Source organism: Centroberyx gerrardi, chromosome 22, assembly GCF_048128805.1.
Source record: "Centroberyx gerrardi isolate f3 chromosome 22, fCenGer3.hap1.cur.20231027, whole genome shotgun sequence".
NCBI classification, from domain to species: domain Eukaryota; kingdom Metazoa; phylum Chordata; class Actinopteri; order Beryciformes; family Berycidae; genus Centroberyx; species Centroberyx gerrardi.
In genome coordinates this window covers 17,151,781-17,218,703 of record NC_136018.1, presented here as the reverse complement: position 1 = coordinate 17,218,703, position 66,923 = coordinate 17,151,781, and the positions used below count along the sequence as shown (strand labels likewise).

Below are 66,923 nucleotides of genomic sequence, written 5' to 3'. Positions count from 1 at the left end.
AACTTTTCTTTATATGCACTTTTATCTTAGTATCTATGTTTATTTTTGAAGTGTGTTGAGACCCCCGTTGGTGATAATGCACTTTAATAAAATCTGACTTGACTTGCTAACTAACTAGTTAGCTAGTTAGCTACTAGCTAGCTACCTAGCTGATTGTGGTAGCTAGCTTTGGTGGGCCAAATATTAAAATGTAAGCATATCCCTCCAAATTTTTGACATCTTTTCAGTGGGGAGTCTTTTCCCTGTTTGCATGGTGCGGTACAGTCTGCAGGTCTACTTGTTCTTCCAGGTTGATTTTTTTCATCCCGAGTGTGACAAAAGTTCAAAGTGGCCGCCATGGGAATAAGGTTGATAGAGTGCGCCTGGGTTTTGTCACAGTCTACACTGTGCCCTCCAACCAGGTTCAAGGGCAACTACTTGAAAATTCTGCCAATCACAGAATCAATCAAAAGTATCTTAACCTTTTAGAGGAGCTCCCCTACCAAGCACTCCACCATTAGGTATAACTTCCTGTGTGTGTGTGTGTGTGTGTGTGTGTGTATGTGTGTGTGCGTGTGCGCGTGTGTGTGCACTTGTAAGTGCGCACCACACCTCCAAATCCAAGCCTTTGGACTGGAGTCAAGAGACTGCCCTCCCACTGCCACCTGGCATCATTAGAGGGTCTGATTCTCTAATCAACACCAACAAACAGACCCCCCTCCCTCCTCCAGCTCCTCCATCCATCCGCCCCTCCACCTCTCCATCCCGCGGCCCACCCCCAGGCCTGGGAGCCTGCTGTGGCGAGCAGACTAGATGATGGTCGGGGGGTGGGGGTGGGGTGCGGGGGGGCTGGGGTTATGTGCTGCTAACCAGGTGGGTGATGATGAGAGCAGACACGGCTGATCCTCCGCAGGCCACATGCTGGGGGGTGGGGGCCCTTTAGAGAAGAGGGGCCCAATTTACTAGAATTGCAAAGCAGGTCATTATTGATCAGGAAAAAACCCAGGAACTCAAAGACGGTGCTCGTGGTTGTTTTTTCCGTTCGCAAGCTTTCTCCAGCCTGATTTATGTTTTTTGCTAGGCTACAGCACACCAGAGCTGGATTTGTAGGATTTACAGAGAGGGAAGAGGTTGCCTGTGTCATCTAGAAAACATCTGCATGATTTTGCCGGTCAGAACTTTAAATGAGCTCGACATCAAACGTTTCTTGGGGTATGTTTGCGGGGAGAGGAGGAGGGTCAGGTGTACAATTTGAGACGCGCAGGGATCCAAACAAAAATACAAAGCGGCGTAACCAAGAGGAGAGAGTGACTCAGCCTCAGGATCGCTCTGCTCGCCGCCGCGCTCTCCAAAACCCAAAGCCAGGGAAACAAAAACACCATCCTCCCCTCTTTAGTTCCCCCTGCCTGTTTATTTTTAAAAAACTCCACCAATGGGATGCCCATTATCCCGCTCCGGCGGCGACACGACACCAAGAGAGAGATGACTCAGTGTTAGCTCGTGTGAAAGTGATGAGGAGACAACCTGAAAACTCTGGGGCCCTTAACGAAGCATTTGCCATCACTGTTATGACACAGTTCACCCTCAGGTGACAAACAGGCTCATTTATTCCCCCCCGACACACACACACACACACACACACACACACAAACTGGAGGGAAAGCTGCGGTGTGCCAACAGCTGGCTGCTGTCTGAAGCATAATTACTGGTTAATAAAAGAGGCTAATAAGGACTTACCTTCACTAGTCAGTGGCTAAATGAAATTAGTCAGGGAGGGGAGAGGATCAGCAATGTCTGCCAGGCTGATTGCTCTGATAAAAGGTGTGACCTACACTTGTCCTTTAAAACCAATACAATCAAGGGAAGCAAACTTTCAGCATCAAGGGAGCTGCCAATGAAATGGGATCTGTTGACAGAAAGGAAAATACACATGCAGTGCAGTAAGGGCGTTTCTGTGGACTATTCAGTAGTATGCTGCATACTACAGTTCAGAAAAACTGGCATAAAATATCCCACAACACATACAAAATCGGAGGACAGTTTCTTTGTGACCTTTCCCCTTAAAATCTCTCTTTTTACATTAATTCTTTACATTAATTTGTGACATTTCTTCTTCATGAGACAAAAAAGGTGGAAAGAAGGGAGGGCATGCAGCAAAGATCATGTCAAATCCATGACAATGTGAGTACATGGCCATGACCAAAACCTTACACACACTTATGTCAGGGAAGATGGGAGGGTAACGCTTGACTTGTGATGCTTTACAAGCAGATTATACACCTATTAGAAGCATAGATAAACAATATGATCATCAGACAAATGACATTCAATAGTCTTCATGCACTCACAGTGTGCTTATAATGTGATTTTGATGCCTTATGATGCCCTATGATGCCCAATATCACCATAATGATTATCTGGATAAAAACTACATACAAGTTATAGATTATTTAGATATCAATTGACAGCCTATGCTTTTCTCAGTGTTATATCAGCCCTCTTTAAAGCAGACATTCCTGACTCCCACTCTGTCCTCTGTGTCCTCTTCTTGACCACACCTCATTTTCTATTCTGTGAGTTCAGCTCAGTTTGCTACCTGGCCTCGTCTGCTATGTTCAACTCAGCTCCGGCCTTCCCGCTGCCTCCTCAGAGCCTCGCTCCCTCAGCCTGATCGCCAGAATGATTTATCCCCGATACCTGAGGGCCAGAACACATAAATATATATTTAAAGCCTGTAAACTCCTACCATCCATAAAAATGATTAAAGTCCCTATTTTGGTTAACTCGGTGCCCTCCCACCACAACTGGGTTTGATTTGTCTGCGTAAACCAGATGCAGGTGATGTTCCACGCTCTCTTCCAGGGATGCAGTAAATCAAAACCAGGATGGGAATGAATTTGATGAGCTTTGCGACTAACCCGATACCCGTTCAGGTCTTGGCTGGGGATGCGTGTGCATACCTGCGGGGTTGGGGCTGTGGAGAGCAGCGCAGTAGATTCCCCGGGGGTTCTCAATGTCACAGCTCCCAGTCGTTTTTTTGTCTCAACCGCCCAGTCAGCATTCATTCAGCCGGGGATGCAAAATGATGCAAGTGAAAGCAACCCGCCGAGTTTGGGCAGTGTGCGCCGCATGTCCGTTCACCAGATAGCTGTGATCCTGCATTGTCAGCTGTAACAAGCTTATCTGTTGGGAAAGCAGGGTTGGTGTTGGACTAATATATTACTAATTTGAAAAGTAGTATTATTACGTTACATATTACTCAGTAGGAGCAGTAATTCTTAGGCGATTTCATCCTTTTATCTCCAAAAAAACTCCCACTAACTCGATTGCCTCTACTGTGAATAATCAGATAATCAAATAGAGTTGATGCCCAATATTCTTGTCATCCTTTTGCTTAATAAAAATCAAAGTAGTGACAATACTATCTCCCAGAAAGAGGAACTTTTCTGCTATTTCCCATCTGTGCTATAGCTTAATGTGAAAGGATGATGACTAATTATGAGGAAAATGAATCCGGTGATGGGGAATAATCTTCGTCTTTCGATAATTCAGCTTCACTTAGTATTTATAGAGGGTAATACAAGTAACTTTTTTGATTGGTGACTAATATTTTTACTTGTTACTGGGATAAATAATGATATTATTGCAACATGTTACCACCCACCGCTGCACAGGAGTGGCTGTTTTCTCATCGCTAAGGTTTGCCAGTGATAGATTCATTCCATCAGAGGCTTTTCCAACAGCAATAGGCTGAACAATATGAGAGGCTGAGAGAGTGTGTTGTGAGCTGTGCTGTCTGCCGCTCGCCTCACGTTCTGACGCCGTCTGAATGGAGACATCCTGTTTGACAGGAAGGTGTCACTCGCAAATCACTCTCCGCACAGGAACCCAGCCAGTATCAACATCCCTCCGCACAGATCATCCTGCATTTTTTATCTTTTTGCGCGCCAAGTAAGAAATCACAATATTTCGTGTGTTTTCGTGACACGTTTTACTAATTTATGCATTTGTTATTATAGGTGTCTCTCGGAGTGTAATTACATGTTCGCCCCAAGAAAGATCTCAGGTGATACATCATATAAATACTACGGTGTCATGTTATGAAGAGAATAAGTCATGGGGATATATTTCCACAAATATGTCAGTCTGTAGAAAAACTGTTTAATGAAAAATGACAGAGAAAACTCCTCAGGCACTAGGAGCAATAGCATACCCAAATTAACATAAGCATCATTCCAGTTGTCAAACCCGCTCCCCCGTTTTTATTGGTGTATTTTTTCTTTTTCTTTTTCTGAGAGTCGGGATAAACCTGAGGAATGGAACAACCATTAAAACAAACAATGATTCTGTTTTCTCTGGCAGAGCGCTGCTTCTTCGGAGGGGAGGAGGAGAGAAGAAAAAGAGGAGAAAAGCGGGGGGAAAGAAAACAACCGCGGCTGCTTTTTTGGGCCCGGGCCCGTCAGATGCCGTGGCGGGGAGCGGGGAGCGGGGAGCGGGGAGCGGGGAGCGGGGAGCGGGGAGAGCGGCGTCCCGTGCCAGCACATCCACATGTCATCTCTGTTTAGACACACCTTGGAGAATGTGACCTCCTTCCAAAGCCCGGCCTGGCAAGGGCTCGGCGGGGGGAAGGAGGAAAAGCCCTGGATCGTGGCTAACCGGTGCCAGAAAACTGCCTCCCACTGTCTGTGTGTGTGTGTGTTCATGACTCACCACATGGATGGTGTGTACCTGTGTGCGTGTGTGAGTGAGTCGAACAGATCCATTATCTTACAGTGAACCATCGGTGGGCCGCGTCACACCGAGCTGCCGCCATCTTGGTTCAAAAATTTGCCCCTTCTGCCCGCAGCTACTTCTGTTTCGGCACCCGTGATTGGTTGGGAGATGGGTGTCGACTCTTCTGGCATTAGTGGTAAAATTCCCCGGGGGGGGGGGGAACGTTGTCGGAAGTCATCTTACCTGCCGCGAGAGTGAATTCAACATGGCAGCTTAGCAGTTAGGGGGCAGCCGCGGTGTCTCGAGGTCGTGTGGAAGAAAAATGGCAGAGGAGGAGGAGGGGGGAGCTTTCAGGAGGTTTACAGCGAGGGAGTAGACAGATAGGGAGAAAAAAAAAAGGGGGATTCACCTGTGTAAGGGAGGGATGAGCGAGCCGCCGGCCACACAAACTCCAGACGCAGCAGAATCCCGCTCCCTGCCCGCCATCTGGCCCCCGGCAGCGAAGGCTAACTGAATTACACTAGCAGCAAAAAAAAAAAAAAGCTAATCTCACTTCCTCTGTCGGGGGTGTAGGAGGTGTGTGTGGGAGGTGTGTGTGTGTGTGAGTGCCTATCTGTGGGGTATTGTGAGTGTTCGTTTGTGAGGCCGTGTGCATTAGTTCAGGCCCAGCGTGTATTTTGGAGCGCACGCCATCCTGACAGCGAGAGTGTATGTTTACTAGATGATGATAGGCTCACGTCCAACGGTCCTGCAGTGACCAGAAGGTGAGCTGTAATAGAGGTGAGGAGTGTGTGTGTGTGTGTGTGTGTGTGTGTGTAGGTGTGTGTGCACGCATCTGTACAGTATCTATAGTATTTAGGCATGAACACACAGGGTCACAGGCAGACACAGACTGGTGATGTATGATATATCCTCTTTATTTACTGTTATTTTAATATGAGAAAAGTTGCATATTGCAGCTCTAAGCTGTGTGCATCTCTGCAGGATAGTTTGGTGACCTGCGTGTAATAATTTATCACACTGACCAACTTATAATTTATTTTATAATAAATTATTTTCAGAATAAAATGCTTATTTTACTTTGTTTGTGACCAGTCTTATTGTTTATAGGTTTAATAAGGAAATTATAAATTACCTTATTTCATGTAAATTCACTTATTTTACTTTCAGTGACCCAGTATCACTTGGGTTGCACTTGTAAAAGGAAATAACCCTTGAATCCTCATAGCCCATTCACTACTCAAACTACAGTTCTGTTTTATCAAATGTTTCCAAAAATTTCAAACGTAAACAAACGTTTTCCACAGTTATCCTGACCTGACAAAACCTTATTCTCTAAAATACACCTTAAACCCATTTTCCTTATCCTTATTTACACTGCTGTAATGTTAAGTGTATCAAAATAATCCCTAACTGAATAAAAATGCATCTAAACTAATTTTTTACAGTAAATTCTCTTCCTGAACTGTACCAACTTCAGTCTCTATTCATGCTAACATATGCACCAAATGAAGATAGCTGTAACCGAAATAGTTTTAACACTTTTTATTATCTTTTACCCATAAAATATTTTTTTTTTCACTTTTTTGTCATTCAAAACACATAGAATCTGTGTGGGCATCAGTCAAGAGGAACTTGGAATCTCACTGACCTCATCCAAAGTGATGCAACAGTGATTCAGTGAAAGCAGTGTCAAGCAGTGTCAGTGTTCAAACATTCTTGTGTCTGGCGTGATGGAAGCAACACGGAGAGGAAAACCTCAAAGAGCCAAGTGGAAAGAAGACATGGAGTTCAAGCAGACAGAGCTGGAGGCCCAGGTAAGCCCCGCCCACAGAACATTTGGGCAGAGAGCCTACCTGGAGCCCCCTATGGAGAGGAAGACTGGGGTCCTGACCCAGCTCCGCGGGAAGGAGGAGGAGAAATTGAACAGCCAAGCGCATCAGATGGATATGAAAGCAGCAGAACATCTCAGGCCTCCTGAGGCCCAGGAAGAGGCACTGGCCAAGGCCAAGGCCCAGGAGGAAAAGATCGTGAAGCTGTTTCTCGGGTTGCATGAGGAGCAGAACAAGCTGTTCCAGAAGGCCATCCGACTGAGTGCCGGTGCGACGGAGAAGGCTGCAGACGACATCAAAGAAGTCGGTCTGCAGATCCAGAAAGTGCAGATGACACTCCTGCAACAGGCCATCCGGCTCGACGTCTCTGGGGCTAAGAAGACCTTCGGCAACAGGACCTGGACTGCTCAGGCTGCAGGGAACAACGTTCCTGAGCTGAAGAAAGCTGAAGACGATGCAGTTAAGATCAAAGCCTTGGAGGCAGAGAAGGAAGCTCTCTGCCAGAAGACCCAGGCTGCAAAGATGGCTATTTCTGAGCTCCAGCTCCAGCTCCATAGAGCCCAGAGTGATGCTGAGCAGCAGGCTGCTCAGATCAAAGCCTTTGAGGCGGAGAAGGAGGCTGTTCAGCACACAATGGAGGAGCTAAAAGAAAAGCTCAGCGCAGAGAAGAAGCTCAGCGCCCAGGCTGCAGCGAAAAGCGAGGCAGCCATCCTCAGCCTGCAGGCTCAGCTACTGGAGCAGGACATCAGGGAGAAGCAGGTTGTCTGCAAGGCAGAGGAGCTCAGTGAAACTCTGCGAAAGGAGAGAGAGAAGGCCCAGAAGGCTCAGCAGGAGGAAAGTGCTGCAGAAAACAGCATCGCGGCCGCCCTGAAGGAGTCTGAGCAGCTCCTGGACAAACAGCTCCTCCAGTGGCAGGAGGAGAAGACCGAACTCCTCAGGGCCAAAGATGAGAGCCAGAAGGTCCTGGAGGAGAAAGAGAGAGAGTGGGCCGAGACAGAGAGAAGCATCATGGAGAAGATTGCTGATCTGCACAGGGACGTCTTCGAGTTTTCTGTAAAGGAAAAGTCCAAGAAGCGTAGCTGGCTGCGCAAACTCATTGGTGCCCCGGCCCGCAAAGAGGAGAAGAAGGAAAAGAAGGAGAAGAAGATGGAGGCCAAGGGCTCCAAATTCCTCCAATTCTTCAAGTGAAGAAACTGAGCGCACCGACACCTGTGCTCACACACACACAACCCCCCTACATCCATTTCCATCAAATTCCTCCAAACCCTTTTTTCCTTCAATAAACGATATCTACAATGATATCTAAAATCATGTACTGCCTGTATAGTTTTATTGTAGAAAGTTGTAAGTTCCACCACAGTCAACAGTGTATCACTGAGGCCTGGACACAAAACAAAGTCAAGCTTTTTTATTTAGATGACTAATTGTTGGAGTGAAGCTACTGTAGAAGCAGCAATATTCATTATGTTGTGTCTAAGTTGTGGCAAAGTTCCTGCATCTAGTATCATTTACCACCAAGACCTCCAAAGTTCTGGAGACAAAGAAGAGCAACGACTGATGACTGAGAAGAAATTATATGTTGGTCAGTGTGATAAATTATTACACGCAGGTCACCAAACTATCCTGCAGAGATGCACACAGCGTAAGAGGCGTACCTTTCATCCTCCTCGTCTGGCATGCCACCTCACCTTGGAAGCGGCTCCTTGCGAACAGCAGAGCGCGGCTGTTTCCCATCGGCTCCGGCGTGATCAGAACCGGCTGACTGGGTTAGGCTGGAGTCGAGGTTCTCTTCCAAACCCCCGAGAAGTGTAGCGTGAGTGTGTGTCGTTCCGCCAGAATCAGCAGTCTCACTGTAGCTTCACCATCCGTTCAGTGTGTGATGTGGTCGTGACCTAAAGGGAAAACACTTTGGCATTCTCCTACAGAAACTTGGCTGTCTGAGAGTGTTTGTCTATGTGTGTGTGCTTGCCTGTGCGTGTTTACATTCGTCTGAACACTGTAAGCAGTCGTGTTTGCTGCTAAATGTCAGCAGCACCCAGACCATTGGTATGAGTGAAGAGCAGTGAGGAGCTTCTGCATTCAAAACCATTGGTAAAAATACAATTAGCAGTTTATTTATATGAATTTGGGTATATTCAGATGAGATGAGACTTCCCCATTGGGAAATTAGACAGCAGCAGCAAATAATAAGAGGATACCAACAACCACTTCAACACTAGAACATGCTAAATACAATCTGAAAAGATGAAAGATATGGGATTATAGCATTAAGATGGTGTGCAAAATAGCAGCAGAAAATAATATATGCACATTCATTAGACTTGTAGATGTAAAATAAGTTTTTGAGACTTTGCTATCACTTGCTAACTTTGCTAACATTGTAGCTCATTTTATTCCACAGTTAACAAACTTTGCAAATGTGCAAATGTAAACAAACCTTGAAATACATGTAAAAACCTATTTTTAAAGTAATAATCTGCAACATTTTCATAAAAATAAACATTGGTTTTGCTACTCTACCCAGTTGATTTAACACAATAGTGATTCAGCCAAGTTCATGAAAGCTTTTACAGTTGCTGTTCCAAACACCTGGTGTCTGGTAGGTCTCTCCCGGGAAAAATCCTCTGGCACACTGGCAGTGATGCATTTTACATTTCCAGCAGCGGCTACAGCGGTTTGTTTGTAATAAACAGAAGAAGAACTGGGTAGTTAGCATGAGCAGCGATAACAAGTATCTTGAGGATTACTACTTTAAACTGCTCTTTACATCAAAAGCTCAGGCAATACATTTTAGTGTGCAAATAAATCACAGTGTAAACGAGGCCAGGCGGCGGTGGATCAGGAGGCCCCATGCTGGAGTCATGGATTGGACCTTTAAGTAGAACATTTTGTACAGCGGGGTGCAGTTGTATTAAGCTGCACTGGAAACAGAATGCTAATGCGGTGTCAGCACTGAGAGCCTCTAATGGGATGCAAAAGAGTCATGTTCACTTACTGCAGACATGACATTCTGAGTCACTTTGTGTCTGTGCGCGTCTGTGTTCAATGAAAATATCACCTTACACAGCGTTTCAAGCATGGTTATGACAGTATGCACACACACACACACGCTGACACACACAGAGAGATTCTGACCTCCACTTTTCTCATCAGTGTGATCAGATTGTTCCTCATATGGTCCTATCTGAGTCACACTTGTTTGCACTGCTGGACATGTTGGCCGTGTTAACAGAGGGCCAATCTGTTCAACCTGTTCTCAAGCCAGGAGGTGAAAAAAAATGTCTTCAGGTCACCATTTCTTTCCTGAAAGCTGCTACTTGTAGCATTGATTCCCACATGATTCCCATAAAACCCATTGCTTCCTGTTGCAAAGAGGATGAGAGCCAATAACAGCTATGATAACAGCTAATATGTATATTCTGACGAGGTAAACGTGAAGTTGAAACTATGCAGTTAGAACAATGAAACTGGAATGGAAAGTTGTGTATTACTCGCAAAGTAAAATTTTCTTATTTTGTGCCGTAAAGCTATTTTGTGCCGTAAAGTACAGTAAAAGTGGAACACAGTGTAAAATGCAGTGTAGAGGATGACAATCTTCTTGGTGATGGTCTTTTTTGTTTACAGTAATTATACTACTCAAAATGTATGTGATAATGACATATTGATGTTAAAATGCTGCACCTTTAATCTTTCCATCACAGTCCAACAGCCATCACAAGGCCCATTCACTCTTTACACATATCATAGAGAAAATTGGAGGCAGAAATAGAGGAGGAATTCTTTTATTTTGTTTTGATTTGATGCTACATCTTTTTGAATCTGTTATTTTTTTTTTTTAATGAAACTGTTTTCCCAGTTTCCCCCTCTCCTCTCCTTTCATCGGTGGATAGCGGGCAAGGAGTGCGGCTCAAAGCAGCGCTCTATGTATTTCAAACAGCGAGATTGAAGGGGAGAAAAAATCACCAGGAGAAGAGAGAGCTAAACCCCGCGCGATAAAAACGTCCTCTTAATCTTACCTTGAAAGCCACGGTGGAGGGGAGCCTCCCCTCGGAAAGAAAAACAGGCGGATTATTTCCATTTGAAAGAACATGCCAAATTACACAAATGTGTTTTTCAGCCGGCCTTTTCAAAAGCGGCGACAGATGGAGGCCGGCCGACGGCGTTGGTAGCCGACGGGCCGCCGCCGCCGCCGTTCCCCGTGTCTGCTGCTGTTTATCGGCGCACACAGGTAGCCCAAGAATCCATTATACAGACCATAGATCTTATTCAACCACAGTGAAAGAGCGGTGCCTGCCCAGGTGTGCGCTGTCTTTCACAGTATTCCCCCCTCCCCCCATGTTTTGAATACAGACTGTGGATTTTAAAATGTAACGGCTGCCGCTTAAGTTATCTCCACAGGTGTTTGGAACAAAGTGCGGTTAGCGATGATGGAGGGAAGTTGGGAGCTGGGCGAGCGTTGGCGGGGATAAAGGAGAACTGGAGGCCAAGAGACATGTGTAATGTAGTCGATCAGAGAGCTGGGGCGCGACGCTGACCGAGCTACAGCGCTCTGGAGTGTGATTTTTTTTTTTTTTTTTTACCCGTGAATCCCCAATGCAAGAATTTTTATCACGCACATGCACGGTCATGAGGATGGAGGGCGTCTCTCAGCACCTCCTGGTTTTAATTATTCAACACACACACACACACACTTTTCCTTTCCTCTCCTTTGCCCTCCATCCATTCTCTTCACCGGCTTGGATGAAGAGCAGTAATCAAGGGCTGGCGGCAGACAAGGGCCATTTACTCAGGCGAGGAGCGGGGAGACGGGGGCCTCTTCAGGAGATGCAAAGCGTTGCCCAAGGGTGCCACTCAATCATCTCCAATCAGGAAAGCCCCGAGAGGTCTCACAACCACATATCACATCTCTGCTGTTCTCTCCTTCACGCACTTCTGGGGTTTTTTCCCCCGCTAAAGGAGATGCAAAAAAAAAACACTGAGATGCAACACTTCTTTTCTATTACAAGGATCTTATTCATGAAATGCACAGAGATACAGACTTTGTCTCTGGTCTAGCATGGCTCAACCAAGCAGAGGGAGCAGAGTGACAGCGTGATGAAAAGAGAAAAAGCAGGAAGGGCCTTTCTTTTTCTGCAAAGAGCTGCAACCAGCAGCACCAGGCCACGCTGATGAAGATACAAGCCAGGAGAGGCAGAGCGAGCCTCTCCTCTCCGTCCTCTTCCTCCTCCTCCTCCTGCTCTCCCTCTTTTCTCCTCTCGCCGTGGCATTTGCCAGGAGAGGGGGGGGGGGGACGACAGGCATTGAAGTCGATCCCTCTGTGAATAAAGCAGCCTCTGAATCCAATTTCTGTGAAAAGAGACAGAGTCAGCACGAGGGTGGCGTCGTAAAAAAAAAAGAAAAAAAAAGAGGCAGGTACCAGGCAGATGAATCAGGAATAGGAGAAGCCTTGGGTTGGAGAGATCAAAGATAGGACGGAAAAGAAGAAGGAGAGACTGTTGAATTATTTTGGAGGTGTTTTAGGGGTATTTTCCATCTAGCGTGTCCAACCTCAGAGGTGCGCGGTCTGCCAGCTCTCGCCGCATGCAAGCCACACACACACACACACATACACACACACACACACAGAGAGAGAAAGGGTTTTAGCTTCTGAGTCTTATTTGCATCGCTCTTCTGGGGAGACTTTACCTTTTTTTCTCTGTAGCAAGTCAAATTTCCTGGATGGCGGGAACCGAGGCTATTCTAGCCTTTCGACATGCACTCTACGTGTGCAGCTGAAGTCACTGACTGTTAGGTACGACGAATAATCAAATCAAAATAACCATTGAAGGTGGAATGGGACCAAGGTGGGCCGTGCCTGGGTAAATCCTGTTAAATGTGTCTAATCTAATGTCAATGAGAAATGAGGCACCTCTGCACCCTGAGTGGAGGTGGTGACCCAGAACGGCCATATGGTCCCGCGGCTCTACACCACCTATGGCCCTGGAGCAGATCCAGCCAGCCATCACGGCTTCCTGTGTGTGTGTGTGTGTGTGTGTGTGTGTGTGTGTGTGTGTGGACGGACTAGTTGTAACAGCTGTCTCCTGTCGAGCTCTCCGGGGAATTGACGACCTTATGCTTCTCAGGTGATCTGGATCATGTTTGTGGCTTTTATTTTTTTAAAGTGTGCATTTCATTTTGTGTTCAATTACTACTTGATTTAAATAATTTAATTCTCCCACTGTAAGCTTTTTAGTGCATGATGATCTGCTCGTCATAATAAAAGCAGTTCCGTGATTAAATTATTTGGGGTTTTACAAGCACATTTCGTGAAACAAGCGTAGGAGCGTATCAATCGCCTCCACCAGTTGAGTATGAATAGAAACACTGTTAAACTCACACCTGTCTAATGTTTCCCTGGTTTGTGCCTTGCCACCACATGGTGTCTCTGTGGTGCAGCCCAGGAAGGTGTGAAGCATGACAGGGAGAACAGTTGCAGCCAAAGCCTCCTTCATCGTGATTCAGGGGACGTCCGTCAAACGCTCTCAAAGAAAGACGCAAGGGGTTAAATGGATGGAAATTGTGCGCACTTATCTTCGGCCGTGACAAAGGGAAACGCGGGGGACAGTAGCGCTTTGTTTTGGACTCTCAAGTGTGAGCTGGGCATGGGATCTAGTTTCCCAGCCTCGTAGAAAACAGGTGCTCTCGCCAGTTGTTCTTTTGTCCCACCACGCTTCTGGCAGATTGAAAGTGGAGCCAGCACCTGTTAGCATTCCTCACTGGTTCCGAGAGACACAGAAATGTGGAAAAAAGAAAAAAAGTTTTTGGGGGGAATATGACTCTTTCATATAGGAACTGATGGAAAATGCAATCAGACAATTAGAAGAGTTGAATTAAAGGGGCCTTATTATAGGAATTCAGGTTTTCATCTATTTATATACATATATGATCAAAGATGTTTAATGTAGATATTGTTAAAATTTGGGTTAAATTTCAAGTTATTGCATTTTTAAAAGTCCATCCTTTTTCATAGGTTGTTTCTGACTTACTCCAGTAATCGCATCACAACTGGACTTGGTTTTGATTGGCTCAACTCACTAAAGAATTGCTGAAATCTTCTGATCAGGCCAGTTTGCAGCATTTGAACTGGAAAGCCTCCACTCAGCAGGTTTAGCTCATTTGAATAAGAGGAGCTGCTGTCGTCGGCCAATCAGGGTCCAGTATTGTGACTGTTCTGCCTGTTCAAACTTAGTCTTCAAACTCTTTCAATAAATACCCATTTAACTGAACTACATTTATTTGCAAAACATCACACAGAACGTCACTCTTATCCTGAGCCATAGTACATTTGAATACAAACCGTGACCTTTAAAAGCGGCCCTCAACCGCTCACCGCTGAGCAAGAATCCCAGTTGCCTGAGTGTCTGTTTGGGGTATTTAAGGTGGGGTGGGCTGCTCTGCTGCGGCCACAGCTGTGCGCGGCTGTTGAGAGGGTCTGATGTCATGTATAATGGGGGTCCGCTGGGATGCAGGGATGGAGGGATGGAGGGATGGAGGAAGAGCGAGGGGCAGAAACCGGATCCCTGCCCTGTGCCGCGCTGCTCCGACTGTGGGCGAAGGTTAATGTGGAGCCACCTGCTGCATGCATACTGCAGATCTGAAAAATGGAACGGAGTGTATCGCTGCTGCCTGGTGGAAACCTTGCATCTCCAAAAATGTCAAGGAAAGCAGCTTGTTTTTAGATCGTCCACCATGCATTTTTGAGTTTATCCAATGGGGTTTTGAAAGAATTTCATAAGCCCAACCCATGTAATCCTGCAGTTGAAGTGAACATGGAAATCTAATGAAATCAAAATTGGAGTTACAAGGTTTTCACATAACAGTGATATATATGTGTTTATGAGAGAGAGAGAGAGAGAGAGAGAGAGAGAGAGAGAGAGAGAGAGAGAGACAGAGAGAGAGAGAGAGAGAGAGAGAGAGAGAGAGAGAGAAGAAAACACACACACACAAGCACAACACAATGCTTCCTACAATGTCAAATATGTCCTTACTGGCTTTTGAATGATTTCCATAACTCCATGTTCTCAGTTTGGAACTGTTTTACATTATTATAGATATTGATGAGTATGTATTGTACATGTTTCCCAACCAAATAATCATCTCATATAGTTTGAAGGTATGAAGCTTGTTGCTTTTTTTTTAATACATTTTGTAGCTATTGTGCAAACAATCATGGCAATAACTGAAGTGAGAGAAATGAACTGTGCATGTATGTGTTTGTGTATGTGTGTGTCAGTACTTTAGTTCACATGTTTGCATGTGTGTGTGTGTGTGTGAGAGAGACAGAGAGCACAGGAGGTTGCATGAGGCAGGCGGCTGACAGTTACGGTGACTTAATACCGCTTGATATTTCATGGCTGGGGGAATGTGGCGGCACTCCCTGCTTTATGGAGCTGGCCTGGATCATTTAGTTGGATGGAGTTCCTGCCCAGAGGAACAGCTGAATGATGTCATGCAGCACACACACACACACAAGTATTTTCTGTCCCCCCCTCTCCATGCAATCTGTGGAGTTAAAGTGTTGTGTTTCTGTTTCTGTGTTTCTGGCCCGCTCTGCTTGACGTTGTTACAGTTTTTCACATTGTTGGAGGGAGAGAAGGGTTTTTTGTGCAGTGTGATTGAGATGTTGGGTAATTGCAAAGGTGGGTTTGAGCAAAGGGAAGGTGGGTGGGGTTTCTAATAAGAGCCTGGGTTTCACAGAAGGCTGGTGCGTGTATGTGTGTGTGTGTGTGTGTGTGAGTGTGTGTGTGTGTGACGGGAGGAGAGACGCTGGGGAGCAGATGTGTGTTTGGAGAGAGAGAGAGATGAGAGATTGTGGTGGGTGTTTTCTGAGGGGGCTCTCGGTTCGCCAGTAAGCTGACCTCACGGGGCATATGGCGTGTCTGTTGTGTGCAGATGTGTGTGTTTGTTCATCTGCGCGTGTGTGTGTGCGTGTGTGTGTGCGTCGCGCAGGAGCAAATCCGTCCGCGCAAATCAATGTCTGGCCTCGTTCTTAATGGATAGAATCGGGTTCTCCCCTTCCCTTCCCTTCCCTTCCCTTCCCTTCCCACTGCTGAGAAAAGGAGCGCGCTCGCTTAGCATGCGAGTCCCTCTCTTCTCTCCTCCGTATAAGAAACCTAAATATGGAAACAGTGATTGGAAATTGTTTAGACAACCTGAAATGGTTTATCCCGGGGCTGTGCACAGCTCCCAGATCAAAGCGCAGGAAACATGAATCATACAGCGTTTCTGTACGGAAACGATGCCTTCGCCTTTCTTCCTTTGACATACACACTGGCACAAATAAGAATGTTAAAGAAAACAAAGAGAAAGAGGCAGAGACATGGGAGGAAAAAAAAGGTGCTTATCTGAAGTCAGGGGTAGCGACTTCCTTTGTTTGATCATACTGTACATGAGCTTTGCAAGATCATGCTGCCAGCTTATTTTCTCCCACCAGCGAATCATACAGTCACCCAAAGCAGAGCCAAAACCCAGTGATCACCTTTACTTTCCGTTCTTCCCTTCAACACTCCCTCATAGACTTTCCTTCTCTCCCTCTCTCTCCATTTCTCTTCTTCTCAATCCACTCTCTCTCTTTCTGTCTCTTTCCTTCCTTCCCTTCCCTTCCCTTCCCTCCGCCCCATAAAGATCGGCTCCACAGCTCTCCTGGGAGCAGCATCTATCACAGGTATTGCCTCATCGGCTCAGCGATAACCGATCCACTGTCTAAAGAGCATCACTCTCCTCCGGCCATCTCCGCTTACTCTCTCCTGGGAAGGGAAGAAGGGAGGAGGGGGAGGGGGGGGCTGGAGAAATACTGCACGGCACAGATTGACAATCGCCAAATGACAGCACTGCACACCCCCCCCCCCCCCCCCATCCTTTTTGTCCTGTATAAAAGGAATTTCCAGAGATCGCGACACGCTTTCTTTCTTTCCCCCTTTTCTGTCAAAGTGCTCGCCGTAACTCTTACCAGGCTTTTGATTAAGCCTTTTAAGTCGACATAACCTTCTTTTTCCTAAATCTCTCTTATGTCTTATGCCTATCCTTCTTATCCCCCCCCTCCCCTCAGCTCTCTCTGTAGTGATGTGGCCCCATGCAGAGAGAGAGAGAGAGAGAGAGAGAGAGAGAGAGAGAGAGAGAGAGAGAGAGGCCCCCAGGACTGGGTCAGCCTCTCTGATCTCCGAGCCACAGTCTGATCTCTGTTTGATCAGCCACAGTTTACATTCTCCCGCCGTCCCTCGCTCCAAGAAGGGGAAAAGGCGAGAGGAGGGGGAAAATGAGTGAACTAACGAAAAAGGTGCGTCGCTTAATGTTTGAATTAATAATGAGGACAAAAAGTGCTGAGCGTCGGGGTGTGGTAAAAGCTATCCACCTCTCCTCTCCTTTTCTCCTCTGTGACTCCACCTATTCAGTTTCAAGCCTTTCCAATGTGCTCTCCATGTCCGCCTATCCCTTCTTTTCCTTCTCCTTTCTCCTCCTCTCCTATTCCCTTCCCTCCTCCTCTCCCCCTTCCCTCCTTTCCTATGCCCTTCTCTCTCCTCTCCTCTCCTCCCTAACTGCGGTCGAACCTCCTCATCCTCCCCTGCCCTGCGCTGTCAGACGGACAGGAGCGGCTGACTCACTGGTTTCAGGGAAGTGAAGCTGTGTTGATGTCACGTTGACGGACAGAGCGCTCCAATAAACACGGCGGGCACGGCGTCAGAGCTCGCCCGCATCACTCTGGGCTGACACGGGCACAGGATGATGTCAGCGCGTGTGATGACATCGGTTTTGTGGGGACGTCTTCCAGCGCGTGATGTCAGCATGGCTCAGGCATGACTGGGCACCGCGGAACCAGTTACCCCCATTACTGAAAGTGGTGTGAAGCTTGGAAATACATGACGTAAATGTCTTGCTAGTCTTTTTATCCATTACTAATTACTAATGGTGAGCTCTCACTTCTCATGGGTTGCCTGCAACGAATTTGCCACACTGTGGCCTTATTTAATTTACATCATACTCAGGATGGGAAACAACATGCAGACTGCAACAGAAGACTGCAAAGCAGGTGTCTCAAAATTTTTTAAATATACACCAAAAGTGAGAGGCCACAGCAACTGGATTGAAGGGAACATCCATGATGTTGATCCATGCTAGCTGATGTTAGCAGCAGCTACTTCATGTTGTTAATGTTATATTTATCTCAAACCAACCAGGTCTAATTCTTCTTAACTGACAGCTTTTACAGCTTTCATATTTAGTAGTAATAATATGTAAACATTATGCTTCATATCATTAATGGCACTTCTTTGATAGACAAATTCTTTCTGCTTGCTAATGCTAGTTTTTGGTGACTTTAGCTAAAACTGACACTGTTAAAACTAGTTGTGGACTACAGCTACACAATTCAACCTAGCTAGTTTGGAGATAAATAGTAGCTGGCATGCTAACATTAGCTAACATTATGAAAACATAACCCATGTTCCTTCATTCCAGTTGCTGTAGTCTTTGATTTGGACTTCCAGCTCTGCTCACCTCTCAACCATATTAAAGAATAATTTTGATATTTTAATTTTTTTTCTTTGTCCAAAGACCAATTGAGTTCACCTCTGTGTCCATCTGCTTCAATGTCTTCCAAGAAGGGTTTCCCACCCTGAGTAGCCTATATGACGTAAATCAAATATGGCCGCCATGTGAGAAGGGTGAACAGTGCATGTTCTCATTGTAGCTCTTACAGAGCATGTGAGTAATCAGGTTGCACCTCGCTGACAAGCCCTCTCTGTGATCAGCGCCTCAGACTATATCGCGTATCGCTTTAAATAACTCCGGGGACGGTTCGTTTCATGGTCACTTGAACATACAAGACATGCAGGATTTAGCACCTGATTGTGCCACTTCCCCTGTTACTCAAGTGAGGCGGGTTGGGCTCTAACCGGCTTAACGTGGGGAAGAATTTCTTCTTTGTATCCTCACGGCCGGCGGCCCGATTTGGCTGAGCCTCGTGGAGCCTTGGCCCTGACCCTGGGCAGGTGTGCAGACCCCTCCTCATTCCTCACACACACACACACACACACACACACACACACACACACACACACACACACACACAGAGGTTCTCAGGTTCCTCTGAAATGAGCGAAAGGCAAAAGATCTATCAACAGAAAAATCACGAGGTAATGACATACTTAACTCCCTGGTGTGTGTGCATACGTGTGTGTATACATACATGTGTGTGTGTGCTAGTACATGCGTGTGTGTTGGCTTGTACGCGTGTTCGCCTGTGCACAAAATGTAGCCAAGTCAGCCCCTTCCCCCCCTCCCTCTCTCCCGTGCTACTCGGCAACTTGTGCTTCGCCTCATTTGCTTCATGGTGAAGGGGCTGATTAAATATTTAAAGTATGGAGTACTTTCCCCTGGCATCAGGTGTAACTCACTCCTGTAATCTCAGATAGCCTTGTGCACAGCGCAGTAATTATAGTCGAGTTAACCGCGTGAGGCAGAAAGGGGCTGCGACAGTCAAGGCTTTGTTGTTTACGCCTCCTTCGCCCCCTCCGTTCTCACATGCACTGATCTCCTTTTCCGTGGCCCTGAGTACAGAAAAAAAGACAAGTTTATAGGTTTATCTTTGCCTTCACTTGATGCCACAGCTCCTTTTTGTGGCCCTTCTTGTAAGAATTATATAGTTTGGTGGGAGATGCAAGAAGGAATGGTGGTTGTGTGAAGGCTGTGAAAGGAATGGGTTGCACAAAAAACAAAATGTTATGCGATTACACAACAAATTGGATGTATCTCTACAGTAAACCCCTGTTTTAATGTGAATTGTCCTAACTGTTAGTTTTTTTTTAACTTTCAGTTAGTTTATTTTTATTACCTCCGCCAAGGAGGTTATGTTTTCAGTGCCGTTTGTTTGTTTGTTTGTCTGTTTGTTTGTCTGTTAGCAGGATTACGGAAAAACTACTGGCCTGATTTTCATGAAACTTTGTGGAAGGGTGTAGCATGGGCCAAGGAAGAACCCATTAAAGTTTGGAGCGGATCCGGATCCGACTCACGAACAAGCAATAATAGCATGAACCTTGGCGGAGGTCTGCGCTCTCTGAGTGCCCTTCTAGTTTTAACTTTATTGCATATCGCTGAAAACCCTGATACCTACAATTTTGGTGATTTTCATGGGTTGAGACAATTTCCCAACCTCTTGGGCTTGTGAAACCCTTTCAGAATGGATTGGATAAAACTCAAAAATGCATTGTTATCAAGCTAAAGTCAAGGCTGTTTTTCTTAGATCCTGAAAAGTTTGGAGTTGCAAGGTTTCCGCCCAACCGCGACGATATGCTATTCAGGTTTTCATGGGAAAAGGAGGAAAATGGACAAATGCAAAATGAAAAAACAAATAAATGAGAAAAAAAATCCCTAGAATCCAATAGAAACACTATAAAAACAAACTACAAGACCCAGGTCAGATGCATCATAGATGCTCTTTCATCTAATTTAAACCCTGTGCTGTGAAGCATCATGGATATCTTTGAGGACAATGTTGCAGTTCAAAAAGGAAAGCCCAAACCAAGTGCCTATAGAAAAAGAACAATAGATGGCAGTGTTTGGCACCTCCACATGTCTGAGCCTAAGCTCTGCTAAACAGACGATTCAAGAGCTGTAAGGGATTCACAGTGGGCGGCTGGTTGAACATCAAACGCACGCAGTCACAAAAATACAGTGCAGAGGATATATGCCTAAATGTCTGTTTTGTACAAGGAGTGAATTGTGACTTTAATCCATTTAAGGTGCGTTCCTCCTCCAAAAAAGATCCCTGAATGTAAGATGAGTAATAAAGGAAAAGGAGCCACATCCGTGCAGTACCTTAATCCCACACACTCTCATTTCTGTCGCTAATCTGACAGATTTACACCATTTTATTACCTGAATATGCCGCCCTCCACGGATTTCACCTCTGGAAGAATCCTGTTTGAAAGTGCCTTAAGTTGTAGGAGCGTTTCTGCACGCTTTCTGAGGACGTGTTATCTGAGACAACAGCAGAATAGAACGTGAGGGCGCAATTAAAAGGCGAAACGCTACCTCGAGTAAATGCAAAGGCCTCTTTAAGTTTTTACGTCCCGCAAGCTGTTGAGCTGAAATCCCAAATAAAGTCTCGGCTTCCTGGATACAGTTATGATTCCCCTCGGGACGTGAAATAAAAGTCCCATAATTATCCTTCAGAGGAACTAATGTTTTGAGTTTGGGGAAGATGACAGTAATAACCTGCTAATGCATGGGCCTCACCGACTCTATACTCACGAGAAGCGGCGTAAGGGAGAGTGACAAATTTGTGGTTAGCCCTGGCGTGTTTAAAAAACCTATTCGTGCATGCATCAAGGTTTAAATATTGCTCCATTTCCATTACAAACTACTCAAGGTTCCACTCTCTGTCTCCGCTGTTCTTATTCTGCGGATTGCCTTGTTATTCTGTCCCATTGCCAAGGATATTTATGAGTTTTTGGCCGGTGATGCATTCAAATAAACAAACTCCCTCACTGTTTCCACAGCAGGGAGAGCGCGGCCCCGCGGTGTACTGTAATGATCAATGAGGTTTTCAACATTTGACTAAAAACCTGGCCTCGTCACGCGGCGCTGCCCCGCAAACACGGCTCGTGTCGCGGCATTTTGGAATCGCCGTAATTCCTTACATGTGTCTGCGAGGGTGTGAATTCAAGAGACTGTGACTCTCGTTGGGCTCGTCTGCCGCGCTTTTTTTTTTATCACGCGGATTGATGAACTGATTTGGAGCGATTTGGATCCGTTGAGCCGAGTCGCTTCGCTGATGCAAGTGAGAAAGTCGGCGTTTGACTCCAGCGCTTTCCGGCGGGAACAATGAAGCGGCTCTCCATCAAAATTATAGTTTCACTCTCACTTTTCTCATTGCCTCAAATGCACTCGGAGGTGTCTTTTCCCAGGGATGGTGAAAGATACGAGAGAATCTCTTAGGTTGAATGGAGTGGGCGGGGGTGAGTTTTTGTGAAACGGCTGTGTAAGAGGTGCTTGCTTTCCCACAAGTCTTTGGGGGATTCCTCTCTTTTCTCTGCTGTAAACCAGCATCGCCGCTCCGCTGATGGACGTCTCTGTTTGGCAGGTGCTCATATACTTGGCGCCTACTGTTGCCCGCAGCGATGAGGCTGTCAGGGCAGAATGCCTTCCAAGAGTGCAGGGGAACATTATATTTCACATTATCTCAGAACAATAGGTCATTTCCTGCTCGCTGCGGGCCTGAGAAGCTGATCGGGGCCTGCCAAGCTCCAGGAAGGGAGCGCAGACTGCAGGAGAGGTTGGCGTCTGAAGGGGGGCCTTGCATAAAGTTGATGGATGGTTAGGTAGGTGGTTCCAGAGACGGTGCGAGCTCAAAGGCACTAATCTGCCTGTTAGTGTGAGCCAGAACAGCCACAGAGGCTTCACTGCTGTACTCCAGGTCTGAGTTAGTCTCATATTTTTAACTCTGAATCAGTCGGATGCTATCAAACTATTGCGATCATTTTCGGTGTGACCAAGTTGGCGGGTTGTTCTCAGCGATTTCAACACACTGTGTGATTACATGGTAAAGGAGGGGGAGGTCAGGCAAGGTTGCTGTCTCACCCTCTCCCATCCAACCATTTGGCATGGGCGCCAAATGCTTCGCAACCTTTGGAAATACCTTTTCAGTGAGTGCTCTCTCTCTCTCTGTCTCTCTCTCTCTCTCTCTCTCTCTGTCTCACCCTTTCTCCGGGTTGCGTAACAGCTCTTGTGTTGTATTATTGAAACGTTTGGCTCTGATTAGAGCAGCAGATGAAACGGCTAAATGCTAATGTGTGATTTCCCAGGGGGCCCCGCGGCTTCATGGGCTGCAGGTGTTTGCAGGGGAGGAGGAGGGCTGTTAAACCGCATCAATGCCAATTACGCCCTGCATTGTTTTTATCTTCTATTATTCATCGGGGCAGGTAAACACTCCAGATTCGCTCAAATGCTCCGAATGTGTTTTTCGAGGTGCTCGCGGACGCCCGGTACCAAACTCGCCCTCCCCCCCTCCCCCCCTCCCCCTCATGACTGTGTAAAGCGGGTGTGTGAGCCGTTAAAACCGGTCAGCCGTTAAATTTGAGGAGTGTTGTGAGCGCCAGTACCTCTCCTTGGCTCTGCTCTAGCGCATAACGTGGTATCGATTATCCTGATGGACACGAGCCGTCCCGTGAATCAGCCCTAGGTCACAGATCCATTGCTTTCCCCTCGATAGGACCTGTGATACCTGAGCATATATTACAAGGGTTGAGCGTCGTGGATCTGAGGTGATTCTGTTTTGCATTTGTGTTGAAAGATGTTTTTACAGCTCTGGCTCAGGATCAGCGCTGAAGGCTTCCAGCTGTATGGTATCCATGTAAGCAAGCTGAGCCGGCCTCAGGATCAGGCATCCAGGGGTCCGAGGTCACTAACTCTCTTTTTACTGTCCCTTCTTACCTCCCTCCATCCCTCCCTCCTTCCAGGACGGACTGTTCTTTTTTTCTGCTGCGCTGAGCAGGCGAGCGGCAGCGACGAGCCTCCCGGCTTCCCCCCTTGCCGTCTCTTCTCCTTCATTTAATTTTTTTCTACAGTACATCGCTGTAGATTTATCACCCCGCGTCGTTTTCCTCCCGAAAGCGTCGAAAACGGAGGGGAATTATTCCTGGGTCCTGACAGGAGGCCCCGGGGTGGTGGGGCAGGGAGGGAAGGATGGAGGGGTGTGCAATTGTGAAGGAAGGAAGGAGGGGGGGAGGGAAGGAAGGAGAGGGAGAGACTGAGACGGGGGTCTGAAAAATGTGACTCATGTAAACGCTGCCGAGGAGAAAAGGAGGGATGAGTATAATTGATTCTGACGACCCGAGTCGGATGGCAGTCTTCCCCAGGGGGGGAGACGGTGAGCGGATCCCAGTCAGAGTCACCGTTCTGGGGGAGGGGACAGGGGACGAGAGGGGGGTGGAGGTGGAGGTGTGGAGAATCATCCACACACACACACACACACACACACGCATGCACACGCACGCTCATGCTCAACGCACTTACCATGTAATTCAACACATCCCCTTCCCATCATGCTTAAGAAAAAATATATTGAATACAGACACGTTAGCTCTTTATCCACTCCATCGTTAGTTAACAACGTAAGACATTGCCTATGCATGAGCTAATTAACCTATCAAATCAATGAGGGGAATTTCCCCACTTGTCTCTTTAATTGCAAGTGGGAGTGAGAAGGAACAATGGGTGTGTGATGGGCTTCACTATGTACACAGCCCCTCAATCAAAATCTCTCTCTCTCTCTCTCTCTCTCTCTCACACACACACACACACACCTACACACAATGCCGTGCAGAAGAACACACTTCCCCTCATTACTCCAGTCCACACCCATGGCTCCTTGGAGCCAGACTAAATAAATAAATTACCGATTCAGATGCGCCGTGGCTTCACCCATGCCTGGCCGAGCATAGATACTTGCTAACCTTGTTAGTTTTGCACCACAGCAAACAGAGGCCTCTTTGTGTGTGTGTGTGTGTGTGTGTGTGTGTGTGTGAGAGAGAGAGAGAGATAGAGAGAGAGAAAGAGAGAGAGAGAGAGTTTGTGTGTATATTCAACATTTTTTTCTCAAGAATGATAGAAAGAAGATGTGTTTTGGTGATGGGGTAACTTGTTAACATTATAACTGTGTGTATTTGTGTGTGTATGCATGTGCACTGATGTGTGTGTGTGTGTGTGTGTACGCTCGTATGCGAGTCCATTCGTCCTCCAGGAGGCCTAATTCATTAACCTTATTTGTAAGATTGCTCTGTAAATGTAGGTTACTGCTCAGGCAGACGTAATTCCCCAAAGGCAGAGAGCGGCATTAGCATCCGGTTATCTCGCTACGTTCCCTGGAGCTAAGATGACTCCGGAAAGATGCTCACCGTCTCGTTTGAAATTCTGCCGGACACGCACGCACACACACACACACACACACACACACACACAGAGGTATAGAAATAGAAGTTGCTGTATCTGGCCTGGGAGAGGCAAGGTGAAAGAAAGAGGAATCAAGGCAGGATAGGGGTAAAACTGGTCCGTAATGACAGAGCGGAGGCAAGTTGTCAGTCAAAGAGAAGCGGCGGAAGATGCTGGATGGGACAGAATGAGACCTTTAACCCTGACAGATCCAAGCCTCTCCTTTACCTTCAGTGGAGTCTGATGGATTGGGGCTCAGAGACATTGAGTTATATGAGAGGAGAGGAGAGGATCGGAGCAGATGGCAGGAGTCCCCCTGGGCGAACGGCGCCTACCCCGCTGAACACTGGGAGCTCTTGACCATCTGGACCAAAAGGCGGTGAGCAGCATCCCGTAGCGGATTCCCCATCGAGGCGACATGGAAAAAGAGAGGCAGGGTCACTCGGAGCGATGTCACCGACATACTGTTCCATCGGCTCCATGCGAGAGTAAGGCGTCCCACTTACATGGGGCTGTGTGTGATCGGAGCTGTCCGTGTCCCATGGGTGGTGGTGTCATTCCGTCTTCCTGGAAAGGGATGAGTGAAGTGGGTGCTGGGTAGCAGATTGCCAAAGTTGAAATAAAATGTGTTTCTCGGCCTTCCCCATCTTTCATTTATTGACTATTCCTGAGATTTCATATACAGATCCCATTGTTTATCGACTGTTGCTGATATTTCATCTGCAGTTGTTGCTACACTGCTCCACCTTTAAGAGGAATTGTTTGGAGAATCCCCTAGTGGTGAAACAGGATAGTTGCAGGCTGGATGGGGGTTTTGTCAATGCCTACCACTCTATAAACTGTCCTTCCTTTCATATGAGCACTGATGATGCACTTGTTGGAACGTACGGAGTTGGAGCAGTCGGTTAAACTCGCTCCTCTGGCAGAAATAGTGTTTTCCTCCAAATCAAGAACACATTTTTGATTTGGCTCGATCAGTAGCGCAGTCGTCTCTCATGCTGGCGAGCATGAGACTCTTGGATCCAGACTGGGAATGGAACAGGAGAGAAGGGTGTAGACTTTGCTAACATGAATGACACCTGTAACAGGTATACACACCTATTTAGGCAATGCAACCGATATGACCCAGTCAGTTTTTGCTCTCATCGGAAATAATCTGATATTCACGTGGACATTTTAGTCGTAAGGAGCGGTGTAGAGGAGGGTAAACCCACCTATACTCAGTTTTTTACTTTTATTTGCAAAATAGAGTTTACGCACCAAGTCTTAATGACATAAGTTTCGAGTATACCTCATACCAAGTGGTGTCAAGCTGATGGGAGTTATACCACTGGTAGAACTGTCCCCAGGTTCCGGACAGTTTGGACAATTCAGTTTTACCATTCAATCCTTCCATATGGAGATACTTGAGACAGAATCTTATTATATGATGGTCCAAATGTGTGTCTATTTGGGAGTCTGTGATACAAAAATAGTTTTAGAACCCCTACTCTGGTCTATATCCTCCAGAGGTAGGCCTTCATCCATTTCCTCTCCACTAAAATGATGCAAGCACTGATTCTGAATCCCAAGCAGCACCAAGTGTTGCAGTGATGTACCTGTGTCTGCCCCCCCCCCACCCCCACCCCACTCCGCTCTGAGGTGTCTCCTTCCCTGCTCCATTTAGAGCCACACAGCCTGGCTCGGATCGATGCCTTTCTCCAGCCGCCCATCATCAATTATTCACCTGATCGGGCCCTGCTGCTCATTAGATGACTAATCTGGGAGGGTGAGGAGAGACGGGACGCTTTGAAACCCGAGACCGAGAGGCAGCAGGGAAGGGAAGGGAAGGGAAGGGAAGGACGGCGGGGGGGGGGGAGGGGGGAGATCAGATCTCGAGATAGAGGGAGGGAGGGAGAGAGATGGAGACAGAGTTCACAGATGTGGGATTACCGATTTGTACATCTAAGTCCTGACATCCAGGAGGGTTTATAAATCTTTGATGAAACCGTAGAATCACTTTGATGAGCGTACACACGTATCACACGCACACCGCGCGTGCCGACTGGCTGCTTCACGGATATCAGCGTGCTCGGACGAACTGGCGAAAGAGCATGCATCAATAGCGAGGCGGAGAAAGCGCGAGGGGAGCTTGCCGCGTGTTTGCGCTCAAGTTGCACCCCGCCTAAGTCGTCCGCTGGAACATCTGGGGTCAGTGAGGGTCACATGTTCACTCTCCTATAAATCTCCTCAGGCGTTCTCCCGGTGACGCAGGTTTTGTTAGTCCACATCTCCCCGCGTGTCGTTTAGAGGTCTTGTTTCCGCCCTGCAAACTCTAACACATCAGGGTCACATGCAAGAAAGGCGGCATGCACAAATCTAAAGTTCTTGACGGCAACTGTAGTTCATACCACACCTTTGCTGCATGCAGGAGCACCTTAATCTCAACACTCCTGGGTCCACGCTCCCCTCTCTGTACAGAGAGAGGTGCATTGAAGGTGGTGTAGCAGAAAGAGACAGACCCAGAGAAAGAAAGGAAGAAAGAAAGAAAGAAACAGCGCAACCCCCAGTTCTCCTTCTTTCCCACTGATCATGTACTAGTGGGGGGGCGGAGGAGCGGGGGGGTGGGGGGTGTCTTTGATCTCCCCCGTCCCCCTTGAGAGCCACAGTGAGGTGGGAGTGCAGTTGTGTGACGGCTGGGGTACACGTTCGCTGATTAAAGGGAAATATGCATCAGCGTATAGCGCTTTCCTTTTTATCTGCGCCTGCGATGTGGTGCGATGGCGACGGTAGATTGGGGCCGATACACACTGATGTCGCAGCTTTATCTGCGTTCCGCGAGAGCTGAAAGCCACCTGAAGTTGAGTCATTCTCATTTGAAACCTTTGAGTCCTTCCGCTCAGGCTTGTGAAGTAGTTTGAAGAAGTTCAGAGTCGATGCAAATTCTAGGCGAGCTGGTTTCGTGACGGGGTGTTGGGTTGTTGGGTTGTTGCTTGTTTGACTAGCGTCAGAAGTCACACCAGAAGTTGCCCTTTGACCTTTGATGCGGGGTCATGTACCTCCAAAACAATTAGAGCTGAAGGCCTGCATTCCACACCGGTGTGGGAATAGCAGCAGGGCTGGGCCTGCAAGAGAGCAGAGAGTGCGTTTGGTTCTTCTGGAGGCATGGAAAGTCATGGAAAGTGCATTCTCGAGCGTACAACTCTCTGCTGGGACAATCGAAATTCATATTTGCATAGATGACTGCGAAACAGAAATTTTTTGGAGTGCGGACCTGTAAGTCCCACAGTTAAATATGCGGGCAATTGCGCATGTTATATTGAGTGTCCAGAAATAATTGGTAATAACATGAGAATTGGTTGACGTGAAGGGCTGTAAGCCACATGACTATGGGCATTTCAAAACCAGCGCGGTCCAGCTGAGGGTCGCATTTAGCTCGACTTCTAGCTGCACCACAACGTTTTATTGCATTATTCGCTGTCATTGTTTCCTACATTCAAAATCGATATCCTATGAAAGTATTTGTATTGAATATTGATGCGTAACTACTCGAACCAGAATTTCTCTGGTAAATGGTTGAAGCCATTGCAGTTTCCTTTATGTACGATTAGGATGTCTCATAGTAGCCTATGTGGGCATTTTTATGTTGTGCACAGTGCAGTTATATCTTTAGTCTACTACTTGAAGGGCAGGTTTGTAAAAATAAGCATTATGTAGCCTATGCAATAATCAAATATTGTTATAGGTCCCCAGTAGTCGGAGCTCTAAGGTCATATAGTCGGTCATTTAGGTCTACAGTAAGCTATATGGCTGCACTGAGCACCACCGTGCCTCCAATGTGCAATTGTCTTGATATGTTCCGGAACCTTTTCCCTCCACACCGACTCGCGGGAACACCGACCCCTTGGTGTTCCGGGACCTCATCATTTACAAATTAAGCACTGGTACTTATTTGGTAACTTATTTGTTCCTGTCTGTATGGGCCTCTGTCGTCTTTGACGATTTGAAAAGAGTGTTTGGGTATTTCTTTCACTCCCAATGCATCTTCCAAAGCAGCAAGGGAGACGAGCAGGGAGAGGGGGAGAGATAATAACAAAATAGAGAGAGGCAGACAGTGAGGGGGGGAGAGAGAGATCAGTACAATGGCAGCGCTAATGTCATCTCCATTCATTAAATATGAAGCCATCACAAGGCATACAGCTATTGTTTTTATGCTCTTCTCAGAACATGGCATTCTACCCTTTCTCTGAACCTCAATGGAGAGTCTCCTGGAAAATGTCTGCATGGTTACACCAAGCCGTGTGTGTCTTCCTATCATGTTGCGCCCTTAATGTGCATCGATGAGTGTTTGCATGCTGTGGATTGTGCATGGTCAGTCTAGCAAATACGATAAAGGGATGTGTACTGAAACCAGAGAGTAAGAACATTTAACCCCAATTTCCACACAGACTGACACACACAATTATTTGTAGGTTTGACAGTTGGTGCTGCTACTGTGAAGCTTAACCAGACATATGGGTGGGGCATTGGGAGGGAATGGGTGCAGAGGTGAGACATATAGTGACCCTTATCTACGGCACACATACACACACCTTGCCAGAATGAAAACTCAATTAATCCCATTCTCTGATGGATACACACTCGGTCCACCCTCCTGTCTGCCTCGTCCATATACTCAATCTGGCTTATCTGCTAGATGTTCATGTGTGCAAAAGGGGTTTAGTGTGTGTGTGGACGGGTTGGCAACCTGGGCGTGAGTAGAGAGGTAGATGGGAAAACACTTGACATTACTTGACATTTCTGCTTAAAAAAAAAAAAAAATACACTTATTCCCCATTTACAGACGAGTCATAATTCAAAAAGTTACCTACATTTTCAATTTCTCACCATCTGAGGAAACACTATAGAGTCATCTTGTCCTCAACAAAGCATATCTTTATTCTCATAAACATAAGGTTTTTCAGGAACACAAACAGTCACAAGCACAAACACTTTCAGTCTTTTTTTTTTTTGGACACAGTCACCGTATTTTGTGAGCCGAACACATTATATAACCTAATGTGTGATTTGTCACACGTTCTGACTTCTTGTGCTGACAGTCATGTATTTTTTCATCTAACTGAGGAAAGGAGAGTCTGACCCTTAATTCTGTCACTTCCTGGTTTGTGTCTAGGGCTAGAAACAAAGGACAAGTCACCGATGGAACAGACTCAGACATGGCGTTCTATGAACAGTAGTATATTTTACCAACTCAGTGCGATATCTGAGCATCAATGACTTGCCCTTCATTCACAGTCCTAGGTTTTGTGTCAGACACATAAGGACAGCTCTACATGGCTTTTGTTGCCGGTTTTGGCAATGATATATTCATCTCTTGTTTCCCTCCTCCACTGTGTGACAGGACAAAGCAGCTGATTCACTAGTTACTCTATGTAAATATATATATTTTCTCAATATATCTATATATTCTTCTATCTATATAAGTCTATATAGTATATGTATAATTTGGTAGGGTTTTTAAAACATTCAAGGTACATTCACTTGACCCTGTGATTTTTTTTTTCTCATATGAAAGATACACACAGACATGTTAATACAGCTACTTGCCATGTAGTAATGGCCTCCCGACCAGGAAACAAGACATTAAGCATCCCCCCATTAGAAGAAGCAAACAGAACATAAAAAAAAAAGTCTCAGTGCTGGTTCTTCAACGACCAACCACAAGCATAAATATACTAAAAGACCTCTGTATTAGCCTAGAGTATAAAATAGCATATTTTTCTGGACTTGACGACAGTTTAGATCAACTCTATCCTTACAGAGTTTGGGTGCACACAATTCCACAGGTGCGTACATTAGCTGGCAACAATAGGTAGGCAGTTTGATGGTTTCCTTCGCATATTTACTAAATCAACAGATAGTATTCTGTCAGTGGTTAAAAGCTTAAAAGCAAAATTCACTTCTACAATCACTAGTGTGAATAGACCCTTGGCATATCACAGAAAACACATATAGGCATTTATTAACAAGTCAAGGAGATTAAACTTGGCCTTCAGAGGACCATGCTGATTATGAGCCACATGACGCATGGATACGATTTTTTCAGAAAGGCCACAAGGATGTCACTTGGGTGCTGGTTAAGAAGGTGCTCCTTCCTGGGTCGAAGTTGAAAGAGGACCCTAATACTGCCCTCAGTGGGACTGTGAAAGTTTGCAACAAGTTCAAGTCATAACTGAAGATTTTGAATTTCTGTTACTGGAGCAATGTTACATAGAAGGGTTGTACAGTGATTGATTTTTCAACCGATAATAATCAAAGGCCAATAAATGAAATGTCTGCCAGTGTGACAGTAGACAGTATGCCCTTGTTATGAGATTTACATTTCTCAGTATTTTAACAGTTTTACTGTGTCTGCTAGGTTATAAATTACCCTTTAATGACATAGTTAAATAAGCAGTAGAAAAAAATATCATTTAATTTCCAACAGGATATTAAATACATACTTCCAAACAAAATGAATTCCAAAAACTGAACAGTGCAATCAAAATAACCACATGAAAAATAATATACTTTATAAAATTGGATTCTCTGATCTAGAGAGAATATCCCTCATGAATTGTAGCACAAAAATCAATTTTCACCATTGGCTTGATGTACTTTTCCCCTTTTTTTAGGAACAAGTCAAATGCCTCAGTTGGTGAAAGATGAAACTAGTGCTAAAACACATGAGAGAAACTCTCCATCCCTGTGCTACTGACTATTGTTAGGACTGAGTGTGTATGAGGAAGAGCCACAGTGAAGGGCTCGATGCCCATCCAAGGGCTAGGCTGGCTAGTGTGGGCTCGGGGCAGGAGTGTCCAGGTCCCCCTCCGCCTCCCCCTCTCCCTGGCCGGAGTAGGACCTCAGGGCGTCCCAGAGTAGGCCGGGCTGCTCACAGTGGTGGCGACTCCTCCAGTGCTCTATCACCCCCTCTTTAGTGTCCAACACCTCGCTGCACAGCACACAGTTAAAGGCCGATCCTGCCGCAAGGACCCCGAGGCCTCCGCCGCCGTCCGGTGATGAGGGGGTCCCGCCGTCCTCCCCCTCCCCTCCGTCTCCGCGGTGGTGGGACAGGATGTGCCTCTTGAGCTTGGAGAAGGAGAAGAACTCCTCGTCGCAGCTGCCGCACTTGACCAGGTTGCGCTTCTCGTTGAGCTGCCGCCAGTAGTGAGCGGCGTGCTTCACTAGCTCATCCTCAGCCTCGCGGCCCCCCCGCAGGGCCTGGCCGTCATGCAGCGGCACCTGGACCTCCTCGCCGTGCACGTAGAGCAAGTGCAGCTTCATGTCAGCGAAGGTGGGCGTGATGGCCTGGCAGCGGCCGCATTTAATCTGCAGCTCCACCGGGTCTTCGCGATCTTGGCCCTGCTCATCTGACGGCTCTGGTGAGTTGGCCCTGGGGAAGCGATATGGAAGATGAACAATGGAAGAATGAAACAATATATCACTGCTTATTCAACACTTTGTTATGAGGCAGTGTTGATAAAATTGCTTTTCCATGATAGAGGCCCTATCTAGCAATCAATCAATTTCTTTAGCCCTCTCATCTATCTTTATGTTGATATCCATACCAAAAAACAGCTAAAAGGTCATGGTCACAATGAAATAATGCTGAAATGTGTTTTTGAGAAATCTGTCTCTAAGCATTCATAATCTTACCCCTCAACAGGTACATCATCCTCATGCTGGCTGATGGAGGGCTCCACAGTCAGCACCACCTTGTGCACCTCTCTCAAATGACTGAAGTACACTCCCACGTATCCAAAGGCCTTCTCGCAGAACTCGCAGCACAGGGTCCTCCGCGGGCGTCCCTCCGAGTGGTGAAGCTTCATGTGGGTGCTGAGGCTGCCGGAGTGGGCGTAGGCCTTGCGGCACACTGGGCAGACGTAGGGCCGGCTGTTGGTGTGGCTGTTCATGTGGCTCTGGAGGTGGTGCTTGAACTGGAAGCAGCGGCTGCAGGTGGGGCAACGGTGAAGCGGACGGCTGCCTATGAACACTCTCTGATGGGAGGCGCCTCTCAGGTGGAGGGTTACCGGGGCCGGTTGGGGAGGACAGTCCAGGGCCTTGGTTGTGGTGGCGGAGAGCTGATGACCCAGTAGGAGCTCCTGTTCTTGGCCATCTGAGGTAATGGCAGGCAAGCTAACCAGCTGGGGAACCGTCTCCATAACCAGCATGGGCTTGGGTCGGATGCTGCGGTACTTCTTCGAAATATCAACTTCCTTTTGTTTGGAGCCTGGAACAACCACTGGGGGTTTTTCGGGGACCCTCCTACGGAAGAAAGACAAGGACCTCTTCTTCCGCGCCTCAAATGCTAGGATGTCTTCCATTGTCTTTCTCTTCCTCCCCCTCTTCTTGCCAGGTGGTTTCTGGAGGGCTCCCAGCACAGGCAGGAGTGTGGTCTTGGCCTGGGGCTGTAGAAGGGAGTTTGGCACCTGGTTGTGACTCAAGGCTTCAGCTGTCTCAAGGGTCTTGGCTGTGGGATCTAAGGGGCTGCTGAGGCCCGTCTGGCTGGAGAAACCCTTCTTCTCTGGGGACAAGGTGCTGAGCTTGGCAGCTGGGATGAGGGTGCTCTTCATCTTCGAGTAGGGCAGGATGGGCAGTTTGCCCTTGGGTGGGGAGGGGATAATCTGGACCGCTTTGCTGAAGATGGCCGGGGACAGGACAGTGATACTGCCTGGAGGCTGGGCTGCGGCAGGCTTGGTTTGGCACGGCCTCAGTGTGGTCTTACCCCCTTCCTCCGGGGCTTTGCCTGGGGAGCTTTTGGCAGTAGCAGGGGGGTATTGGAGGTTCTGGAGAAGGCCGGTTGTAGCAGGCCGTTCAGAGCCATCCGGTGCTCGCTCCAACTGAGAGCCCGGATATAGGACAGCATTGTCTGGGAGCAGAGCTGTGACGGAAATCTCAGAGGAGGCCGGATCAATCAGGATTACCTGCTCTGAAGGTTCCACCTTGAGGACCAGGTTTTCCTTTGTGTCCTTGGACTCCAGTTGATTTTTCTTCATCGCTGATGACGGCCCCACCGCCACCGACCTCATCCGTGTTGTCACAGCAACCTTGGAAGGCGTTTTCACCCTGGTGGCTGGTGGCGGTGATTTCACCTTTTCTGTGGTCCCCTTGCTCCTCACTGGCTGGTATCTGGGAATGGGCAACTTGAGGTTCTTTTGGATTGGCTGGGTTTGTTGCTGTTGCTGCTGTGGCGTTTGAGAGGAGACAGAAGGGGGCAGCGCCACCAGGGAGAAGGTGCCATCCTGACCCGCTATCTGCATCAGTGCATAGTTTTGGGTGGGCACGATGATGGACTTGGGGCTGGAGGCGGTGGTAGCCTCGGGGAGGGCAGAGGGAGGCTGGCAGGACAGGACCGCAGGGGAGGGGGAGGGCACCATGGCCGGGGCCTTAGGGGCGATGCTCCGGAACTGGAGGCTCTTCATCTGGCATGAAGGGCTGGACTCACTGGCTGCCTACTGGAACACAAAAACAAAAACAGGGTTGTAGTTATTGGTCTGAAACTAGCCTAATCAGCCTTAAATTGCTCTTATCAGACATCAAGTTTCCACATCAACAATGACTTCCAGCATTGCAACATAATATGTAATTGCAGTCTAAAATCTCTTTTTGATCCAACATAATTTCTAGGAATAACCGAGACAACTACATGACCTCCTGCTGTATTCTGCCAAGGTTATTACTATTAATGCAGCAGGATCTCACAGCAGAGGGCCTCAGTTTCTTTAATGGTGTCATTACAGTACAGCCCAAGCTGAAGAGAAGGAAACACACACTGTCAAAAACACAGGCATGTCCAGGAGTGTGACAAGCTGCCCATTTACCCATGTCTCTCTGTACACACACACACACACACACACACACACACACACACACAGCAGAGTCTCTCTCTCCCCCCAGGCCCAGGACAGAGTGCCCCCTTTGATTTGGGCTCAGCATGCAGCCGTGGTTCATGCTGGGGCTCGGCGGGGTGCTCCTTGTACCCCCCCTCACTTCCTGGAAGGATCAGCCAGTGGAGCGTGAAAGCCGCCCAAGGGCAGGATCTTTACCAGATGAAGAGGGGCTTCCCTCTCATCTCCCTCCCCACACTGACCAGCACCGCAGCCTGGCCAAAGGCACTAAGGTTGCCCCCGACAAAGCCCTGGATTCACTCTTTCACCCCACACTCACAAATAATGTTTCACAGTCGCCCACCGGGGGTGATGCTTTGAAATAGTGTATCTTGCCATTGTGAATGTTACTGTGTTGCAAAAAAACACACTAGTGAATTGTGCCTATGAGGTAAGTGTTTAACCTCAGAATGAATCTTTTGAGTCTTTATCTCAATCTTTTTTACAGTTTCCATTCATCAATCAAAAGCCACAGGTATGGCTTTAAAAAACAAATGGTAAAAAACCTTTCATTTATATCAATACTGTATCTTCATATCAAAAGGAGGGAGAGATTACAGTGGAATGCTTCAAAAGGGCCTAATAGTAAACAGATTTTGAGGTTTGAATTTCACATTATGATCTGACTTTCAATAGCAGCCTTTGATACGGGCATAGTTCCAACTTCACTCTGTGATACTAATCGACAAAAACCGCAACAGTCTGGATGTGTCACAAAAGGCAAATATTCAGCAACATGATTTCTCTTGACAAAAAAAAAAGAAAAAAAAGAACACTATTCGTTTTCAAAGGACTGTGGGCAAGAAGCTTTATAGGTTCAAAAAGAGGGGGAAGAAAAGAGAAATAAACTGAAAAGGGCATATTGTTTAACAGCTGGAAGTATTTCTGTGAGGAGAGATTATTTATACAGTACCCCTACCGCATTACGACTCCATAAAGCTGGAGATATTCCCTCTCTGTGTGGATAGTTGATTCCAGTTCGACTGTGACTTTGGCCGAAACACTGGGTGGAATAAAACCGTGGGATATGGATTCCTCCGGGGATTTGATGTGGCTATAGAGGGTAGGAGAATGAAGGGGGGGGGTTGGCCCAGACAGGCAACCCATGGCGGTTCGTTCCATCATGTGAGAGTTTACAGTTGGACACGAGGGGGAAAAAGGTGTGTGTCAACAGCTGTAGAAGGAGGCAGCGCGCCTATAATCCTTTTGTCACAGGCGATTCAGCGGAGACGTCAGCTGACACCAACTCATTCCACGCTAAAACAAGTGGAGCTTTACACCTTTCTCTCTCATTCCACTTGGAAAAGTAGGAATGCTAGAAGCCATTGCAGTGGGAGCCCAGACAGTTTAGGGGAATGTTCCATTTAAGCTATTAGAAGACATCTGAAATCCCAAACAAACAAACAATGCGTTTCACACTAGACGATGGGACTTTATTGAATTTCTTGTCATGATGTTGGGAAGGTGTGCACTTTAGCTGATAAGATAAGGAGCACTGATCGCACATGAGGTAATTGGATCCACAACGACCCTCAATGTAGTCTGTAAGTGTGCACCATTTTATCACAACACAATCAACAAGAGGCACTTGAGCTGCCTAACTGTCCCACCGATTGTCCTCATTAATATGCAAAGGTACATAGCAGCAAGGTGCTCTAAAATCTAATAAGATCATTTGCTCTATAAGGGGAACCTGTGGTGGAAGTATGAAGTTTCTGTCATGTATTGTTCTTGAGTTATTCACAAGAATGTGTCTAAATACAGACAGACAGACAGACGCCACCATTATGACATAATGTCCCACCATGGTGGAGGGACATAAAAAGAGGCAAAAGGAGCCGGATAGCCAATATTTATTAAGCTAAAATAATTTCCAATAGTCATATATCACTGTATGATCATAGGATTTGAATTTCATTTCATCACAAGACATTTCTGTGATGTGATCCACACAAGTCTTATTCTCACTTTTCATTCAGCAATTTGTCATGAATTCTTTTCTGTGAGCTCAACTTTCACTAGCACTGACTACTGCCAGTCTTCACTTCCTCACTGTCAGGAATTGTAACCTTGCCCATTTCACACTAAAGGGGTCCGTCCAGATGTGAGTCGTGAAAATGAAACTTGTTCAAAATAATCTTAATGGCTCAATTGGATTGAGAGACGAGATATTGAGTCCTCAAAACTGTAAGTCAAGACCCATTATTTTATGGTCAGATGTTAGATGCTCCTCTGGTCTTTGGGCACATTAAGCCACAGTGATTAGTTCAGATGGAAATAAACGGTGCTGGCCTAATGGTGGTCGACCCAGTGTCGACCCTCCAGTGTGAACTACAGTTGTACTACACACACACACACACACACACACACACACACACACCATGGGCACACAAACGCACACACACTCTCAGAGCTCTACTACAGGAAGTGCGCTGATGGGGCAGGTGAGTGTGTGTGTGTGGGTGATGATGACACATCTGGTTATTCACTGTACAGAACGGGGCAGTGAGAATGCCTCCTTACAGGCCTCGGTCTATAAGCTCTCCATCGTTCCATCTATCCATCCATCTATCCATCCATCCATCATTTCCCTCCCCCTGCATCCCCTCCTCCCTCTTCCCTTCTCGTTTTGGGATCTTCCTCTCAGCGTGCGCCTCCATCTAATGAGCATGTTAACAACTCTCTCCCTCGCCCATTCAGCCACGGACCAACCTGAACGAGGGAAGAAGGGAGGAAGAGACGAGGAGAGGAGTAACCCGCCCTATCATCGTCATTCTCCATTTTCTTATGCGGATTCTTGCAGCATTCAAAAACAAATGAGACGGGGAGAAAAGAGGGAAACGGGCTGGAAAAAAGCCAGAGAGCCGCAGATGCTTAAGAGGCCAGCCTGTACACCTGCATCTGATCACAATGATCTAGAAACAGCAGGGAGGACAGCAGACACACGACGGTCAAACTACCGACAGTAGAGTAACAGATTCAAAGACAGCGGCTACGGTTACATGCAGAATGTTTTATCATCCCGAATGAATTGAATTTCTAAATGAACTGTCGACATGAACGCTGAATAAACTGATCTAATAAACTGTGTGCTTACATGCATCGAAGCGTGTAATCAGAATAAAAAGTTTTTTGACATGCGTGGTTGAAAAATCCTGCGTTCTATGCATTGTGTTCTGTACACAATTTTTAAGTTTCTGTTCTTTTTAATTAAGCAGCCATTTCAGCAGAATACACTCCTCCTGCACCTATTCAACTATGCATATCAAAAAAGTATGTATGTAACTGCAGCCATTCTTTCAAGCCTTTTGACTATTGAGGCATTCAAAAATTCTTAAATCTTTTAAAGAGAGCTGTATTGCCCGCGGACCAGGTCTGTTTTGTTTCTCCATGTTTTAGACTCTCCCAAAAACTCATCTAAGTGGATCAACATGTACATAAAGAATATTATGTATTCAAACCAGAGAGAGTAGTTGGTTTCACATGGCTATTAGCTGCTAATATTCTCCTATTGAATCGATTATCAAAAGGTTTATATAGTTTAAACAAAATTGCACTCAGAGTGGGCTAGTTTATTCTGTTTGAGGTTACAGAAGGCATTTTTATTCTGATTGGGGTATTATTGCACTTATTCATGGAATATTAGGCTGCATATAATCCCAGCTATTGAAACTAAAGAGAACGAGAAAGAGTAGGATGAAAATAAAAACAGCAATATGTTGATGAGGGTTTACCAAGATTAACCTCCCCAGCTTTCTTCTACATTCAATCCAGCCTCCACTCAAAGGCAACATGAGGCTGTTGTGGTTGAAAAATAGTGATTTTTCATTGATTAAGGGAATACTAAGTCATTGTTGTGCAAATACACAACAATGACATCAATCCGTGTTCAAATACACGACAAGAATCAGGTTAGCCTATATGTCTCAGATGCTGTTTCAATGATTGAAGATACCTAGACATTGCACCCCTATGGTTAACTTTTACTATTACTATGATTCAACTGGCCATGTCCTGCTTCTGTGGGGAATAACACAGTGGGGCTTGGGAGAAATGCACGGGGAGGTCACAGACGCCATTCAATCTGCCACTGGCTTTGAAACGCCAAGCGCTCTAATCTGACTGGGGTCAGAGGTCAGGGCTAGACTGAGGGGAACCTGGTTTCTGGCTGCAGGAGAGAGACAGAGGGAGAGAGAGAGAGGGAGGGAGGGGGTTGGATCCACAGAGACAGATTATCAGGTAAGGCCAGAAGGTGAGAGGTGAGGTCCTGCTGTTTATGTTGGAAACAGGTCAGGGTTGAGCAAGAGGGCAGCGCTGGGACGGGCCAGGCATCCACCTGGAATGGAATGGATATGAAATGAAACGGTATGAAATGTACTCAAGAAGCTATACACACACATATATATATATATATATTCTGCACACACCCTCAAAACTGGACCTGGGTCACATGAAGAGGCGGTGCAGCCAAGGCCGATGGGCTAGCCAGCCGAAACAACCTGCCTATTGTTACAGAGTAATACGATTTTGCGAGCAGTGACAGCTCCGTTTTGTGAAATGTCAAAACATGGATAACGCTGTGTTTTGGTAGCATCCCTGATGCATTCTCCGATTCCTCTCCGCTTTTTCTTGCACTTGGCCAACCACTGTTTAAACTGCGGAGTCCAGCGCTTTACTCCAAAACTATGCAGACTGCGGCTTGGGCCCAACGACAAGACAACCTGGTCTATATCAAGAAGGGTTAGACAACCGAGAAAACTTCCCATGCGAAAATGTCATCCATCGGACAGTGCTTGTTTACAGTAGAGAACGGGAAAAGGGAGACAGGCAATGTTTTTTTTCTATAGTAAAATAAAATACAAAAAAAAGACATCCAAGGAAAAGAGAAGTCTTGGGGGGAAGCGGAGCAGACTAGTGAGAGGTTTGTTATCTCCCTTGTAGGTGAGAGCAATGCTCATCTGGGACTCAAAGATAGAGCCTGGAGATGGAGGGGGTCTGGAATGAAGTTAGTGTGTGTGTGTGTGTGTGTGTGTGTGTGTGTGTGTGTGTGTGTGTGTGTGGGAGGGAGGGCTAAACACCCAGCAGAGGCCAAGCTCCCCCAGGTTTTAGCCCAGATGAAAGGCCAGGATCTGGGCTAGATAAGAGGGCAGATCGCGGGGGGTCGGGGCCAGCCGGCTGTGAGAAGCCATGTCCAGCGGCCATGTTCCCCCAACCTCCTCTCTCTCTCTCTCTCTCTCTCTCTCTCTCTCTCTCTCTCACACACACACACACACACACAGCCACTGGGATTAGTGAGCGTGAGAGAGAGTGAGAGAGGTACAAAGAGTAAAAATACTTAAATTTCATCCCTCTCTCTGTTCTCTTAGAACTGTCAAAAACTCCAGCCAGAATGAAAACACAATAAAAAAGCTTTTCATGGATCTGGCAGCCCAAGAGGAAATCAGATCATTCCATTTTTTTTCCTCCTGAGTGAACTCAAGAGCTATCTGTGCTCGATTGCTTCTTCCTGCATGCATGCTAAGCACTCATCTTTCCTCTGTAGGGGTAGATATTCTCCAGCCTGAGGTGTGTGTGTGTGTGTGTGTGTGTGTGTGTGTGTGTGTGTGTGTGTGGTGTGTAGGAGAAGTAGGAACAAGGCTCTCTCTCCCAGGAGCGAAGGCGGTCAGGGGGAAAATGAAATCAGTGTTTGCAGAAGTCCTTGTTTCATCCCAGAGCTCTGCTGAGTGAGAGGGCCAAGGAGGAGAGGGAGACTGTGCATGTGTATGCGCACACACACACACACACACACACACACAAAAAATGGAAATATGGTAGTCTACAGCTGCTCCTTTTACCCTTTTACTGGACAACAAACAGAAAAAGGTGTTGCAAGAGAGAACATCATATGGTATTCATGGCACACACACCTACACACACACATAAATGCACACACACAGGACCGTATGTCATCCACTGTCACCTGAGCAAATCAATGGGAGAGAGAAATCCATTCCAATTAGGACCCCGTCGCTCTGCCCTGCATGGGAATGTAGATTAATCGATAGAGAAATCCCACTGCTAACGACAGAAAAACCCGCCGTTCCTCGAATAGAATACGCAAAACCGAGACTCCAGGCGTTTTGCTTTCAATGACATTTACATCTAAAAAATACGCTAATCCATCGTATCTCTTTTCCAGGTATAGATATACCTAGGTAAGGTGGAAAACATTCCTTACATAGCTTAAGGATTTCTGAGAAGTGGTAATTTCCAGAAATTCTTGGCCCTCAAAGAAGAACGAAGCACTTCCCTTTCGAGGCAGGATGCTGTAAACCCCTGACGACCAACGACCTCTGACCCGACGTCCAACAAGGCCATGTGTCATTCCCGGGAAGCTGTCATGTCTTCAATCATCCGCGCTCACAGACGAACCAGATGAGCGTGCACACAAACACGCAAACAATCGGTCACACGCTCACTTCGATGACGTGGCTGTCGGCTCAGAGCCGAGCGGTGTCGACGTGGAATGGAGGTGACATCAGTGTGTGTAAATGTGCGTATAGTGTGTGTGTTCAAGGTCTGATGGGCTAACGTGAAGCCCTTGGGCGGCCGGTACTGTGTTAGCCATCCGGACTGCGCTCGAAACTAAACCTTTACCTGACCTTTCCCTCTGCCGTGACATTTGGACCCTCCTGAATAGGTCAAACAGCACTAAAGACTGTTGAAGAAATGGAAGTGGGCTGGAAAAGAAGAACAAAAAGGGGAGAGGGCTGAAGTGTGTCAATGCAGGGAGATGTTAGGAAGCATAGGGTGTAGGGATCTAGTAGTGGAGATAGATAGGGGAAAGAGAAATCTGGGAGGGCAGGGGGCACAGACATCCCAGACAAAATGTTGACATTGTGGGTAAATTCTTTGGTCGTGAACAATAGTAGGCTCTAAAAAAGTTGAAATGTTGATGCATAATCATGCAGTTTGGCTAGTGTTAGAACGCGGTTGTGAGTTTATTCCGCTGAGTGACCGACAAGAACATGGCAGCAAATGATCATATGCTGGTGTGCCAGTGCGGAAGTAGATAAACGTGAAAAGGAGGACACCGGTGGACGCAGGATGCAGAATGTAGGACGTAAGATGCGGGATGTCCTGGCGGGCCGGTGTGGAAGCAGACAACAAACATCTCATCAAAGTCTAAAAGAGGGTCATCGGCAAATGTATGACATGGGACACAGAATGTAGGATGTAGGACGTGACGTAGGATGCAGCCTTGTCATATAGTATGACGACATTAACCGTCGCACAATATGATGAATTGAATTGCACAGTCTGTGGGGAGATTTAAGAGGACTCAATCCCCCTGTCCATCTCCCTTCGTCGTTAGTGTTCGTCATTTGTTAATTTGTTTCTTCATCCCTGCCAACAGATATGTGGCATGTGCGGAAATGCACTCTCACACATATATTCACATGCTCTTTGAATACCTGTTCACACACACAAACGCAACCCTCCCATAGAGTTGGATCGCAAAAGAATTTCAGTCACGTTCAGCCCCGCTGGAGGAAAAGTGATGCCAGCGCAACCTTCACTGGGACACTAAGAAAACACCTGCGTTCCCAGTCCCACCTTAATGATCACTCAACGCAATAGGAGAACTCATTTAATGGGAGCCCTAGAAGGAAGGAAGGAAGGAAGCTGCCGGCTTGCTAATTTTAGGCACTCTGCATCTCAGATGAAACGGTAGAAAAGGCAGAGAAGAGGCGTGGAGAGGCGGAAAACTTCTCTCTCTCTCTCTCTATCTCTCTCACTTTACCGACTTTCTGTATCATGTCTTCCTAACTATCATTACCCCCTGCATCCATCTCTCTCTCGCAGCTCTTTGATTCTCTCTGAATCACTTCTCCCTGTCTGCCTGTCTCTAGCCCTCCCTCTCTCTTCCTCTTCCCATCCTTCTCTGTCTTTCTCCCTTTTCCGTCTCTCGTTCTCTCCTTTCTTCTCACCTCCCTCCCCTCCTGTCGGTACCTGAGTAAATAAACAGCGTTGTGTGTGATGCTAATTAGAGCAGGTTCAGGGACGTGATGAGCCCAGAGACAGATAAACAGCGAGGCGGGGAGGAGAAGAGATGAGATTGGGGGGGTGGGGGTGGGGGTGGGGTGGGGGGGTGGAGGTAACCCACCCCAAGGGCAACACAACACAGACACACAAACACACGTCAGCTTAGCGGTGAAGGACAGACAAGAGTGGTTTCGGCTTTCAACCCAACTTAGGGCGGCTTTGAAGTGAAGGGCAGTAGCAAGGCAGAGGACTTTGAAGGGGCTGCGTTGGAGTGAAGGGCAATAGCAAGGAAGGGGGCACTTGGTGCAGCTTCAGCCGCGGCGAGAGCGAGGGAATGTCGTTGCAAACTTCCTTAATGACGTCTGCTCCTAGAGACCCGCTGCGAGATCAAAAGAATATGCAGATGATCCCACCACTTCTCCTCCTGTCGAGGTGAGGTTGGGCTTCTAAAAGCAGGTCAATGCAAGGCAGCTTGTTCTTGTTTTGCATAAAATGGCCTTTCTGGGGTGGGTAAGCTGCTGGGTATGCAGGTGAGAAGATACTATTAAAAAGGAGAGACAAACCCTACAGGATGAATACAAAGTACAAACAAATACACCTGAGCTTGGTGGTAACTTGTAACCTTACACTGTCAATGCAGAATTATTATTTGATCAGCTGGGCAGCTGTGTGGACAGCAAAAGGTACATTATTGCTTAGCATGTACACAGGCAGAGGAATCAGTTCATGGTAACTCACACCCATAGGCGGTACTGTAGTTAGAGAAGTGAACTTCTGGCCTCAAGGTCGCTGGTTTGAATTCCCAAACTGGCTGGGAAACTCTGGGTAGGGAAGATAAGTTAGAAGCTCTTTCCTCTTCCTCTTTCCTATTCCTTAACTACAGCTGAGGTGGTAGTTAAGCTTGAGCAAGGTGCTTAACCCCAAATTGCTCCAGTGGAGTTGCTCAATGGCCAACAGTGCTGTGGTTGCATTCAGCAGCTCCCAGGTGTGAATGTGTGTTTAACTGTGAATGTAAAGCAGGGCTTTGGTGCAAAACAGCGTGAATGCTCAATCACCTTTCCCTGGCTAAATAAAGTCTAAGAAAAAAGAAAAAACAATTTACCAAAGAGCAATTCTCATTCCTGAGGATGAGGGAAAGGTGAAACCTCTGTGTCTCTCTCTGTCTAGGAGAAGTTACAGTCCACAAATTGAGCAGCTGCTGAGGTGTCTTTGTTGGGCATTAAAACCACGGGAAACATTGTCTGGCAGGATCAAAGCCCGTCTTGGACCGTAATGACTGTTACCATCACTGATGCTGCTGTTAAATTAACCAGACGTGAGCGCTGTTCACTCCAATGGGGGGATTTCACTCCACTGGCAGAAGGGGCGCCGCAGTGCACTAGACTAGGTAGAGAGGAGAGGAAGCCCAAGGAAAGGAGGGCGGAATGGCCTGTAACAACTACCATGCCTTTCACTCTGTAACATGTTTCAAGAGATGATGTTAATAGATCAGGTAAACACTGTCTTTAGTGTTATCCAGAGACGTTTCATGATTTAAAGACATCTTACGATCCGAGATTATAACTAGATTGGTAATGACAGGTGCAGGGAAAACCTTGCTGTTACGAAGATTTACATAAGCTTTTAATCTCACGTTAAGTCCAGTGCAAACACTGACAGAGAGAGAGAGGGAGAGAGAGAGAGACAGAGAGAGAGAGGAGAGTAGAGTAGAAAGCAGAGAGGATCACCGTATAAGAGAGATTGAGGAGGAGAGGGGAAATGGAGGGAAATGTGATGGCTGGATAGATGAGCTATTTTTATAATGAGGTCAATGTGAGCTGTGGGATTTCATTCTCCTGGGAGACACACACACACACACACACACACACACACAGAGAGGAACTGTGGTCCCGTACGGCTCCTGCTGAGTAGGGCTGCCTCTGTCAACCTCTGTCAACAGGAAGAAGAGGAGGAGGAGAAGAAGAAGGAGAGGGCAGGGAAAGGAGAAAGAGTCACAACCCTGGATGTCAGAGAGAGGAATCTGACCATAACCTGGTTGGTCGGACCGTTCTTCTCATTTTTTTCCCTCTAGTTCTTGTATGTTAACAAGATGGATGTTCAATAACTGAACGAGACTGACATTCACTAATGCTCTCTAGATCACTCACCTTGCCTATGACTGTGTCTCCCAATAGCTTTGTAAGATACAACAACAGAAGACGACTGATGCTCAACCCAAATTAAACGAAAGTACTCACTGATTGGATGGTTCCTTCCTCCTCAGCTCCTCCCTCGGTTGCGGCTCCTCCTCTTTCGGGGCGGTGCCGGGGTTGTGGTCCTGTCCCCCCCTCTCCACGCTCCCCTGGAAACACAGCGAACATGAACCCTCAAACTGAACACCCCAAACAAACACAATCACATGAACCTAGTTTCAGGGAAATTGCCCTTTAGTTTCAGGAAAACTCAATAAGGAATTAAGCAATTTGTACAGACAAGAGGGTGTCCTTTTTTTGCATTTAGCGGATGCTGTAATACAGGGTGACTTACAATGAGTGCAACAGTAGGGCAAGCATTAATTTATCCCATAAATTCCTAGAGACATGCTCGAATTAGGTGGAGGGTCGCACGCGCGATCTGTTTGTGTCAAGGTGTAACGCGTAACATGGTGCGACGACAAAGTACATTCGGCAGCGACATGATTCGCACACTAGGACAGTTATGCATGGCCTGTTTCACAAGCACACACAATGCACAAGCTCCTTCTCTCTCCCATGCACCCCCTTCCCCGGTCTAAATGCCTGTCGCTTTGGCCCTCCATTAAGCGAAGCGAGAGCTCGTTTAGCCAACAGTGTCTAGGCGGTTGGGGACGCAGGCTGCCCACTCAGTCAGATCCAGCCGTATTAAATAAATAAGGAGCGCTCTTCTGTGTAAATTATTCATTTAACACGCCTTATCCTCTTCCAACAACCTTGTTAGAGCACCTCAGGAGTGGAAAAGGGGGGTGGGGGGCAAAGGAGGGAAAAGTGGAGGGGGCGAAGCAGACACTCCGGTTCATGTGCGACTCAGCAGAACCTGTGGTGCATCTCTAAGCTCTCTGGCTGCTCAGTCAGGTAGGGGGGCTAATTCGCCCTGACACCTCCTTTGTTTCAGGGGGTAAAGAGCTGCATACACACACCTACGCGTTTGCTCACATGCACGCACGCTTGAACACACACTTGAACGCATGCACAAACTTACACATCACAGAGAGAGAGAGAGAGAGAGAAAGAGAGAGAGAGAGAGAGAGACTGACATAGAGAGAGAGAGAGAGAGTGCAAGAGAGGAATTTTCAGTGCATATTCATAGAATAATCATTCTAGTTGTCTGGATAAATTATTGAGAAACGGGAGTCCAGGACACGCGATGCTGGAATGCGGTGGCTGTCTTTCGTGCCGCCTGAACTCAGACAACACAGCGAGTAATCTACTCTAAACAACCTGATTCTAATGAGCCAGGATTGGGACGGATAGGAAAATGCTTATCTTGAACAAAACCACTCTTCTGGATATTAACCTTGAGGACAAATGCATTTTCATACTTCATACTTTATTTTTGGCAGGAGTAGGCCAACACTTATCTGAGGTGACTTAGGCATACAATAACTGAAAGCAGCCTTTAATTAAATACCTCAGAACACGGTTTCCAACATTTCCAACGGTGACAAGTTATTTATCAAAGCAAAATATAAGAAGGAAACATCAATCAAAGCAGCTGCATTGAAATAAAACCAAATTCATACTTGAAATCCTCCAATGTCACCAGAGCATCAAGATACACTGAAATTAATTCCGGGTATGAGGGGAATTAAATTTAAAAGCAATCTTTCCTAAGCTTTCTTTCCAAGCTAACCCGATTTACCTGGAGCTCTGACCACTCCCACCAGGTATTACAGGTTCCAACCCTACAGTCAAATAGTGGTATGGTGTATGAAAACAATTTGTGGAAAAGTAGAATGCAAATACCAATACCAATGCTGACTTCTTACATGAAGAGAAGGCTGAATCCAATTTCTGTATAAGGTACAATGATGAGCGTTATAATTTCCCACAGTTATGAATCATATGAGTCAAGATCATCCATGCAAACGCTAATTATGAGTTAGAATGCTTTAGGTGAGCTTTGATTGCCAGTAGGGCTACAACTTCCAAAACACTAGCCTAATGGCCATAATGGAGCTGGATATGATGGAGGAATTTAAACAGTGAACTTACAGTGTCTCTCTCTCTCTCTCTCTCTCTCTCTCTCTCTCTGACTCCAGTGTTCAGCCCCAGAGCGGGAGGTCGTTATGTCAACTCTGACAGTGCTCATTACCAACCTCTACGCTTTGAATTGGAGTTAACAGGCTTTGGCCCAGGCTAGCCCAGCTAGACCTGACTGCTACAATGGGATCAGTGTGTGCATGTGTGTGTGTGTGCTCTAAGAGTCAATCACAAAACACTCTTTCATTTCTAAATAACACCCCCAGGACACTGTACGTTACAGGAAGCAGTGTTACGGAATGTGCAATGACATGGACTCCTTATTCTTGTTTTCACGCACAAACTCCTTCATATGACCGCTAATCACAGCATCATGCAGCCAACAGGCCTTAGAAAATAGATTTACAATACACTGGTTGATTAGCACAGTGGGAATGAAAATGAAAATCGGCTGGTTTCAGAAAGCCAAAACTTTTCAAGGCTACCTGGAATTCAATTAAAGACCAATTAAAAAACCAAAACAAAGAAACAACAAGCTGGCAGAACAGCTTATTTCCAAATGAGCTATAGCTAATGAAACCACAATATCCTTGTTTTCTTTAAATTTGGTGCTTTGTGTTTTGCTCTGCACTTCCCAGAGATCACCTGTGTCCAGTCCTCTCCAGGACTGGGCAATAACTCAATATTATCGTTTATCGTCCTTCAGTAGAATCATATCTTGATGAAATAATGATATCGAGCTCGTGCTACACAATTCTGTTGGCTTAATTAATGATAAAAAGCAACTAATAATTAAAATCTCACAAAATGAGATCTGAAACAAATTAGGGAATATTAATTGAAAATTAAAGAGTTTTGTTGTGCAGCTCAATGTGTTGAACATCATTTTGATAATTTAACATGATTATGCATATGTTAACAGATATCACATATCTGTATCAAAATAATTTCTTAAGATTATCGCAATATTAACTTTGTCCACTGGGTAAACAGTCACTATTGTGTTAAATCCAAAAGTGATGAGAGGGTAGCAAAACAAACAAATGTTGCAGATTATTATATTTTATGACAGTTTCAGACTTTTTAAGGATAACCCGCAGATACCCTGAACAAGAACAGTGTTTCGGAGCTGCTGGTATCCAGGGCCCCCTCTCTCTCTCCCTTACCAGGCCAGTAACCACCTAGCAATGTAAATGATTACACTTGTGATTAAGGCTTTCCACTTCAAACAGGCCTGATGTTTATACAGGCCCTGATATAGCGGATGGGATAAAGAGCAGGTACAGCTCTGTGTTTGTGTTTATGTGTGTGTGTGTATGTGTGTGTTTGCCTGGGCGGGAGGATGAATGTCATTACGCCCAGGCTCTGTGGACATACATTCATAATGACACACCAAATGCCATTCAGCGTATTACAGCTGCCTCGCCAGCTTCCTCCTCCTCCTCTTCCTCCTCCTCCTCCACCTACCTAGGCCTATATAAACCACATTGCCTCTCGTCGCCTCGGGGCAGGAGTGACATATGTCGTTTTACATTCAAAATGATTACGTTTCCGAGGCAGAGGTGGCAGAATGGGTTTCTTCCTTCAAGGCTTAAGAGCTGTGTTGGTTTTGCAACAGAAGCAGGGGAAAATATTACCAAAATATATTCCAAATTCCATGTCAATGTTGTGTTGTCTAGGTTTGGGCAAAAAAAGCGCCAAGTGCCCTAATGTCACAATGAAGGATTATTGAGCTATGCTTTCCTCTATCATTCCTACAGTAGGCTACATCTGAAACTGGACATGGCCACAGTCCTTTATATTACTTCATAAACAAGCTTCTTTTTCCAAATTTCCTTTTAATCTCTGGGCAGAATGAGAAGCACAAAAAGTGCGAGGTGTCCCACAGCTGCAGCGCTGCAACCCAAATTAGCCTGAACCACATGAAAAGCTGTCGTCTCTATTCCGGGCCGGGGCGGGAAAATTACAGCCCTCCACTCTCTACTCTAGCATTAAACCTCAATTAGTGCGGCACTACACCGATGATGTCATCAACGAGGGACCCGAGAGCCCTGAAAGTAAGGGGCGCTTTGCTTCACAGCGACAGACGCTCGCATACAAGCCGCCTCAAAGTTTCAGTCTCTCTCTCTGTCAACTTTAAGTGTAGCGGCTCAGCAAAAATCTGGGTTCACTGGCAAAGAAATGTTGATTCCATCCAACTGGCAAGGAATCAGCGCTGTTCTTTTCATATAACCCAAAAAAAACAAAACACAACAACTCCTGTGGCCTGGTTTGGCTAAATTTACCCCGGAATTTTAATCCCGAGTCGTGACTGGAGTTTTCCCCGGAGACAAGAGGTCAGTGAGGTAGGACAAGAAAAACTCCAGTTTGACCTCCAGTGACCTGAGAGGAGACAGAGGAGGAGGAAGAGGAGGAGGAGGGGGAGGGTGAGAGGGCCTGGCTCCTGTCCAAACATTGACTGACTGTCTTTATTGCCCCTTCCTCAGCGACTCCTTTGTATTACACAACAAAATGTAAGAGTACGCTAAGAAAATTTCACTCACAGCCGCAGACAGTGAGCTAAGCCTGGGTCTAAAAAAAAACCTCCAACTCGACAAAACAGTCCTTAGTCCAGTCCCTCCTGCTGCAGGGTCGCCGGTTCTTCATGTCGTACAAAGAAGGGAGCGACTTCAACACGGCTCAGCATGGGAACGCTCGCAGGCACCACCTCTTGCCTTCCTCCTCTTTATAATGGAGAGACTGCTTACCCACAGCGTGTGAATTATGCATCGCGGCTCCCAGCGTCTTCTCAGCGGTTGTTCTAGCAAGCTGCCCAAGGACCACCAGTCCCTCTTCTGCGCACCTCCACCTGAAGAGATGGATTGCTCTCACATCTTCAAAGAGAAGTCAATCACTCCATAGATTGTAGTACCACCCAGCGGGTTTCACAAAACTTTTACTCGGTCTCTCTCGCAGGTGCAGTGAAAGGGGATGGGGCACACTTTTCTCAGGAAGTGGAACAGCGTTGGATGAGACTTTTTTCTTTTTTTTTTTTTTACAGCCAAGCTCCGACAAAAACTTACAGCGGAGAGGGAGGGGGGGGGAAGAGATCAAAAGCCTGCGAGTTCCTGGCGAGCGGACCCAATCAGCCGAGAGGGCCAAGGAGAGGAGGAGAGACAAGCGCTTCCCTTTTAAATTGATCCCACTGAGACCCTCAAGGTTCCCCTCGCAGGACTCGCAGAAAAGCGATAAAAATCTGGCCCCGCGGATCTGACGAGGAACTGGGAGGGGTGAGGGGAAGAAGAAAGACAGTTTTTTGGAGGGGGAGAGAGACAGAAAGAACAGAGAGGAAGGCGGGGAGGGAGGGGGAGAGGAGAAGCCAATTGAGGCAGATCAAGGGAGAAGAGGGAGAGAAGAAGGGTGGGCTCGTTCTCTGAGGGCGCATCCAGGCATCCTTGTATGCCAACAAAGAGCCAGCGCGGAGAGTATTGGGGCTATCAACCATCAAAACCCATGTTACACGTCTGATGATGTACTGAACCAATCAACCGCGGGTGTATCTTCATTCTGCCCGGGTCCTGGCAGCTGAAACTTTGGCTCATTACACGCTGGCCTGAGATCAGACTCTGGACGAGGCCGGTGTCGTTATCCGCAGCACGTTCGGGCCTCAAAGGAACAAGCGCTATCAGAGCAACCCAGAGACCCCGCAGCCTGCCAGACACACCGCAGACCTGCCTGGTCGCCAACAGGAGCACACACACATGCACACAATAAGACGGCGTGTGTGTCTAACAAGAGCCCTCTTTCCCTATCCAAATACATGGTTGTATTCCATGGTTTAATATGATATCCTCCATGTCATTTTTAGCACGGTCCCATGGCCATCAAGTGGTAAATTCAGGTCAGTTAGAGGTGAGTCACTTCAGTCCTCTACACCTGTATGCTATCATTATTATGTACAAATCATATCTGGTCTTTATTGAGCAGTATCTAATTAATTAAAGGAAGTAAAAATTACTGTGAAAGCTTAACCTTGCCTATGAATCTTCACACCTTAACTGCAAATTTTCATACAACTCCCACAACCCTCTACTCGTATTAACATAGAACTATAGGTCTGTATTAGTTTCTTTCCAGTCACTTCTACCAGGGTTCCCACCATGGCCCTGATATAAAATTCCATGACTTTGCTATGACTTGGCCTAAAAATTGTATTCCTTCTTGGTTTGTTAATGTTGTTTTTCAGCTCAGGAAGGTTCTAAAGGGGTAAACAGTCTGGTTTCCACTACAGTTGGGTTTGCTGTTGGGAAGTGTGAGCTGAAAACCACCATCAAATGCAATGAATGTGTGAAACAAGTAGTATAATACATTCCACTATATTCCTGTAAAGTGACCAAATTGTAAAAGTCCCTGATATTCCCTGAGAATTTATCAAATGCCCTGACTTTTCCTAAATGGAATACACCTCTCAAAATTCCATGATATTCCAGAAATTCTATGACCAGTGGAAACCGTCTTTTACATTTCCCTGTTTGACACGTGACATTCTGCATTTCAAATTTTCTCAGGGAGATCAAGGGTCCAAGGCCGGTTCTTGTTCTAAGCCCATCATGGAAGAGGTCCTTGGCAGGTAGGTCATTACATGGCCTTCCTGGTAGAAACACGCGCGCCCTCTTCACAGATCTGGCCAGTGTTTCTTGTGAAGTTGGATCTCCTTACAGGGAGGTGAGCTGAGCCGGAGCAAGAGGAGGAGGGAGGTACGAGGTGAGGTCAGAGGGAGCTGCTACACCAAAAACAATGGTCTACGCCTGCAGCAGGCAGCATTCCTCCGCACCTCAGATACTGAGCGGCAGGTCAGAGGCAGGGTGAGTGGAGGAGGACTAAAGAAAACATGCCATTTGCATTGCAGCACCTGGTAAAATGGAGAATTTGAAAGAGGAGAGGCAGGCTAATCATCATCTTATTAATACTGTGTATGGTACAAAGGACTCGCGGGCACCTTGGTGGAATCTATGACAGAGCGGATCAAGGCCTGGTTACTGCACCTGGTTTTTACAGGTAATAAAATCTCAGATGCTTTCAGGGCAGTGGAAGAGCTAAGCAGTTGATTTTCAGATATTCTGATAGCGGCACTATTTAGCTATGCGACTATTATAGGCTACAGTGAACCTAACCACTTTACTCCAGCTGTGATGGATAGCCAGTGCTGAGCATGAATAACTTACAGCCTCATAAATAAGCAGATCTCTACTAATATCATTAAAGCAGCCCTGGGGCCGACACGCCCCCTTATCCCCGTGCGCCACTTCTACCGCCCACCCTGCGCTCCCTATAACAAATGCCCTGAAATCACGTAACTATTCAACATCAATATTTTGACATTTCATTCAGCTGACTCTCCAGACGAAGCCATTTATTTAATTAGCTGAATAAAAATTGGCAGGAGAGGCGAATTCGAGGTTACGTGGCCGGGGCTCAATTGCCACAGGTAACCTTTTTGGAGGGACTTAGTGTGGCAAATTGATTGCTGAGAGCGCAGACTCATCATGAGTGCTAATTTTCAGAAGCAGCGCACAGCGGAGCGGGGAAATAAGAGGCTCTATTTATAACAGAGGGAAACAGGAGAGGGGGATTAGCTTGTCATTAGAATAAAGAGCGGAGAAGAAGAATCAATTTCAGGGTTTAAAAAGCTGACAAACACAGTTCACTTACTCTTCTCTCACTCCCTCTCTCTCTGCCTCTGGCTCCAAGCTCACCTCTTGACAGCACAGCACATGACACACATCATATGGAGGCGAGTGTTTTTGAGGAGCTCAAGTTCCAAACTTCAAGAGGATTCATCTATGTGTAGCCTAATTAGGCTCTATTCTACCCCACAACAGTTTTAACACGATAGTGAGTCGGCCTCTTCCAACCAAGTCTAGTAATAGTTGTATTACTAACCAGTATTGTAAGTTGTTCTCGTTCTCTGCGACACCATCCACGTTGTTACGAGTACGGTCACTCAGGCCACAACTGCGTCACAGCACTGTTAATGTTGTGACCGCACATTCTGCAAAAAGCACAAATTAACTATTGGTCTAATTTACTGCTATTTTAGTGTACAGTACTCCCACTAATCACTGTCAGACTACAGGGCAGATGTTGCAAATTACCTTTTCAGTAATAGCCTATTAAAGTGTTTAAGTTCTCCCTCATCATGTTCATCATTGTCCGTCCACCTGGTCTTGCCCCAGGTGTGTGTGATGGAAAAGACCTTGGAAAAGCCAGGTTTCCCAGCATGCCTTTGGGAACCAGATCAGGAAGGAAGCCTGGGGCTGAGTATCGGGCAGGCGAGTCCTCCCCTTCTCCTACCAACCCCTTACCACAAAGCCCTCACCCCCTGACCCTGGCCATCAAGTGCCCGCTGTTTCACCGGGGCAAGCCGGGGGACAGGAACCACACAGGAAACGGTGTAACCCTACAGGAACGTGAACACACATACAAGCAGGAGCTCACACATACACACACACAGGGGGGCGGTGAGAAAAAATACAGCTGAGCAGAAAGTACAGAAAGTAAACTTTACCACCAACACCACATTATAGCTCAGGCTAAGTTGACAGGGCGGAGGCATGGATGCATTTCTCTTTTCAGCCTAGGTTAGGCCCACATGGTGAAGCTAAGCTGGCTGCAGTACACTGTAGGAGGCAACAGTTCCCTGTGTGAACACTGGGTGGGATTAGCTGCTGGCAAGTTAAAGCTTTACCATTCACAAGGGATTCCTCAAGCAGAGCTCAATAGCAAGGATGAACTGCAGAGAACCTAGCATTGTTGCCAGGGAAGGATGCTGCCAACCCTCTTTACATTACTGATAATGTAGTGGGGAAACATAGCGCTCAATCTTCATTGAGATATGCTACAGCAGACAGCAATACTGAACCCGACAATATTAGCCGCTTATAGAAAGACCTAATTGCATACGAGGTGGAAGCATATTGTGCTAATTTGTCTTGTCAGTGTAGCTCTCTGACAGCCCCATAGATGTCGACATCTCTTTAACATGAGGTTAGTGGGTGCTTGGCCTCCCCTCCAGTCGTTTGTGAGCTGCGGAGCCTGGAAATGATTAGGCCTGGGAGGGCAATTAGCCTGAGCATCACTGGGCTAAATATAGTCCGGCTTGGCCCAGCTCTGCTCCTGGGTCATATCCACACCGCAGCTTCCACGCAGGCATGTTGGCTCAATCTGGATCAGGTTTGTTTTATGACTGATGTGAATGCTCCATTGACTCAGACAAGATAACAACGCAACGCAGCCGTCCATCAGGTGTCTCAGGAGAGTGGGAACCGAGTGGGAAGGAACCGCAGAAGGAGTAAGAAATGTGGGAATGACGCTGACGGGAAAGATTTCTTAAAAACTGTGATTGGGTAAAGTTACACAGCACACCTCTGGTTCAAGAAGACTCCAAGGACAACTGACGCTGATCGACTCACAAGCACATCCCACGGCGTTTTACTCCGTCACAATGTATTAGCCATTGAGGAAAAAGTTTGGTACCGTTTCACAATTTTTCTCCTTGCATACCCCCAGTTTCACAAGAAAGGCTATTTCAATCAAAACACGGTTGGGAAAACATGCTTTCCCATAGCCTTGCACTAAGGAATGCAAAGAAGAAAGAATGCTTTCCCAACACCCCCCCCCCCCCCCCCCCCCGCCCCTCCAGTCCCCCTATCTCCCACCCCAATGAGAGAAAAAAAATTGTAGAGATTTTATCCTTAAAAAACAGGAGGTTCGCCCACTCGTTCACCTGGGACGGCTCTTGGACGGTGGAGGCAAGCTAGAAGGTTATAGGAGCCTGGGAATGTTTAACATCAAGAAAGCAATCAGAACGTAGCCAGAGCTCTGGGAATTAGACAGGAAACATGGAGAGTAACCCCTTCCTGCCTGAGAGGAAAGAGAAGAGGAAGTGATTTGGGCGATGGGACTTATTTCTACAGTAATGTGAAAGGGAGCCTGCTGGCATTTATAGGTAAAGTATAGCAGAAAGAAAAATATTCACATGGAGGTTAAGGGTGGGAGGGGGTGGGACATTACTGCCCTACAAAGGCAAACAGCAGTAACTACTGTTTTCTGTTTTACAGGTAAAAGATCCGGACTAGTCTTTGGATTTCATATCAACAAAAAGTATGCCTAAAAATGCTACTAAACTATATAATCCATTTCTGTACCAACCATATTTTTAGTGGGACAGGAGATAAACTTTCACATCATTTTTCCAGGGTTTCTGCAGGTTTCAGAAAGCCATAATAAAGAAACAAAGCTGGGTAAAGCAGCATATTTCTGATTGAACATAGCTGATGAATGTTCTGAAACTATAATTGAGAAAATACAAATATAAATAGGACAACAGGAAATTAATTGGTAAGGGTCATGAAGCCAAATTTTGTTTAGTAAAGCAGATGAGATGAAAAAAAGAAAAAAAAGATGTTTTGAATATGGTATTACTAACCCTTTTGTATATTAATCTAACAGTGGACTTGCAGCACAAAGAAACCTGTCATTGCATGGTGAAAATAAATACAGTTTAGAGGTCTTAATACATTTTAATACTTGTTAAGGCTTTAAACGTATCCAGTTTATTGTAGGACTTTTTCAGACTTTTTAAAAAGGCCCTAAGAATAACCTGTCACTACTCTCGCAGTTACCGCTCTTTGGCTTTGCGGGGCAGCGTCGACTACACTGAACAGATCTTAACCTACATCAGAGTTTGTGTTCAGAAAGGTGATGTGCAAAGACCTGCGGTTCAAATGCTGTGCAAGAATAGCAATGGAGGGAAAAAAAAGTGGTTTCCAATTAAACATAGGCTCTGCTTGAATTACCCGATCACCGTCTTGACCGAATGAGCCTTTCTGCAAAGCGCAGGCTGAGGTGAAACATAAGGGGAAATGCTCTGGCGCTACACTGAACTCAGCACAAATTGCACAAGACAGCTCAGGAAACAGAGGTTTGCTTTGTACACTGAGTAGAGAACACTTATCACCAGTAAGTCCTGCTGCAAAAAGCCTATTGCTACGCTGTCACGTGACAAAGCTGGGAGTTAAACACACACACAGGGGAGTACTAGTAAAAGCATGACAAATGCTCCTTGGTCTAAATGATTTCAACAGCGACTATGCGATAAAAGACAAATGAACTCTCACATGGAGTGTCTACTCCGAGGAATCCAACCACTGACCAAGATGTTTACATGACCTAAGAGAGAGTGCTGTAGCACTTGCCCAAGACACATGAAACAGCCTACTTCAAGAGGCAGTTGAGCACTGAAAAAGTCAACACAGTAGATGACAGCGCAGCCCGAAATTCGCCTACCAGAAAAAGACCGCTGGACTTGACCAGACGCATAAATCTCTACGTTGTGCACCCACAATATGAAATTCCCTGGTAAGAGCTAATGTTATGTTATTGCTTTACCCAGGGCCTGTATATGCCTGAGCTTGCAGCACTGGAATAAAACTGGGAAATACATCCATCACAAAGAGAGGTTATTTTGGCAGTGCGCGGTGATGATAAAACTGCGGACATGCTCAGTGTACGGTTTATAAAATGTTTGTTAATCTATCATTCGCCGCAAGAGGAATGAGATAACAATATGGTGTGGCTTACAGTCGGCGTGGCCGCGCTGGAAAGATCGAAGCGTGTCCTTGGAGTGACATTATTTATTGAAATAAATTCACTCAAGCTGAAATATGTATAGCGAATGCATTATGAACAGTGCTTCTGATGGAGCTGAGAGGGCTCTAACTCGCCATAACATTGGCTTGCTCTTTTCAACAGATGTCCCTTGTGTGACACACGATGGGGATAATAGAGAGGAAGGGGTCTGAACGGTTTAATTTACCCCCCTTTCATGAATGGAAGGGATTTCCTTTTGATGGCCTATTTGAATATATAGACAATTTAGAGTCCTTCTCCGAGCAGAGATTCTGATCTTAATTACTTTGTTAATTAGCTGTGATTCACGGGGAGAAGGCTTGCCCTATCCAAAGTCCCTTCGCGTTGCTGGGGGGGGGTGGGGTGGGGGGAGGCCTGAGAAGCTCTCACATCCTCTTTCCCATTTTAAAGCACCAATCCTGCACTTGTGACACTGATTTGCAAGTCTGCCTTTGCTGAAGGTGGGCTTTTTTTCCTCAAATGTCAGCAAACCCCATAGAGCTCTGGCTCTCTAATTCCACTGCCTGGGGAAAGCAGAGCAGATCAGGCTTTCTCCCCCCCCCTCCCCGGTCCACCGCAGACTTATATTACAGGGACACATTCCACAGATTTATGTTTATCGTTTTCCAATGAAAGAGGGACAGCCGGTAGGAGAGGCAACATCCTGCATGCTCCTCTGACCGTGTGATAAATACGGCTCCCCGGCTCGCACTGCCTCAACTTGGCGGATCGATGGAGCATTTAGCTAATCAAAGGAGAAAGCGACTGTAGGAAGAGTAAAAAGGATTGTCATGAGCGGTAGGCGTTGAGTGAATGCTAACTCAGTGGACAAACACTGATGCTCTTTATTTTCTTGTGATGCCTGCTACAAAACTGCCTCGCAGGGCGTTATCACTCATCAAAAGGGGGATGATGCTTTGCATTGCATCTCAGCATGATCATCAACCACGTACAGCCCCTGGTATTCAAACAGGCAGTGTGGATTTTGGAAAAGTGAGGTGTACTGGGACGTAGGCTAGCTTGAGAGAACAGCAACAGACAGACGGAAAGGAAAGGTAAGGTCCAGCTGAGGCAGCTGCTTGCTATTACTCCATCCCACCCCCCTCTGGCAGGAAATGAGCAATCATTTAGTACTGACAGGTACATGTTGAACCTTCGCTATCTCTGCTCTGAAACCAACCAAATAATGGATTACAGCAGTTTAGCATTAACCTTAAGCCTCACGAGTATCTATGCCAAGGTTAGTCAGTTTCGTACCTTTCCGAGTGTGAGCGTGTATTTTCCTCAGTAGGATAAAAGATGAAGTAATACTGGTGCGCCGCGTACACGTGAGAGAGAGTGTGTGCGTGTGTGTGAGAGAGAGATATTACCCCGTCTTTTAACCTGCAAGGAAAACATCAGCTGGCGCAAGGAAAGATATGAAACTGACTAACCGTGTGTGTGTGTGTGTGTGTGTGTGTGTTATAGCTGAGGTAGTTGCCTCTGAGATAGGAAAAAAAAACATAACACCAAACAAAGCAAAAAAAATCTCCTCAAACAAATGAGGTGCTTTTCTGGTCGTGAACAGCAGTAATTTAGAGGTCTCTGGTGAGCTGTAGAGGGCTTAGCGTGTCCAACTGGATCTGGGGTGTAGCTGCAGACTTGCCTTAATGCCCTGCCAGGTCACCGTATCTGCGTGGAAGCGGCGATACAAGGCTAATATGGCTGGTTGCAGCTTGGGGGACATAACCAAGGTGTCAGGAGAGGCAGGAAGCTAAGGAAAATATATAGGCCTACTTTCTTTTTAAAAAGGAGAGTGGGCAGTCCAATCCCCTTCGTATTTCATCACGGTCTTCAAGAGCCAAATTCAGACACTTCACTCCTCTATACCTGAGTGCTATGAAACTTCATCATGGTGTGGTAAAAAGTAATCTTGTTTAAATCAACTACAAAATAAAAGTTGTCCAGTAGTGTCGTCTTCACATAACACATGGGTGTTCTCAATATGAACTAAGCATCTTAAAGCATTAAGGAGTTATAGTAGTTTGAAGAAAATCTGTTTTTCCTCATTTATATGCAAAATTATACGGCCAAGGTGCTCCAAAATCTAATCAGATCATCTACTCTATAGGGGGGGACCTGTGGTGTAAGTATAAAGTTTCTATCATCTGTTGTTCTTGAGTTATTAAACATAACCGGTTATGCTAATGAGGCCATTAATTAAGTTCAGCATTAATTAGCAAATATTTCTATGCCAAAGTACTTGTCTTAACATAACACATGGGTGGTATTAATATGAAAGCATTAAGTATTAAGCATTAAGTTCGAAGAAAATCAGTTCTTCTTCATTAATATGCAAATTTATGCAGCAAGGTGCTCCAAAATCTCACAACCTGTGGTGTAAGTATGAAGTTTCTATCATGTACTGTTGTTGACTCTTCCACATCAGGTGACACTCCATTGGCCCCGCCCTTGGTATATAAGTGTCTGATGACTGAATGACTGACCGACCTCAATTTGGCTCCTGACGTCCACGTGTTGCACCATGGGAAAAAGCATTACACACAAACACAGTAACCAACAAACACAAGAGCCCGGCTCTTAGATCAACTATCAATATACTAGTGCTATCCAAAGACTATTCTCTGTCCGCATGTACACAAAACATGTACTACCCACACATTTCATACAGATGTGACTGGTGAAAAACTAAAACTGAATAAACACTAAACCAAATCCAAGTATTAATGATTGAATGAAAACTAAACCGAGCTTGATTATGAAGACTAAACTGAAATGGAAACTCTAAATCTATAACAACGCTGCAAATAGCCTACAGACTCAGTCTACCTGAGCCGCAATGACAGCCTTCATGGCCTGATAGTTTGAATGCAGCCAAAAAAAAACTCTGTGGGCCAAGATATGGGACATGGGGAATATGGGCCTAATATTAATAGACTCTTCAGGGTAAAGGGTAATGTCCTGTCTAGCCTTACCCTTGTCCTAAATAGCCCAAATTTATTGTGCTTCTCTATGAAACAAATCTAATCTAACATTAGCATGGCAAACAGGACTGTGCCAAAGAAGTGTGGGGGCGAAATAAAATGCCGGCATACAGGCAAGAGTAAACAAGCAGTCAGCTCTGTTGTTTTGTCTGTGACAGACCTACAGGCCCTCGGGCTCAGGAACCGTTTCTCCCTCAACAAACAACTCTGTTTTCCAACCCCAGATGTCTCATTACTGTAAAACAAGCAGAGAGATGAGCGACATACAAGCCACTGGCCCACAACGCCGCCTCCCTTTCAATTAGAGAGGATTAGCCTAGCCTGAGTAGGCCTTCCTGTGCTGTGATATGCTACCTTGCAATGCACAGGACAACCATATGTCAAAGCTAAATAAATTACTAAGGAGCTGAAAGCGTGGTGATAAGCAGAAAAGGGGTTATGACTCGACTAGAGTGCACAACAGGCTTAATAGGAGGATGCTGTAGCCTCTATAAAACTTTACACCCTAAGAAAGGGCACAGGCACTGACACAGGTACACGCCGCCCGTCTCTCGCTCTGACTCTCATAAATTAGACCTACAGCATCCCACGATGCTTTAGAAGATGTAGGAGCTTCACTCAGCATGCATTAATCAAGCGATAAAGCCTAGCCGGTGAAATTCCTGCAGCGTCATGCTTTGGCTGAGCCAAGTGGACCGCTAACATCCCATCCCACGGCCCGTGCAGTAGGGAGGGAGACCATCCTTAACAGGGTGGCAAGGCCCTCTTTTCGGCCGCCTGCATCACTCACTTTTATGGGAGTAGGGCGGCGTGGGGTTTAACAAGACGTTTTACTCGTCAAGGGAGCTGACATTACATAACCATAAAACGATGAGGTCCACAAATCACCGGGCCGACTTGTGACGCATGTAAGGGCTGGGCTTGTTGTGCGGTTCACAACCCTGCCAGCAAACTGCACTCACTGAGTCATATTTCTGGGTGTCCTGCCTATCAACCGGGGTAAAACAAACAAGAAAAACATCAAAAAACAAGCCAGGAGTCCAGGAGATTTCTATGATAACCTGTTTTTCCACTGGCCACAACCAGATGAAAGCAGCCTATAGGCCAGGTTGTCCCTCCAGACCGCATGAAAATGAAAACGCAGCTCCAACGCTAACAGCTAACCTAGCTGCCCGCCGCTCGCTCGTCTGCTTTATTTTTCCAGGGAGCCTGTGCCATAGCTGGAGCGGCTCCACTGACCAGGGGCGTCTGTGGTTGAACTGCACCAGTCCACAGGTCCGGAGAGGCGGGCAGCGAGCAGGCAGGCAGGCGGGCAGGCTCCGCTATGCCTGACATGGAGCGCCCTCGCTGGGGGAACGACTGAGTAATGGCAGGGTAACATGATCCAAAGCTGGGAGGGAGTGGGAGCAACCCTGACGCCTAAATCATAGCTGTGGGATGGAGGGAGAGAGAGAGAGAGAGAGAGAGGGAGACACTTACACATAAATGCGTTTGCGGAGAGAGATGCACAGAGAGACCAGGAGGAGACGAGGAGACAGCGAGTGGGTCAGGGAGAGAAATAAGCAAGGAGGGAGGGGGGATGAAGTGGGGCTGGAGGGTTAGACAGTGTGTTTGGGAAGAGGCCAAATGACAGAGGATGAAAGTGAACGCCTCTCCGCTGCCTTTCATGCACGTGCCGCACCCACCGCTGAGGTGGGCGGTGCCTCGGAGGAATGACAAGGCGTGGGCTTGGGTTTCAAATTCACGAGCCGGTCTCAGACAGAATAAACAAGCGTAGGCCCAGAATGAGTTATATTTTCCCGAATGTCTAGAACTAATTGAGAGATTTAGGCTGGCAGTCGTGAATAAATTAATCCTTCTCTATATAGGCCAACAAATTTAACTGGGAATTAACCAGTCCTTCCATAGCCACATTGGCTTATGGAGAATCTCTTTATCTCACGTAGCCAATGTAATTTTTGCGTCCACGCTGTTTAAGTCACTGGAATCTAGACTAGACCTAAAGCCCTCAGTGTTTCCATTTCACCATTCGTCGTTTTTGTTCGCCGGGTTTTGGAGACACGTTTACCAGCCAAGGTTATTATCATAAGCTAAAACTACAACTAAGATGAAACCTAGGTTGTTGTAAGGGGTACTCTTGTCTACTTCTAAAAAACTAAAAGAAAAAATATATAGGTGGAATGTTCTTGGTTTTCGTCTTTTGTTTACGTGCAGGGTAAACGAATGAATGAATTTTGGGTAAAGAATTTTGGGCTATTTTTACTGAATGCTAATTGAAAAATTGATGATCAATGAACTTAACAAAAATGTATGATTTATTGTGCATTACACAATACCTGTTGCAAACATATATAAAATACCCATTATGAAGTCATTACACCTTCAAAAACTACCATTCTTATGAAAAACACAAAAACTGGAACTGAAACTAAATAGAAACTAGAGTAAAACTAAACACTGGTAAAAAAACAAAAAAAAAACAAATAACAAAACTAAAACTAAAACCAACTATACCATACTGAAAACTAAGACTAAACTGAAATGTAAATAAATACTGGAAGCTATATAAAAAAACTATTATAACCCTGTTACCAGCCCATAGGCCATTGTGGCCAGTCACTTTGCCACTTCTCCATTATAGTGGCAGAACACAATTTCCTGTTTAGACCTGGCCTATACTGAGCTGCATTTCCAAAACTGCCCAACTTGACTTTTAGTAGAGAGAGGATGGAATATGAGATCACTTCAGATCAGTCATGTAGCTTACTGTAAGCTACCAGCCGGTTGCTGCAACCATATAGGGCGTACACTGCAGTCTGCTCTCACCAACACATTGTGACTCTTTTATGATGTTACTCCACACCGACAGTTTCACCACGCGCAGGGTGAACAAAATGGTTTGCTAGAAATGGAACATAGCCAGGAACTATGCTAATGCTCGAAGGACCAGCCTAATATAATAATATGCCTTAGCTCCCCGCAGCCTACAAATCCTGTAAAAGTCAGTCATTAGGCTTCATATGTAATTTTCATTAACTTTTCTTGGAAACATGGGTCTAGCCAGACCAACAATTTACCAGGGAAATGTTCACCAGACTATTACTGAACCACATCCCTTTCCATCCACAATATGGTCTCCATTCATTATTCAGACTTGAGATGCACTTTCCTTGTTCTTCTCCTCTCTGCTCTTGACAAGACGTCTTTCTGCAGCACTCAATAGCCCTGGATACATATCTGCTGCTTATGATTCATGCGGAATGCAAGAAAAAACCCCATCTTTTTTATCAATTAGGTTAAAGATAGGCTAATGGACTGCCTAATTCTGTATCAGACCTTCATATTTCCTTCCAAAAATGACACAAGAGGATTGTGTCTCTTGACTTACCAAATGTTAATGTTTCTTAGTGGAGAGATGCATTTGAATCCAGTTGTGTAATGCTTGCGCTATGGCCTATATTGCGTCTATAGTGTAGAGACACCATGCTGGAAAAAGTAGGCTAGGCCTTAAAGCAATGTTTCACTTAGAAAAATGTAATTAGTATCCTCTGTAGTGCTCATCATATGCTATGGCTCACAGTTCCCACCTTGCAAACCAGTTGATGTAGAACTAGCAGGTTTGCTTCAGTATCATCCCCCTCCTGTAAAACATCAAAAGAGAGCTGGATTGCTCTTGGCCTTCTTTTGTTATTACCTATTGCTTGGACTATTATTTCAAAAGCGGGGCAACGAGTGGAGAAAAATCTGTCGCGTGTGTGATACGGTAATATGATCTTGGTTATGACTGAGCGGAAATGTTAGACAAGCATCTAAGTTTCCTCTGCCCGCTTCCACCCTCCTCGCCACATGTGAAACCACACTGGAGCTGCTCACTGGCCAAAGTAAACGCTCCAGTCTTTCAAATGGCATGTGTTTACACTAGATGCCAGGTTTACATCCCAAGCCATTATTCATATCCTGATGGTGAATACACTATCATGACATGCAGTGTAATACTTGGTTAATAATCAGTGTCTGTGATGTAGCCTAAAGCGTGAGACAGTCCTGACTGTGCTGCAAGCTCAAGCAGTAGGCTAAAGATAAAAATCAAAAATCTGAAAATTAGTCTGTCAAACCAGGTGTGTGTGTGTGTATATAGTTTGCTCACAGTACAGGCACTTTACTCAAATGGCCAGTGTTTTTTTAACATAAAAAAGGTAATGGGGAGCTGCTGCAAGGCGAACAAAACGCAGCTGCTTTGGCTTCTTTTTAGGCAGAGCAGAGGGTTTTCTGAAGTTGAAATCATTGAAACTATGTAGAGAAGACCACATGATGTAGACCGCTTTTTGTGAACTGACTTAAAACAACAAGAAAGATGCGGGGTTTCACTGTACACAGGCAGCTGACAACAAGCAGAATGACAACAGAGAGTAGCAGTAGAAAAGTTGGTAGTAGTGCTGCTCATCCTAAAGAGTCAGTATGGAGCATGATGGCTGTGTTGTGGGGGTTGCTGCAAAGTGTTTGAGAGTTTTACCAAATGCTAAGTGCTGTTTGCTGATAGTGGCAGATGGTTGCTAGGGAAACAAAATGTGTTGCGCCCCGCTTTTTATCATCAGCACAAAACGCTGTTGAGGCAGCGCTTTTTCTACCAAAAAAAGCAGAATAGTGTGAGCACACCCATATGAAAGGCTAAGTCTCAACTTAAGGGCAATGCCACTGTTTATGCCATACAGGTCCTATTAATGTTGCATGTTGAGAATACAGATCCAGGTACTCCTGCTGCATCGACAGCACTGGGGAATTGTGAGTAATTTACAAAACCTTGGGTTAAAAGAGCTAACTTTCAGCGCCACTAGCAATTTTATCTCATAGAATAGATTTTGGCTTTGCTACAACCTCAGGTGCTTAGGTGATGGGTTGGCATTACACAGGAATCAACTACTGGGTTGTCAACAGACTACATCAAACGGCCCAATACCATCAGCCACTACTGATACCACCAAGGTGCCCTCGAGCAAGGCAATGAAGCCCTGACTGCTCCAGTGGAGCCGCTGAGCAGCATACAATGGAAAACAGTGATTGTACTGGGCAGCTCCCAGGTGTGAATGAGTGTTAACTGTAAATGTGAAGCACAGCATTGCTGAAAAAGCATACTGTATGTCTTCAGTCAACATTCCCTGGATAAAGGTTGAAAAAAGTGTGGGGTTTTGACCTTTACAGCATCTTTTATGTGACAAAAACTGGGCTGCAGCAGATAGTGAAAACAATAAATCGTAAAGGAAGAGGAAAGCCAAGAACACTCCCTGGAACATATACCACAGAGGGAGAGATGTTTCCAGTTTCTCTGAGAAGGCTCTGACTGGAGGGGAATTTTCTCCTTCACTTTTTGCCAGTATCCATCTTCACTTCACCACAGACGATCATATTCCTCCTTTTCAACATCTTAGTGCTTAATCAAAATCTTCAACCTTACATTTACTGACACACCTCTTGGCCTGTGAACTGCCTCAGAACAGCGGTGCCGATTTGAAATCTGATAACACTGACTGATCCAGTACAGGCTTTACAGGCATTACAGGAGTAATGGTGACGATTTAAAAAGCACTACCCAGCTCTTATCTCCAAGGAATGACTGATGTTGAGCAGCAGGGGGGCAAAGTGAGTAGGGAGCCTGTCCTTCAGCCGGAGGACCCACATCTTGCCAACATGTCGATGAGTAACACCAGCTCCAGGGGTGCTGTTCTGTAGCTGACCCTGACCTCTGACCTCCCAAGCAAAAATAATTTCCCTACAGGGATCAATACAGCATCATGTTAAAAGTAAAAAGTAAGTAAAAACCTAAACCTAAAAGTAAAACCTTTCCTGTGTTATTATAGCATAATAGCAGAGGCTGGAAAGTGATCTGGAGATAGTAAAAGCTTGTATTAATCAAACCTCTCAGATAAGAAGTGGTGATTTATAGTCACTAACAGTGTCCTCTCTCTCTCTTATTCATGATCTCAGATTCAAAACTGATTCTAAATCATCATTCTGGCACATCAATCCCAGCAGTGGCCATATTACAGGCTTAAACACCTATTTCATGGTCCTGTACATGACTGCACATTTTTGAAAATGTGTCAAAAAAGATTAAGACAGACGTCTAGGTACTAAATCAACTAAATCCCGTCTAACATGGCAAGGACTTTCCTCTAGCGTCCAAGTCCATACACCTGCACAGGTGCATAGCCAGCACTGTTGACATTCAGGAGACGATATGAGGACAAAAAGGCGTAATTATCACCACGGCAATGCAATAATTATCAATGCAATAAGTGTTTGCACATCTCGAAAGACTTGTTGGGGCTAATCATTGAGCTTACTGCGGGGAATCCTAGTCTGATGACGTATTTCTGCAATGCATATCTGCAGGGGTTAGCCATAGGCCTCTGCTTTATATCTCTATGACACCGGGGTGACATTTATCAATCCGCTGTTTGTTGCATTTACCCTTGCACGTAATATTTGCACTTTGTGAAGAATGTTATTTGGGTTAAAAGTTGCTATGCATACTGTAAATATAGACCAAAGCCAGCAATCCTTCTCATTGGATGGGAAGGCTATCGTGATAACATTGCAAAGGAGCCCTGTTTGGCTTCCTTTTTCTAGGTATAAAGGCAACGGACTCCATAGAAATTTTCGATTAACTTTAAACTAGTCTCACCTGTATCCCCAGTAACGTGGAGGGCTCGCCTTCAGACTATACAGAGGCTCATTTTTCGCAAATATCTAGTACAACCGTCGATCTTCACAACTGTTTCTCTCCAGCCATTTTGAGCCAAACCTTCAACTTGAGTCCGTAGGGGTGACAAGTACGACCGTGATTTTTATCGATCACATTTCAGAAGGTATACGTACCAAAGAATTTTTTTTTAAAGATTACACATACAAGTACTTTACTTTTAGTGAACAATGTGTGTCTCATACGAGTGATGAATTAAAATCATGTAATCGCCAATTTCTTGCAACCCCCATTGTAAGCATAAATGGTACGGCTCGTCAAATTCCGGTTCATCTCGGCTAATGTAGCCAATGAGCGTCTGTGAAGCGAACTGGAGCGTTATAACTCCGGTGTTGTCACTGTCAGACACTTGCGAGGGTTTCGTGCAGACACAGAACATTTCGAAAATGTGAAAACATTCTGGTAATTTATAGAAAACGGAGATACTAGCTCTAATACTGAAAACTCCGGTGAGAAAAAAGTAAACTCTTGAGCTGTATGCACAATGTCCAAGGCACTCTAAAACCAGTAGGGAAGAGACTAAAAGCTTGAAATTTAAAAAGCCTTTATTGTCATGGTTTAGCGCCAACGCGTTAAGGTCTTCATAAGGTCTCCATAAGGTCTTCATCATGGCAGACTGCAGTTTTGATAATTGTTTGCTTAAGACGTGCAATTTCCTGTTTAATACATCTGTATGCAATAAGTAGATCTTACATAGTTGATTAAAAGACTAAAAAGAAACATCACATTTACATTTTACATACTCATACTACTACTACTAGCCTCCTACTACTACCACTACTAAGATACACTATACTGCTACTACAGCTATGGCTACTATTATGATTATTACTACTTCTACAACTACTGCTAATTCTACTGCTACTACTACTACT

The 66,923-nt window shown here is 46.0% G+C and overlaps 1 protein-coding gene across 2 annotated transcripts; it reads right to left on the bottom strand.

Moving 5' to 3' along the window:
- Window positions 1-30,921: 30,921 nt before the first annotated feature.
- znf438 (zinc finger protein 438) lies at window positions 30,922-66,077 on the bottom strand. Of its 2 annotated transcripts, none has more exons than XM_071896928.2 (4): window positions 65,971-66,077; window positions 44,656-44,759; window positions 32,163-33,961; window positions 30,922-31,899 (listed from the first exon to the last, which is right to left on the bottom strand). In XM_071896928.2, the coding sequence occupies exons 3-4, from the start codon at window positions 33,926-33,928 to the stop codon at window positions 31,299-31,301; spliced, it is 2,367 nt and encodes a 788-aa protein (XP_071753029.1). In that variant the 5' UTR covers window positions 33,929-33,961; window positions 44,656-44,759; window positions 65,971-66,077; the 3' UTR covers window positions 30,922-31,298. The 2 variants fall into 2 exon arrangements, with proteins under 2 accessions (XP_071753029.1, XP_071753030.1); XM_071896929.2 differs by having other exon boundaries at window positions 32,163-33,958.
- Window positions 66,078-66,923: the final 846 nt, after the last annotated feature.

Coding starts and splice junctions, on each gene's coding strand:
- znf438 (XM_071896928.2), bottom strand. CDS start 33,928: ATGAAGAGCCTCCAGTTCCGGAGCATCGCCCCTAAGGCCCCGGCCATG. Junction 31,900..32,162: donor GATGATGTACCTGTTGAGGG/GTAAGATTATGA, acceptor TCGCTTCCCCAG/GGCCAACTCACCAGAGCCGT.